Source organism: Lepus europaeus, chromosome 3, assembly GCF_033115175.1.
Source record: "Lepus europaeus isolate LE1 chromosome 3, mLepTim1.pri, whole genome shotgun sequence".
NCBI classification, from domain to species: Eukaryota; Metazoa; Chordata; class Mammalia; order Lagomorpha; family Leporidae; genus Lepus; species Lepus europaeus.
The window spans coordinates 37,546,125-37,616,700 of NC_084829.1; the positions used below are offsets into that span (position 1 = coordinate 37,546,125).

The window sequence follows — 70,576 nt, forward strand, 5'->3', positions numbered from 1 at the left end:
TATCAGTGGAATGACAAAAAGGCTGCCATCCAGGCTGACTCCCCTCTCCTCACTGGGGGTCTTACTGTCATCCACAAAAACCCTGCTTAGAAACCCTCTCCAGGATGGCACCGCGGCTCACTAGGCTAATCCTCTGCCTGCGGCGCCAGCACACGGGGTTCTAGTCCCGGTCGGGGCGCTGGATTCTGTCCCAGTCGCTCCTCTTCCAGTCCAGCTCTCTGCTGTGGCCCGGAAGGGCAGTGGAGGATGGCCCAGGTGCTTGGGCCCTGCACCCGCAGGGGAGACCAGGAGGAAGCACCTGGCTCCTGGCTTCGGATCAGCACAGCACGCTAGCCACAACGCCCTGGCTGTAGCGGCCCCTTGGGGGTTGAACCAATGGAAAAGGAAGACCTTTCTCTCTGTCTCTCTCTCACTGTCTAACTCTGCATGTCAAAAAAAAAAAAAAAAGAAAGAAAGAAAGAAGCCCTCTCCCTTCCCATTCATCCTGTGTCCTTAAGGTCCAGCCTCTCCCATGGAACACAGCTGGGGCCTGCTCTAAGCCTGCACGGCATGCCAAGGCCGGAAGTCACAGGGGAGCACCAGCTCAGTGCCTGGGTAGGGGACATGGCCTTCCCGTGTCCCCCGTCATATCCACCACACTGTTAACGAATCCAAACTCTCCAGACCCGTCTTGAAAACCCTCCACTATCTGAACCTTTCAATCCTAACACCCCCCCATACACATTTAAAAACCACTGTCCAGTAAGAACCCCACCTTCTCTAACACAGCAAACACCTTGAGCAGTGGTGGGGGCACAATTAACTCTCCTGAATATGTCTCAGTTCTTTGTGTTTAATTTTGTCATTTAAAAATTAAAAAGATACACACACACACACACAGAGCTTCAGGTTTGGTTCAGTTGGTGCAGAATCGTGCCCCAGAACACTCTGGGGAGCTGAGCCCTGCAGCCGACCTCCCCGAGGGCCCCATTAGACAAGGACCCAGATGTGCACACGGAGACACGCACCTGAGAAAAGCATGCACCCCTTTGGCCGGCGCCGTGGCTTAACAGGCTAATCCTCCACCTGAGGCGCCAGCACACCGGGTTCTAGTCCCGGTTGGGGTGCCGGATTCTGTCCCGGTTGCCCCTCTTCCAGGCCAGCTCTCTGCTGTGGCCCAGGAAGGCAATGGAGGATGGCCCAAGCGCTTGGGCCCTGCACCCGCATGGGAGACCAGGAGAAGCACCTGGCTCCTGGCTTCGGATCAGCGAGATGCGCCGGCCGCAGCGGCCATTGAAGGGTGAACCAACGGGAAAAAGGAAGACCTTTCTCTCTGTCTCTCTCTCACTATCCACTCTGCCTGTCAAAAAAAAAAAAAAAAGAAAGAAAGAAAGAAAAAAGAAAAGCATGCACCCCTAAAAAGGAAACTCTGCAGAGGAAAGGGGAAAGAGCGACCCGGGGATGTGGAGAGAGGGAATTAACAGCACAGACACCCCGGACCCAGACCAGTGTCGGAGCTCCTCTCCCAGCCTCCGTGTCCTCCCCCCGAAAGTTAGAGTCACGGTACCAGCCTTTCAGAGGTGCTGTGTTTACATTTTTTTTAATGTATTTGAGAGGTAGTGAGAGATAAAGAGAGGGAGAGCTTCCATCTGCTGGTTCACTCCCCAAATGCCCACAGCAGCTGGTGCTGAGTCAGGCCAAAGCTGGGAACCACCACTGGAGCCATCACCTGCTGCCTCCCAGGGCCCCCAGTAGCAGGCAGCTGGAGCCAGGAGCCCAGTATGGAACCAGTATGGGAGGCTGGTATCGTAACCACTAGGCTTAACGCCAACCCCAAGGGCTGTCAGATTTGTTTGTTTGTTTGTTTTTTGATGTGGATAAAGCACTCAAAATGTCTGGCACAAGACTGGTTCTTTAAATGTTAGCTTTGGCCGGCACTGCGACTCAACAGGCTAATCCTCCACCTATGGCACTGGCACCCCAGGTTCTAGTCCCGGCTGGGGCGCCGGATTCTGTCCTGGTTGCTCCTCTTCCAGTCCAGCTCTCTGCTGTGGCCCGGGAGGGCAGTGGAGGATGGCCCAGCGCGCCAGCTGGGGCGGCCATTGGAGGGTGAACCAACAGAAAAAGGAAGACCTTTCTCTCTGTCTCTCTCACTGTCCACTCTGCCTGTCAAAAAAAAAAAAAAAAGTTAGGTTTGTTGGTAAGGTAGACTGATACTTGCAACAGTTCTTTGAATAAAAAACAAAGCAAGGATCTGCAGCCTGGAGTCCAGCTTCTCTCTGGGTTTGGAATGCACTCTCCCTTTCTTCTCGAAGACATAGCTCAAAGGACACCTTCCCAGCCCAGCAGGGTGAATTCCCCCTCCACAAAAGGCCCGTGGGCCTTAGGAGAGTGTGGTTCACTTTGGACGCCCCAGATGACCACTGGCTAGTGGGACTCAGCTGGTTACCTAAGTTTTGGAGCTCCCAGTGTCCCACACAGGCCCAGCTCTAACCCACCTGCCCCTATGGGTGCTCAGAACATGTGTACAAGAAATGAACCAAGGAGTGGCTTGTCCTGGGGGTACCTGCATGGCCAGAGGACAGCTCCCAACCACCTTGCCTCTCAGCCCCCAGACCCAGGACGGCATCTGTAGGAGAGGAATCGCCACTCCCAGCGGATTCCTGGGAATGAGGACACAGGTGACACTGCGTTTGCAGCCGCTGTCCTCACCCCACCTTGTGGGACCTGCCCACAGCTGGAGGTGCCATAAGGAACATGACCAACAGACACTTACTACCCAAACTGCAGGATTCAGTTAAGTATTCCCAAGCTGCTCCACCTAGCCATGGCTGCCAACGGGTCTGCCCAGAGCAGTTCATGCACACCAAGCAGGGTCGGGGTACGGGGCTTGCATCTTTGTGAGCTACAAGGAGACTCAGAGGAACAAAATCATAACTAACCACTTGAACTTCTTTCCAGGAGTCATGACAGATGCAAATCATCCTGGCTCTTCTGAGGCTGAGCCCCAACCCTGTAAGATAAGGGGTCCAGTGCCTTGGAATGGGAATGAAGCAATGAGCTCGGAATCCCTGGGATTAGGCAGCCTTCTTTAGCATGGCTGCCTCCAGCTGACCTGATAGGCTGCAGCCAGAGCTTCCCACTAGGGGACAGGCTTGGCCACCAGCGAGATGTGCGTGCTGGAGGGACTCACCCAGGATTAGCTGTGGGAATATGCGATTATGTGGATCTCTGAGCCCAGGTGTCTTTGTCTACATAGTGGGGTTGATAACCTAACTCAGAGGGTAGAGGTGGGGGGCTCCGCTGTGATAAGGTAAGAGCAGGCCTTGTGGTGCAGTGGGTTAAGATACCCTTTAGGACAACTGCACCCCACGTCAGCATGCCTGGGATCGAGTCCCACCTGTACTTTCCATCTAGCTCCCAGCGGTCCTGCCACCAACGTGAGAGACCCAGATGGAGTCCTGGGCTCTTGGCTTTGTCTTGGCCCAGCCCTGGCTGCTGCAGGCATTTCAGGAATGAATTAGGTGACTCCTTCTCTTATTGTCACTCTTTCAAATAAATATTTTTTAATAATTTTTAAAAAATATTTATTTGCTTACTTGAAAGAGTTATAGAGAGAGGGAGAGACAGAGACAAAGAGAGCGAGCGAGCAAGAGAGAGAGATCTTTCATTCACTGGTTCACTCCATAGTTGGCTGCAATGGCCAGGGCTGGGCCAAGCGAAAGTTAGAAGCCAGGAGCCAGGAGCCTCTTCCAGGTCCCCCATGTAGGTACAGGAATCCAGGCACTTGGGCCATCCTCCACTGCTTTCCCAGGCACATTAGTAGGGAGCTGGATTGGAAGCGGAGCAGCCAAGGCTCAAACAGGCTCCCATGTGGGATGCTGGCATCACAGGTAGCTACTTAACCTGCTGAGACACAACTCCGCCCCCTAAATCTTTTTATAAAATGTAGTAATGTAAAGAACATGGTGCCTGACACATGGGAGGGTATTTCAAAATCTTCATCAGGGGACGGCGCTATGGTACAGCAAGTTCAAGCCCCGGCCTGCAGCGCTGGCTTCCCAAAGGGACACTGGTTCAAGTCCTGGCTGCTCCACCTCCGATCCAGCTCCCTGCTAATGAACCTGGGAAAGTAGTGGAAGACGGCCTAAGTGCTTGGGCCCCTGCACCCACATGGGAGACCTAGAAGAAGCTCCTGGCTCCTGGCTTCAGATTGGCCCAGCTCCAGCCATTGTGGCCGTTTGGGGAGTAAACCAGTGGATGGACAACCTCTCTTTCTGTCTCTCTGCCTTTGCCTGTCTGTAACTCTGCTTTTCAAATAAATAAATAAATCTTAAAAAAAAAAAAAAAATAAAAAAAAGAGCAAGGGTCCGGGTGGGCCCATGGGCAATGACAATGGAGGAAATGACATCATCTCTCTGGAAGTCCAGTTCCCTGATCCTCTAACGGCGTCCGAGCCAGGTGCCCTGCCTCGACCAGGGCCCTGCTCCACGGCAGCCGGGAGGATCTCGCGGGGAACCTCAGAGGATCACTCCCTTATGGTTTTACCCCTTGCCGTCTTCTGCCACTACCTTGCTGTGAGCCCCTGGGCAAGTCACTTCCCCTCCTCCCGCCTGTGGGAGCAGCCGCTGGCGTTCCCAGATCTATGCGCCCTTTGCTGTTACTATAAAGTTCCTTCTGCCACCCCCCCCCACATGTCCCCGTAACCTTTGACCTCTCCTAATTTTAAACTCACGAGGGGTAAGGCCAAGAAAGGAGAAAGGCAAGGGAAGCCGCCAGAGGAAGCTGGTGGCTCCAGGGCCCGAGGGGACCAGCCCCGTGACCACTGTGATCCTGTCCCTGGCAAGGCCAAGGGGATAAATAAGGCCAGTGGCCGGACCTTACATGGCCATCCTGGCGGCCGCTCGGAATCCCTGGGATTACGCGGACTTCTGGAGGACTTGGAGCAAGTGCACGTCCCCTGCTGCCGCCACCACAAGTGTGCGCGCCTCCTGCAGCCTCTGTCTTGTGACTGAGGAATTTCTAAATGGGAGCTCTGAGCTCACAAAGAGGAAAATGTCTCCCTGACGTCACGCAGTTGCTGCCAATTCATTAGCGCGAGAGAAAGGTCAGCAAGGGGAAGCTGCTGCCCGGGGTCCCGTTGCTCCCAGGGACCGGGCTTTCCCTGGCAGGCAGGCTCCCTGCCAGCCACCCCAGCCGGCAGCTTGTGTGTGTGAGCCGGGCGTGCACGGAGCAGCACGCAGCCCCGCGCGCCGCTGTCCCTGCCCGGACAGCCAGCACACCTCGCGTAGGGCTATCCTGCGGGCCCCTGCAGGGGTGAAACCAGGCTACAGAAGGCTGGTTTGGATTTTGAGCAAACACAGTGCTCACAGGGCAATAGCTGGGACCCCCCAGGCGGCTTTGGCTCTGGTTCTGTCACTTCCTGGCTGTGTGCTATTCCTAAGCCGTTCAACCCCTCGGGGCCGGCCTTCCGACCTGCCCCAGAGAAGGAGGACGGCAGGCCACCTATCTTCCCTGAGGTCCTGAGGGTTCACTGACGCACTGTCTCGCAGCCAGGCAGGCCCGGAGTGCTCAGGAAACGTCAGCCTAGCAACAACACTCACAGCTAAGCCCCGGGCAAGTTACTTAAATCCTCTGGCCTTAGTTTCCTCATCTGTCAAATGGGAACAGGCACATATGAAACAGAACCACCGAGAGGCTTCGGAGAGAAGGAATGCAAAGGCGTGCACACGGCCCCTGGGTGCCCCTGAGACCGTCTCATCGCCATCCCACAAACCACGACTGGCAGGGAAGGCCCGTCCCAGAGCCTGACTTGGCCCTGGCCCCTACAGGTCACAATTCAGTTAAAGAGGAGGCTTTTATATATGTAGATACATATATATGTATATATGTATATATGTATATGTATATATATGGTTGACTATGTGTGTGTGTGTGTGTATATATATATATATATATATATATATATATACACATAGTCAACCACTAACACATAGCATTTTGTTTTAAAATTACTTTTTGAATGTTTCCCTCTCTTGGGGACTGTTTTCCATTTCTTCAGGCAGGAGAGAGAAGGGAGTAACAGGGATGACAGCCAGGAGACCATGGCCCTCCACAATCAGATGCCATGGGACGAGAGGCAGAGGCCGCAGGGTAGGAGGGCAGAAGATTTCGCCACCACGGGAGGGGCCACGGCTGTTTTGGAGGAAGCTGTAGAAGAGCCTCGAGCATAAAGAATGCCCAGCAGGGCTGACCCTGCGGCACAGCAAGTTAAGCTGCCACCTGTGACGCCAGAGTCCCGTGTGAATGCTGGTTCAAGTCCTGGCTGCTCCACTTCTGACCCAGCTCCCTACTAATGCACCTGGGAAAGCAGCGGAAGATGGCTCAAGTGCTTGGGACCCTGCACCTGCATGGGAGATCCAGATGAAGCTCCTGGCTAATGGCTTTGGCCTGGCCCAGCCCTGGCTGTTGTGGCCATTTGGGGAGTGAACCAGAAGATGGAAGAACTCTCTCTCTCTCTCTTCATATCTGCCTCTCAAATAAATAAATAAATCTTTTTTTAAAAAAATAAGTACAACTTTAAAAAGAAGAAAGGAAAGTCATGGCCACTAGACCTGGTCCAGCGCTGACCAGGGTGCCTCCTGCTTCTGCCCGTCGGGCCAGCCCCTGGCAGCCAGGCTGCCATCAACTCTGCCCTTCTTTGGCCCAGCTCACTGGCCCTCATGGGTTCCGGGCGCAGGTCCAGATAAGCCGGGCTGCAGGTCATGGGGAAGTCTCTCCTGAGGGCCCCTCTCAGAGCTCCCACCCCCGCAGGCTGCCCTCACATGGTGACCAGAACCTGCGGGCACTGACGAGACACGCCTCCGATCCCACCTTCGCCAGCCCCCATCCTCGTCCCACCCACCTTTCCTTCTCCCTCCAGACAGAGCGAGCAGGGCTGGCTGGGCCCGTGCTCCATAGCTTCCCCTGACATTGCCATATCACTGGTGAGATCCGGGGCTCTGATGTACCCAGGTCCTCCTCTGTAGGCATTCCACCCTCCTGCTCACGGTGCCCTGGTCCTGTCCCCTCTGCTCCACAAGGGAGACCACAGAGAACCCCAGGCATGACGCCTCTCCAATCCAGACAGCAGGCGTGTGCTGGGAGAGCTGGCTTCTGGCCCCCCCCCCCCGCCCCGCCCCGGTACTTGCTTTTCCTTTGCCCCTTGCACCGGGTGCCCAGCCCAGCCCTTCTGCAAGCCTCCCTTGGCTGTCACGGGCCTCACTGTAACAGCTCGTTCCTGGGGTCTCTCACAGCAGCCTCTATTTCCCCTTCTCACAGCACCCCCTCAACTGCAAACCCTGCCAGAGATTCCCCCCAAGTTGGATTTGAAGCGCTCCAGCATCCTCGGCAAACTCCCTGGGGCGGGATCTACTTCGGGGCGCACCGGCACTACCCAGACAGGGGACCAGCGAGAGTCCCCGGGGTGCCGGTCTGACCTGAGAGGTGTGTCCACAGGCAGGCCTGGTGCCATGTGGCCGGGGCGAAATCTGAATCATCGTCAAATTCCTCTGTGGGAAACCAGGGCAGTCTGCAGGGAGAGGCCTTGCAGTAAACAGAGTGAGTAATGAGGTCAGAAGCTGGTGAGGACCAGAAGTCTGTCTAGAGGCAGCGCAAGGAGACGGACGCCGTGCGAGAGTGAGGCTGTGCAAGGAATGACAAGGAGGCTCTGGCGACTTGGGAGGCTGCTCGCTGTGGCTGGAGGGAGGGGCTCCCTGGAGCACAGGCCTCGGATGCTCCGGGCTTCTCTTGTGCCTGTGAGTCCCTGGGCCCCGCACTGCCCCCGCACTGCCCGCCTCGCCCGCCAGGCAAGTCCGGGAAAGGGGCTGAAACTCCGGGCCACGGGCTTCACGCGGCTAATAACAATGCCCCCTCACCGTGTTATATAATAATAATTCTGGTATGAGGATTAGCCCAGCAAATATTTGTAAAATGCTCCCAACAGTGTTTGGCACACAGTTGAGGGCTGTAAAACTCTTCCTTAAACAAAAACAAGGTGCCCAGCTGGCCGAGAGGGCCAGGACGCAGAGTCGGTTCTAATTTTAACGTTCACGGCGATGGGTCATCCGCTGCGATGGCTGCAGCCCACTTTTCATCCAAAGGTTCATTTCCATTTTACCCAGGAATAGAAAAACAAGTGGCTGACTCAGTTCACTTGAGCACACAGGAAGTACGGCTCTAGGTACCACCCTCACCTGTCCTCGGGAAACCACTCAGAACTCTTGAAGTACCAGTTCAAATATAATACCTATCACACGGAGTAGCCTCAGCAAAACAGGAACAACGGAAACCCAGAAAACAAACGTCAATCTTAGGAAATGACAGTAGGCATCACGAAGTGCCAGCCCAGAGTTGAGGCCAACCAGCTTCAGCCACGAGGCGCAATCCCAAGAGGTGAAATGGAATACTGATGTAAATATTTTTTCAACTACCTATTTATTTCTTTGAAAGGCAGAGTTACAGAGAGAGGGGGGAGAAAGATCTTTCCTCTGCTGGTTCACCCCCATTATAAATGGCTCCAATAGCCAGCGTTGGGCCAGGCTGAAGCCAGGAGCTTCCTCCAGGTCTCCCACATGGGTGCAGGGCCCCAAGCACTCGGGCCATCTTCCGCTGCTTTCCCAGGCCACAGCAGGGAGCTGGATCGGAAGTGGAGCAGCCGGAACTCTAATAGGTGCTCCTGTGAGATGCTGGTATCACAGGTGGCAGCTTAACCCTCTGTGCTACAACGCCGCCCCCTCCCTTTCAAAAAGATGTGTTAGAGAGATTATTTTTCTCAAAACTGTTGGGGTTGGTAGCATGTGGAAAACATGGAGAAAGAAGAGGGAAAATGTGAGTGTGTGGTTTGTAAAACGATTTGAAAAGTGGACTTGGTGTATTGTCAGCAGCAACTCAAAGAAGAAGGCAAAATCTGTTTCCCCCAGCAATCTATCAAGCCGAACGCAGTATTAACTGAACCGCTCCGGAGACTGCAACGTGGCATTAATAGATGTTCAAAAACAATGACCCTGATAGGCTGCGAGATCCGGAACAGCTTTTCTGAAGCAGGAGAAAAAAGATTAACTGAAGCTTGGTATGGTTTGTGACAAGGATATTTTATTGTATTCTAATTTTCTGAAAACAAGCAATATTTTTTGTCATCTGTAGCATGTGTTGATTTATATGCCCCTAATAACTTTCTTCCCTGCACAATATGAGAACAACACATTGCCCGCTGGTGGTTGGTGCCAAGCTTTAATAAACCCTCCTTTCTCTACCTGGTCACTGGCCCTGCTGCCTGCTTCCAGCTCCCCAACCCTCCATCCTCAGCCCATCTCTGCCCTAGCGGGATTTCTTCTAGGTCCAAGCTTGACCGGGATGGTCTTCCAGTGTTTTTAGTTTTCCCTAAAAAAAGAGAGTGTACCTGGTTAACTGCTTGCACTGCCTCTCAGTTCACACCTTTTAAAAAAATGAATCAATTTATTTGGAAGGCAGAGTTACAGGGAGAGAGAAGGAGAAGCACAGAGATATTGTCCACCAGCTGCTTCACTCCCCAAATGGCCATAAAGGCCAGAGCTGGGCCAATCCGAAGCCAGGAGCCAGGAGCTTCTTCCAGGTCTCCCATGGGTGTCAGGGGCCCAAGCACTTGAGCCATCTTCTACTGCTTTCCCAGGTGCCTTAGCAGGGAGCTGGATGGGAAGTGGAGCAGCTGGGACTCGAACTGGCGCGCCCATATGGGATGCGGGGGCTGCAGGTGGCGACTTGACGCGCTAGGCCCCATCACACTTTTGTTTCACACTAACATAACAGAAAACCAGGAGGCCCACGCGCCTGGATAGAAACACAGGGCTCCCTGGGGAGGTGAGGTCTTAGGAGCCCCAGGCAGTGCGGAGCACGTGTAGGAGCCGGCCAGGCCGCTGCAGGGAGGCTGGGGACGCCCCGCGGAGCTCCGATTCCCTCGTCACCTTTTCCGGTTACCTTTCCGGTTCTTCTTGCTCCCTTCCCCAGCCCCAGTGTCCAGAGCTCTGCATACCGCAGAGGTCAGACACAAATAAAATCCATACATGGCCTCCATGCTCGGGCCACCGAGCGCCGTTGACAAGTCCCTCCTCCCGGCCCCGCCGACACCGGCCGCTCAGTAACACCCCCGAGCCGCCGCCTGCGGGCTGCCATTCATCCCCGGCTAACCCCAACCCGGCTGCGTCTCCCAGGGCTCCCCCAGAAGGAGGAAATTCCACAGCTCTGATGTGATGAGAAACGTGATCTGCACAGCCCAGCACTCTTTCTTTCTCAGTGCCCCGGCCCCACGGCCCCTCGGCGGGCGGCCTCCTCCGCCGCTCCACCTCCTTCTCTCCCTCTCCACTTTACACACTGTAACCTGAGAGGCTGGAAATGCAACTTCTTTCATCTTCCATTTCCCACATCCTGAAAATTTGGAGAGCCCGAGCCCACCCAGATAAAGGAATTCCAAGTATGCGCTTCCCCCTCCTCCTCGAACTCCATTCACAAAGCAGATTACCGAGGGCCAGGGCTCCCGGGAGGCCCCCCCAGGACCCGGGCCAGTCCACATCCTCACTCCCCACCGACACAAAAGCCCCAGTCCACTTGCGCAGAGCCAAAAATGAACTTTTCCCTGCACTCTGGTCCTAAGAGAAGCGTCGGAACCTCATCCCGGTGGGGATCGAGCGCCTGTCTCCATTCAGCCGCCGCTCTTTCCCATTTCTAGATCAAAGGGTTTGGGGGTGGGGGGAAATGTGTCATTGGATCAGGGGAATGATATAAAAGCAACCAGGCAAGCCAGGCGGCTCGCTCCGCGTTTGGGACCGATCACAGGGAGGCATCTATTTCCAGGAGACATTGCTTGGAGGCCAAGGAAGCCAGGTTTTGTCTGCAGGCGATAAGCAGAGGGTGGACGTGTGTGTAGATTCTTGTAACATTCCTAAAGAGTTTTGGCTACCTGCAGGTCGGTGGTTAGAACACGTGTCTCCCCCCAACACACACACCCCATCGAGGCCTCCACTGCCTCTCCGACTGGGAACCGGAGGGCGGAGGCGGCTTCTCTGACCTCAGCGCCCGAGGTCAGGAAGTTACCCCCAAGCCCCCTCCCCAGTATCCCTTTTCATGAAGGATGATTAACTATCTCATCCTGCTTCAAGGAGGGTGAGAAAGCCGTTCTGAATCTCCATCAGCTCCCCGAGTTTGCCAGCTTTGTGTGCGACAGGATTTCCCGTCCTACTATGAAGGAGTACATTTAATAGCTTACTAGTCTACACTGTTTTTGCAACTCAGGGTAGTTGGCTCCCTTGCTCAATGCGCTAGCATTGGACCAGAAATACGATAAAGACCGGGCACATGTTCATGCATAAGGTCATGCATTCAGTAGGTCTGATTATTGCCCAAGAAGCCTCATGGAATCCCATGAAGAATGCAAGAGGCGAGACCTGGAAGATTAGGCAGCCCTGATAAGAAATAACAGACTGCTGGCAGAAGGCACGGCGGCTCCTCAGATCATCCCTAGTGCTGCAGCTCAGCCCGCCCCACCTAGGAGGTCCCCGTGGCCAAGCGGCAGCTCCCCGCACCCCGCTGGGAACTGGCTACAGCGCCTACAGAGCAGCCAGCGCTCATCTTTGCAGGCCTCCATTTCCTTGCTAATGGAACCACAGGCCCAGTCTGCACCTGTTGGCTGGCTGGAGTGCTGCCTCCCAGGGCACAGTCTGCGGGCCCACCCCTACCCGCTGCATCGCTCCCCACCCCGGGGTGGGGATTCCTACGTGCCCCACAATCAGAGAGGCACTGGCCTGAGACCGCTGATCTCTGGGGTCCACTTTCTGGTCCATGAAGGGCTGTCTGGGGTCGTTTTCCTCCTCTGAGAAGTCGTTTTTCCTCTTCTTTCTGCCTGCAGGCTTGGCACGCACAGAGCCCTGTGCCCAGGAACTCAGCCTGTAGTAGGTACGGGATTCCCATGAAGAGCTTGTTTACAGTGTGGATTCCTGAACTCAGTGGAGAGCGGAGCAGGCCTGGGGTGAGGCCAGGGCATCTGGGCTGCAGCCAGTGTCCGCCAGGTGGTTCTTCAGATTATGCCCCCAATGCATTTTTGTCTTCAACTTTTTAAAAAAAAAATTTATTAAGTAAGATTGCACACATAGAAAGAAATAGACAAAATAATAAGAAAGATGGCCGGCGCCGCGGCTCACTAGGCTAATCCTCCGCCTTGCGGCGCCGGCACACCGGGTTCTAGTCCCGGTCAGGGCACCGATCCTGTCCCGGTTGCCCCTCTTCCAGGCCAGCTCTCTGCTGTGGCCAGGGAGTGCAGTGGAGGATGGCCCAAGTGCTTGGGCCCTGCACCCCATGGGAGACCAGGAGAAGCACCTGGCTCCTGCCATCGGATCGGCGTGGTGCGCCGGCCGCAGCGCGCTTACTGCGGCGGCCATTGGAGGGTGAACCAACGGCAAAAGGAAGACCTTTCTCTCTGTCTCTCTCTCACTGTCCACTCTGCCTGTCAAAAAAAAAAAATAAGAAGAAGAAGAAGAAAGAGGCATCCTATTTTCATACCCAGCTTCAATAGTTGTCAACTCAAGGACCGTTTTGCTTCGCTCACATTATATTTTTGCAAACTCTCACATTTCAACCCTCCACATCTGCCTGGTTCCTGCCACTTGAAGGTAGCAGTTGTGACCTCGTGACTTCGAATTCCCGGTGTCTAACACCATGCCCGGGACATGTGGGAGGACTTCAAAAAGTCAGGGAAGTTGAATTAAAAGATGAGTTTATTGGGGGCTGCCTGCGATGCCAGTATCCCAGCCGCTCCACTTCCAATCCCTCTCCCTGCTAATGCACCTGCGAAAGCAGCAGAAGACGGCCCAAGTGCTTGGGCCCCTGCACCCACATGGAAAACCTAAAAGAAGTTCCTGGCTCCTGGTTTAGGCCTGGCCAGCCCAGTCGTTGCGGTCATTAGGGGGAGTAAACCAGCAGATGGAAGATCTCTCTATGTCTTTCTGTCTCTCTTTGTAGCTCTGTCAAATAAATAAATAAGTGAATCTTTTCATACAGAAAAAAAAAAAAGCAGAAGAAACTTAAAGGAAACATAAAGTGTCATTTGCCTAGCAAGGAAACAGATCTGATTAAGTGGTCCCCTGTTTTCAGTTCTTTGTCTGGGACTCCCTTTACAGTGAGGGAGAGTAAGGCATCAAATTACACTTTCCCTTTTTAGAAAAAAAAAAAAAAAGAAAGAAAGAAAGCCTCCTGGGGCGGCATTTGTCGCAGTTGTTAAAACACCACTTAGGATGCCACATCCCTCCTCGGAGTGCCTGGGTTCAAGTGGATGCTCTGCTCTCCGTTCCAGCTTCCTGCTAACATGCATGCCTAGAGGCGATGTCAGAGGTGATGGCTCAAGTACCCGAGCCCCAGCCACCCACACTGGAGACCCAGTTTGAGTTCTGGGCTCCTGGCTTCAACCCTGCCCAGCCCTGGCTGTTTTGGGCATCTGAGGAATGACGCAGCAGAGGGAAAAATCTCTCACTGTCTCTGTCTCTCTGCCTTTTAAACAGATGAAAATCTTTAATTAAAAGGGTTCCTAAGTCCTGGTTTGCATCGCCTTCCTCCTGGCCTCAACATTTTCTAAGAGATTTTGTGCCTGGGGGGGGGGGGGGGGGGAGATCGGGAAACACCTCTGGGAGCTGAAGCTGCTGTCCCCTGGTCTCCGCTTTACTCCTGAGCCCAGCGAAAAAAAATCTCAAGCTCCTGGGGTATTCAGAATATCCTGTAATTCCCACAGCCGTGAAAGGAATTCAAGTTTACTAAGGGGACCGAGCGCCGGTATCCCAAAGGCACAGGGCTGCCCTCTTCACCTATTCCGCTAATTATAATGGCTAAATCTCGGTGCTCCGAGGGGGACGCTCAAGACAGGAGGGGCCGGGGAGGTGGGGAGAAGGCCGAACCCAAGCTGAGAAAAGAACTCTGCAGTTCCAAAACTCAGCACAACAATCAAGGGATAAAGCGGTAATTAGGCCTAATTATCATGCAAGGCAGCCCCGCTTAAATTGGAACGTAGCCGGAGAGACGGAGGCTGGCTGGGGAGCTTCTGTGCTGGAGCCCGGCTTTGATGTCTGTGGGGAAGGTTGTGTTTCATTCAGCCATCCAATCAACCAACAAAATGCTGCCGGAGCAAGAGGAAACCCTCCCAGACTCAGCATAGGCGAGTGTGTGTGTGTGTGTGTGCTGCTTTTCTCAGATGGACCGCCCCAACCTCTCGGATCTGGCCAAAGACAGGAGGTGAGAAGAAGGAGGGAACATCCCAGGCCGGGAACTCGTCACCCTCGCGCCTCAGCAGGCCCTGGCGACCAGGGATCTACCTGCTGCGGGGAGCCCGTTCGTCTGTGCATCCCTGAGAGGCCACAGATGCTGAGGGAGTCATGCGGGGCTGCAGCGATACAGCTTTCATACTGATGGATGTAGGAAGCAGAGGAAAATGAGCCAAGAAAGTAGGTTAATCTCCCAGAGAAACACAAAATAGGCAGCAGGTAGCTTTTTTACACCTCTCCCTCTAATTGCTTCAGCCCCGGAGCTGTGGAGCACAGGAATTCCTTTTGTATCCTCATTTTACCTCGCTCACTCTTCCAGCCATGTCTCCTGTTCTTGTAGACACAGGGACTCTTACAGGTTCGTGGGAAATGGAACAAAACTCATTTTCGTACACACAAAAAAAGGTTTAAGCCCATGCCCAGTTTTTCTTCCCAGTGTGCAATGCTGTGAACTTTCATATGGTTTTTTTTTTTTTTTTTAAGATTTATTTGAAAGGCAGAGTTACGGAGAGGCAGAGAGAGAGAGAGGTCTTCCATCCGCTGGTTCACTCCCCAGATGGCTGCAACGGCCAGAGCTGTGCTGATCCGAGGCCAGGAGCTTCTGAATCTCCCACGCAGGTGCAGGGACCCAAGCACTTGGGCCATCTACTGCTTAACCAGGCCATAGCAGAGAGCTGGATTGGAAGTGTGGCAGCAGGGACTCGAACCGGTGTCCCTACAAGATGCTGGCACTGCAGGCGCCAGCCCCTTCATACGGTTTTGAGCTAACTGCTCAGCTAAATACACACTCAACCCGACCCCACCCCCACACACTTTAATTTTCACGCAAGAGACTTAATACAACTTGGTACTGGCAGATGATCAACTTTCTAATAAACCATGGACCGGAAGACATCATCCTGCTATTTTACTTATTCACAGGGTGCTCGCCATAGAGAGTAGGATGTGAGGGCAGGGCGGGGTGGGGGTGGGTGGGGTGGGTGGTGCTTGACTCCGCCTCAACGAAGTCCAAGAAGAGACAAAGATCTTATATGAGCATCTACACGCAATTTCTGCTCCTTGGGAGTGTCCAGAATAAGACTCACTCCCCACTGGGCTACACTGCACCCTGCTGTCCAGGGGGGTTTCTTTTCCAAGTGGAGGAGATGGATTGCCCATTAGGCTATCTGCAGGAAGGCAAGCAGCGTTGGTTACAAACCTAGCACAGGGCTTCTCAGGTGCACCTCAGCTTGTGCCTCTGAGCCTGCAGCGGGCCGCCCCCAGAGTGTGCCCCTTCACTGTGATTTCTCCCGCAACTCCAGTGTACTCCTAAGACTTGCATAAAATAATAATGACCTGCTTCTGCATGAAGGAGAGAGCCTGTGGGGTCACTGTGGCTGCAAACCTTCGCTTGCATCTGTCACCGCTCATATTGTCATTGCACTGCAGAAGCTGTGTGAGTGAAGAATGATGCTTTCATGTAACGAACGCTTCTTCTTTCCCCGAGCAGTGCCACTTGATTTAGGAGAAATCGACTCAATCCTTTCTATAAAATTCCCTGAAATTACTCTTCGAGTGTGCAGCCCGGGTTTAAGATAAATAAATTGCACAAGACTGAAAATACCCGTCAGATATCTTATGTTGTACAATCTTTAAAAATGAATTGTGGAGTTTTGTTTTTATTCAGCTTATTTAAAAAAATAGAAAGAAAAAAGAGGGGAGAGAGAGGGGGAAAAGAGCCTGAGTAACTGTGTTTTTTAAATAATAAGAAAAGTCGCATTCCCCAGAATTTCCAGTAAAACCCATAAGATTTAGGCAGTTCATCCACAAAGTATGTGTGGGATGCTGGGAGCTCCCTGGCTTTTCCAGGCAACCCCACCCCCAAAAACTCCCCAGAAAAAAAAAAAAAAAAAGCAGATGGGTTGCATCTGAACAAATCAAACTCCACAGGGGCTGGAGCTCTCTGCTCTAAATGCTAATAGAGTGAGTAATCAGAAACCTACATTTGGTAAATTATTTATCTTATCTCTGGAACTCAGCAAAGCATTGAAGACAGCAACTTCTGTAGAAAGATGTTGTTGGCCAAGGGCTCCGGCTGGAATTTGTCCTTTTACTAGAAAAGGGAAAAGTTCAGAGACCAGCGCGGCTCATGAAGCAATCATTGTTTTTTAAATGACCGAAGATGAAGCCAAGGCAGACTGATTTCACAGTTCTGAGGAATAGGTCTGCTGCACGGTCCGTCTGACCGCCTTGTGTGGCTGTCCAGACCTTGAGGATCCCTGAAGAGCAGCAAGGGACTCCCGAACCCCGTCTCCAGCCTTTCCTGCTGGCACGGGAGTTCTCCCACCCCAAGGGTCCCGCTCTGGGCACCTGGAGGGCTGGGAGTGCCAGGCCCTGCCCCTAGCAGTGGTGCTGGGGGAAGGCCTGCGAATTTGCATCCTGAGACACGTTCCCCAGCCTCAGGCCCACACTGTGAGGACCCCTGGCTTGAAGGGTGGGCTTCCCGGGAATCTGATGTGGGTTCCGTAGACTCAGGACAAGGGATGGAGATTTGGAAGGTTAGGGGTGTTGCCTGGGTTGTAATGAAGGTTATCACTTTCACCCATTTTGCAAAATACACTTGACTTGATAAATCACCTCCAATCCTAATTAACGTAACACTTGGAACATTCACACTTATCTTGTGTCCCTCACAGTCCTAGGCACTGTTGAGTTCCACAGAAGCAGGAAGGCAGGTGAAAGGGGCCCTGGAATAAATGTTTAAGGCACATTCACATTTATAAACACGTGGAGAATTTTGTTTTGCCTCTGCACAACTTCATTGGTTTACCCTCATGGTGAGTTCAACTCTGACTGAACCCTGAAATAAGAGAAACCCAAAAGATTTCCTTCCCTTTTTTTTTCCCTTCAAACAGCAAAACAAATATTTGGAGCATATGTTGTATATATGGAGAACACCTATAAAAACATAAGTCAGGTTGGGAAGGCAGTGGAGGATGGCCCGAGTGCTTAGGCCCCTGCACCCACATGGGAGACCAGGAGAAGCACCTGGCTCCTGGCTTCGGATCCGCTCAGCTCCGGCCGTTGCCGCCATTTGGGGAGAGAACCAGCGGATAGAAGACCTTTCCCTCTTTCTGTCTCTCTGTCTAACTCTGCCTTTCAAATAAATAAAATAAATATTTTTTTTCTTTTTCTTTTGACAGGCAGAGTTAGACAGTGTGAGAGAGAGACAGAGAGAAAGGTCTTCCTTCTGTTGGTTCACCCCCCAAATGGCTGCCACGGCCAGCGCGCCAGGAGCCAGGTGCTTCTCCTGGTCTCCCATGCAGGTACAGGACCCAAGGACTTGGGCCATCCTCCACTGCACTCCTGGGCCACAGCAGAGAGCTGGCCTGGAAGAGGAACAGCCAGGACAGAATCCGATGCCCCAGCCGGGACTAGAACCCAGAGTGCCAGCACCGCAGGTGGAGGATTAGCCTATTGAGCCGCGGTGCCGGCCTTTATATATATATATATATATATATATATATATATACACATATATATAAATATATATACAAATATTTTTAAATATATATAATATATAAATATATAATATAATATATTATAATATATAATATATATTATAATATATAAATATATAATATAATATATAAATATATATATAAATATTTTTTAAAAAATTACTCAGAGGTGGGCCTTTGGAGTAGCAGTTAAGGTGCCGCAGAGTGGCTGGGTTCCAGCCCGGCTCCATCTCTGACTCCAGCTTCCTGGTAACACACACCAGGGGAGGTAGTAGGTGCTGGCTCAAGCACTTGGGTCCCTGCCACCCACATGGGATACCCAGAGTCCATTTGAGGCTCCTGGCTTCAGCTTGGCCCAGCCGTGGCTATTGTAGGCATTTGGGGCATGAGCCAGCAAATGACGTGTCTCCCTCTCTCCCTCTCTCTCCCCCTCTCCCTCTCCCTCTCTGCTTTAAAGAAAAAAAAAGTCAGGATGTTGAAACCCAAAGGGGGATGGGAACACATGACTGCAAACCACATGGTGGTGACCAGGGAATGTTTTCACCGAATTGGACTTCTCAAAATCCTCCCACAGCTTCCAATACCCTTCAGATAAAATGCACACTCCACAAAATGGGAGACACAGGGGTTTTTTTGTTTGTTTGTTTGGCTTTGTTTTGTTTTGCTTTGTTTTTAAAGATTTATTTGCTTATTCGACAGGCAGAGCTACAGAGAGAGGGACAGAGAGAGAGAGAGAGAGGTCTTCCATCTGATGGTTCACTCCCCAAATGGTCAGAGTGGCTAGAGCTGAGCCTGTCTGAATGTCCGAAGCCAGGAGCCAGGAGCTTCTTCTGGATCTCCCACGTGGGTACAGGGTCCAAAGGACTTGGGCCATCTTTTTTTTTTTTTTTATTCACCCTCCAATGGCCGCCATGGCCAGCGCACTGCGGCCGGCGCACCGCGCTGATCCGAAGGCAGGAGCCAGGTGCTTCTCCTGGTCTCCCATGGGGTGCAGGGCTTAAGCACTTGGGCCATCCTCCACTGCCTTCCCGGGCCACAGCAGAGAGCTGGCCTGGAAGAGGGGCAACCGGGACAGAATCCGGCACCCCGACCGGGACTAGAACCTGGTGTGCCGGCACCGCAAGGCGGAGGATTAGCCTAGTGAGCCACAGCACCGGCCTTGGGCCATCTTCTACTGCTTTCCCAGGCCATAGCAGGGAGCTGGATCAGAAGAGGAGCAGCTGGGACTTGAACTGGCACCCATATGGGATTCCGGTGCTGCAGGTGCAGATTTTAACCCATTACACCTCAGCGCTGGCCCCCCTCCCCATTCCCCCTGCTCTTCCCTCCCCCACACACAGCTTTTATGATCACCTATGGTTACCTGTCACTTGGATTTCTCTCTATTCCCTTTCACCCCAAGGGCCTGCTCAGGAGCAGGACAGAGCACGTGATAATGTGGATTTCAGATGCAACCGCAATTGACAGCTCTCTACCAGGCACCTACTCCTCTCTGGAACGGGGACCGATTACAGATCTCTTGGGAGTAGGAACAGCTTTGGGGACAGGGGCAGCTGGAAGGGAGGACCTGGATTTTCTCACTTCAGTGAGCATCTGGCGTGTACATTATAAATTTCACTGTACTTACCTTGTGTGCTGTTGGTGACGAGAGTCCCAACTGAACAATGACCATTTTTCCGTAACCTCATAATTTTCCCTCTATTTTGTACCTATAAAATTTTTGAAAAGTACTTACTAGGACTTGATTCTATAAAAAATTAGAATACATATGCCTTTAAATTTTTATTCATTTTATTTGAAAGATGAGAGAGAGAGAGAGAGAGAGAGAGAGAGAGAGGTCTTCCCCAACAGGCAAGGCCGGGCCAGGGTGCCTTAAGTGCAGGAGTCTGAACTGGAGCTGGACACTTGGACACTCATGGGTCGCCGGTAGCCCGAGTAACGTCTTAACCGCTGCTTCAAATGCCCGCCCCAGCATGATGGGCTTTCTGTCCCTGTCAAATTCATGCCTCTGGGGTTAGCACGTGTTGCTCCTATTGGTGAAGGTTGAGTTTCCCCATCTTGTCCTTTCTTGGACTCCATCCTCCATTCCCTTTCATGTTTCAAGACCCATAGCAGGGGCCGTTGCTGTGGTGTAGCGGGTGAAGCCGCCGGCCACTCCAGTTCTGATCCAGCTCTCTACTGTGGCCTGGGAAAGCAGTGGAGGATGGCCCAGATCCTTGGGCCCCTGTACCCACATGGGAGACTCGGAAGAAGCTCCTGGTTCCTGGCTTCAGATTGGTGCAGCTCCGGCCATTGTAGCCATCTGGGGAGTGAACCAGCAGATAGAAGACCTCTCTCTCTCTTTCTCTGCCTCTCGGTGGTTCTACCTTCAAGTAAATAGATAAATCTTAAAAAAAAAAAAAAAAGAAAAGAAAAACCTCATAGCGGGTGTTACCGCTCTCAGAAGTCGTCTCTGACCCTGGAATGAGATTTGGAGGGCACGACCGCTTTCTCTGCACTCTGCCCTAACCCTAGTCACTGGAGAAAGGAAGTTGGGCTGTGTGAGAGGCTCTATCATTCCACCCTCTGTTACTGCAGGGGAATAATAGAGGCGTCCCATTTCATAAAGAAAAGAGATTTCTTCTTTTCTTTTTTTTTTTTTTTTTTTTGACAGGCAGAGTGGACAGTGAGAGAGAGAGAGACAGAGAGAAAAGTCTTCCTTTGCCGTTGGTTCACCCTCCAATGGCTGCTGCGGCCGGCGCGCTGCGGCCAGCGCACCGTGCTGATCCAATGGTAGGAGCCAGGTGCTTCTCCTGGTCTCCCATGGGGTGCAGGGCCCAAGCACTTGGGCCATCCTCCACTGCACTCACGGGCCATAGCAGAGAGCTGGCCTGGAAGAGGGGCAAGTGGGACAGAATCCGGCGCCCTGACCGAAACTAGAACCCAGTGTGCCGGCGCCGCAAGGTGGAGGATTAGCCTAGTGAGCCGGCTCGAAAAGAGATTTCTTCTGTGCACCATTTTGTTGGAGGCTGGAAGTCCAAACAGCATGGCAGGTTCTTGTGAGCCCCCCACCGCCTGCTGCTGACTGCATCCTGTCACAGCAGAAACAGGTGCATCTCTGCCCGTGTCTGCTCTGTCCGGCTTCTTACAAAGCCACTAAGGAGTCAGTCACAGGGGCTCCACATCATGACCTCATCTAAACCCAATCACATTCCAAAGGCCCCACCGCCAAACACTATGGCCAGATTAAATTTCTACCCTCTGAATGCCATTCATGTATGACTTTGGAGGTTGAACTCCTGCATGATTTCGGGGGACAGGGGATGGCCTACTCACAGCTGAGAGGCTCAAGCCCTGGGTGTAAAAGAATGAGTTCAAGAGGAGAGCAGTGGATAAGCAGAGAGAGGGAGGGGTGAATGCTTGTCTCACTCCAGGGCTAGCAATGCCACCTGCCCTTACCTTCCCCCCACTGTCACAGGGAGAGAAAGGCACACAAGGAAGACCTCAGAATGGCTGTGACTCAGTTTCCTCCTGTGCAGAACTGGGAGAATGACAGTGGCTGCCTCATGGAGTGGCAGTGTTGGTGACCAACACTCAGGGCTGCTCTAGGCACACAGAAAGGAGGACTCAGTGAATGTTACGTTTTTTGTTTGATTATTTGTTTTAAAGGTTTAATAGCAAGATTTATTAGAGTCAAAGACCTACAGCCAGAGTAGCACGGCGGTGGGGGGGAAGGGGGGGGGGACGACGGTGTGCTGCAAGAGAAGCAAAACCCAAAGGACCCCTTGGCACTGGGGCTTTTAAGTACAATTTGGGGCATGAAACTGTCAATCAATAAGGTGTGGCTAACCCCAACAAAAGACCTCATTTACAATTCTTTATCACAAGGGTGGGGCACCTATTATTTTCACAATAAACTGTGAGCTCAGGGAGGTTCCAATCACTACTCCCTTGCTATTCTCATGGTAAATTTGGGAGATTCCAAGAGTGGGCAGGCAGGTACTTTGGGCCTTGCTAAAGATAACTTTTTGGAGGAAGCAAGCATTCTACACCCAGATTCCACTGGGACCACCCTGACTGTCTAGTAACCCATCTGACTCCTCAATTCTCCCCTCAACAAGAATGAACCCTAACATCTGTTAGGGGGACCGGGCAGTGATCGCTCTGGCTGCTTCACGTTGAAAAGGGGCATTGTTGGGAGTGGGAGTCAAGACAGGGTTCCCGCAGGAGGTGGCTTCTCCAGGGGACGCGGTAGCAGCTTGCAGAAACTGCTCCCATCAGAGGTTTCCCATGTGTGGCCACCTGGAATTTTACTTTTTCAAGTCTGTAGAAAACAAATCTAATAGGCAGTTTAAACTCACAGGATCTAAACCAGGGGCAGAGTCATTATTAGAGGCCCTAAGAAAAGTGTCTAAACTAAGAGCAAGTTTTCTCATTGAGAGGCAAATAGAAACGGACAGAAAGGGCTTAAAAATAATCAGGTGGGCTTTACGGCCTTGCGAGTTAGGAGGCCCAGGCCTATCTATCTCTTTACATGGGATACATCATAAGGGAGGTGTGAACCTTGTTAGGGAATTTATATTTTTACATTTGTTATACTGGATCCCTCCCATGCTTCTGAAGGGGAGGCACATGGCTTACCAGGTGATGTTGCACAGGTCCTTTGATTAGCAATTACCCAGACTTAGACCCAAGATCTCGGAAAGGCACAAGTGGCATTTCAGGGTTGGCTGTGTTCCTGGTGAGTCTAACAGTGGGGCAGGCAGGCAGCAGTGAGTGAGAACTCCTGGAACTGGGAGCACCGGCATGATGAGGAGGAGGGAGGCCATGATCTCAGCCTCATTCCAGGAGGACTTCACAGAGAGAAGCAGCCTTGTCTTGTCTTCTCCGGAGGACACAATTAAAAGGGAAGTTAAGGGGAAATACGTTTTAATTTAACATTAAAAACTTCCTGGGGCTGGCGCTGTGGTGCAATGGGCAGTACTGGCATCACGCATGGACTCTGGTTCAAGTCCCAGCTGCACCACTTCCGATCTTGCTTCCTTCCAATCACGCCTGGGTAAACAGTGGAAGATGGCCCAAGTGCTCCATGTGGATGAAGCTCCTGGCTCCTGGCTGCGGATTGGCCCAGCTTTGTCCATTGACTCCCATCACTGGTTCACTCCTTAAATGCCCACAATGGCTAGAGCTGCAGGTGGATCCAAAGTGAAGCATCCAGGACTCGAACTGGCATCCATATTGGATGCCGGCACTACAGGTGACAGCTTAACCTGCTAAAGCCACATTGCTGGCCCATAAAAGTTTTCAATAAGTATAGTAGATACAGCAGGCTGCCGTGCGAGATAGCAGTCTCCTTTTCAGTGAACAACGATCAGGGTTTGGATAATCCAAAACGATGTTCTAGAATCCTCAGCTTTAAAACCCTTGATTTTGGAATAGGAAAGACTATTAAACACCTGCTCCATCTATGAACTTGGGAGCTCAAAGTCTTAGCTTCCGATCCCAGATTTGTTCTTTAACTTTAGGATAATCACTTGGCCTGTCTCCTTATCTGAAATGAGAATAACAACCCCTATTTTCCTCAGGATCAGAGGATTAGATCTTTTAATGTATGTAAAATGCTTAGCACAATGAACATAGTTGACGCCCGATAAAAGGAAACTTTTTAAAATCAGGTTCAATGTTCTGTCATGTGTGTGCTCAAGTAGATTCATATCGACGTCTAGAAACCTTTCACCTGCGAAGCTCACCTTGCCAACCCCCGTTCGGTGCCAGCGCGCTCGCTTTGGTTAATGAAGGCACCAGTCCCTTAGCCATCCGCTGAGGAAGTCCTGAGTCCCCACAAAGCTCCGTGTTGTGTTCAGAGCTCATTTTGCAGGCGTTCAGATTTGAAGGCTACGGCCCTTGTACTTGGAATCCTAGGTAGAGAGTGTTTCCTCCGAGCCCAGGGAGTATGTGCCTCCTGGCTGAGCGGCAGCCTGAATGTGTCCGCCTTCAAATGATGTACAAGCTCCAGTCCCGGCCTCCAGGCTCTGTCAGGAGGAGGAGCAGACCTGTTTCCTCTGGTGTCGCTGGACGCCAAGGAGCTGGCCAGCTCCTGTGGGATAGGCAGCTGTCCTCACGGTGTAATTTGAGGGGTCTGAGGAAATCCCCCTGCTTAAAATATCTTCCCCCAGCAGCCCTGCCACATGCCTGAAATGTGTTCCTCACCGTTGCATGTGAGGTGCCGCTGAAAGGCAACGGCTACTGCTCAGCCCGCCGGACTCACGTTCAGCCATGACCGCTCATTAGCACCTCAGTGCAAATGAGCTTAGCAGATCACTGGGCTGAGTAGAGTCCCCAAGATAAGCAGGCACAAGATAAATAAGTTTTAATGAGGAAGCTGATCCCAAAGGGTCAAAAGAATGGGGTGCGGGGCCACTCAGGGAGCGGCTGCAAGGTCACTCAGACAGCTTGGGGGGCACCTGACCGGGCTTGGTCCAAAGGTGAGAGAGGGGAGATGGAGACTGTGGGTCGGGAGCCCTACAGAGAATTCCAGGATTTCTCTTTTTAGTATTATTACAATGGAGAACTTAAATCTCTATATATACAAATATTTATATATATATATATATTTAAAATATATATAATTTTAAAATACATATATTTAAATATATATATATATTTAAAAGGCAGAGTGACAGAGAGAGAAGCAGAGACACAGAGAGTCAGAGGGAGAGAAAGTCAAAGGGAGAGAAAGCCTGCTGATTCATTCGATGACCCCAAGAGCCAGAGCTGGGCTTGGCTAAAGCCGGGAGCCAGGAGCCAGGAGCCAGGAGTTTCATCTGGTCTCCCACGTAGTTAAGCAGGGGCCTTAGAACTTGAGCCATCATCTGCTGCCTTCCCAGGCACATCAGCAGGAAGCTGGAGCAGGAGAGCAGTGGATGCTTTGATCTGGGATGCCAGTGTTGCCAGTGGCGGCTTAACCGGATGTTTCACAATGTTGGCCTAAGATTGATTTCTTTATTTTCTAAAATAACATTTATTAGGGTGGGGGCTGGCACTGTGGCAGGTAAAGCCACTGCCTGAAGTGCCAGCATCCCATATGGGTGCCGGTTCAAATCCCATCTGCACCACTTCCAATCCAGCTCTCTGCTGTGGCCTGGGAAAGCAGTAGAAGATGGCCCAAGCCCTTGGGCCCCTGCACCCATGTGGGAGACCCAGAAGAAGCTCCCGGCTCCTGGCTTTGGATTGGCCCAGCTCCAGCCATTGTGAACAATTGGGGAGTGAACCATCGGATGGAAGACCTCTCTGTCTCTCTCTGCCTCTCCTTCTGTCTCTGTGTAACTCTGACTTTCAAATAAATAAATAATCTTAAAAAAAAGAAAACATGTATTAGGGTGGATATTGTGGCTTGGTGGGTTAAGCAGTTGTTTGGAATGCCCACATCTCATATTGGAGAGCTTGGTTTGAGTCCTGGCTACTGCTTCTGACCCAGCTAACGTGCGCCCTGGGAGGCAGCAGGTGACGGCTCCATTACTTGGGTCGCTGCCACCCATGCGGGAGACCCAGACAGAGTTTCCGTTTCTGGGCTCAGCCTGGCCCAGCTCTGGCTGTTGTAAGTATTCGGGGACTGAACCAGTGGATGGAAGATCTCTGCCTGTTCGCTGTGCTACCTTTCAAATACACAAACATTTAAATAATAAAGGACACTCTCTGTTCTTTGGGGTTATTTCATTAGTTTATTTCTCTCAAATGGAATCCCCAGGTTAAAATTCAAGCTTTGATTACCTGATGCCAACATGCAGCACCGGATCTGTCTTTTGTGGTCATCCACATGGGAGTCATCTCTGTAGAAAACCCTTCGTTCCCTCACTGGGCCAAGAGTTGCTGAGCTTATAGGACGCACCAGGTGCCATCCTGGGCTCTGGAGACACAAAGACAAAAAACCAACAATCCTCACCTTCCAACTAGACAGGACCCAACTTTTTTTTTTTTTTTTTTGACAGGCAGAGTGGACAGTGAGAAAGAGAGAGACAGGGAGAAAGGTCTTCCTTTACCGTTGGTTCACTCTCTAATGGCCGCCACGGCTGGCGCACCGTGCTGATCCGAAGGCAGGAGCCAGGTGCTTCTCCTGGTCTCCCATGCAAATGCAGGGCCCAAGCACTTGGGCCATCCTCCACTGCACTCCCGGGGTCACAACAGAGAGCTGGCCTGGAAGAGGGACAACCGGGACAGAATCCGGCACCCCGACTGGGACTAGAACCCGGGGTGCCGGCGCCACAGGCAGAGGATTAGCCTAGTTAGCCGCAGGGCCGGCCGACCCAACTATTCTTGAGTGTTAATATTTTTCTATTACAGTCCTGACATTCTCACCTTTTAATTCCCTTTAACTCTTCAATTTGTTTTTCCTAAAATATTTCATCTGTCATTTTATACAGTCTTTTATTTTATTTTTTTAAATTACCATGCTATATGTTTTTGAACCAATATAAGCATTATGGTAACATTTCACTGTAATCCTGTCTCCCTCAGAGAGCTCCAACACGGATACTTTGGTTAATTATCATTTTTCAATCACCATGTGCTGAGTGCTAATGCTATACTTGCCAATTATTGAATTGCATCCAGAGGAGCTATTATTAGCCACCAATTACAGATGAGGAGACTGAGTCTTGAGAGGTTAAGATTACACAACTCCTAAGTGACGGTGGCAGGACTCAAACCCACCTCTGCCTGACTCCCAAACCCGTGGTCATCCTGAGCATACAGAGGAATTTCTTAGACGCTTCAATGGTTAGCGTCTACAGCCCGCAGTGGCATCTAGAATAGGATTGTCTTGTCATAGGCCCCAACAGGAATTCCTGGACTTCAGAGCCAGTATTTTTGGAACAATTTTTATTAAGTTTATTAGCTAGCTGGAGCTGCCACAACAAAGGGCCACGATTGGGGCCCTGCCACAACGCACCTGACTGAGCCTCCGCTTGTGATGCGGGCATCCAACACCTGAGCGATGATGGTTTGAGTCCGGGCTGCTCTACTTCCAATCCAACTTCTTGCTCATGAGCCTGGGAAGGCAGTGACCATCTGTCCTCATGTGGGTGATCAGGATGGAGTTCCTGGCTCCAGGTTTTGGCCTGGCCCAAAGGAATGAACCAGTGGATGGAAGATCTCTCACTCTCTGTGTTTTGTTTTTTTTTTTTTCTCTCCCTCTCTCTGTTTCTCCCTCTTTCTTTTTGTCACCCTGCCTTTCAAAATGAATACACGAGATCTGTGTAACAAATGGGCCATCATCTGACTGCCTTCGACAACAGAAATTGATTCTTCTCACAGCTGCAGGCTGCAAGTCTGGGGTCAGGGTGTGCACGGGCTTGTTTCTTGTGCAGCCTCTCCCTGGCTCGCACGTGGCTGTCTTCTGTGTTTTCAGAGTTTCCCCCTGGGTGTGTCTGCGCCCTCAAGTTTTTCTTTTTTTTTTCTTTTTTTTTTTTTTTTTGACAGGCAGAGTGGACAGTGAGAGAGAGAGACAGAGAGAAAGGTCTTCCTTTTTGCCGTTGGTTCACCCTCCAATGGCCGCCGCGGTAGCGCGCTGCGGCCGGCGCACCACACTGATCCGATGGCAGGAGCCAGGTGCTTATCCTGGTCTCCCATGGGGTGCAGGGCCCAAGCACTTGGGCCATCCTCCACTGCACTCCCTGGCCACAGCAGAGAGCTGGCCTGGAAGAGGGGCAACCGGGACAGGATCGGTGCCCCGACCGGGACTAGAACCTGGTGTGCCGGCGCCGCAAGGCGGAGGATTAGCCTGTTGAGCCACGGCCCTCAAGTTTTTACAAGGACACTACCTCATTCTGTGTTAGGGTCAAGTATTAGGATCTCATTTTATCTTAGTTCTCCCTTTAAAGGCCCTACCTCTAAACACAATCACATTCTGTGGCATTTGGGGTTAGGACTTTAACCTATGGATCTGGGGAGAAACGATTCAGCCCATAACATGGAGTGAGTCTAAAGGTGCTGATGGTTAGAATAAGAGAGATGGATAAGGGGAGGGTGGGCATCAGCTTTGTCATGGCCACTCCTCCAGTCCAGGTTCAGAAATGTTTATTCACATATTAAAGTTGTTTTAATATATTTTTATTAATTTGAAAGGCAGAGAGAGAGAGAGATGGAGACAGACAGACACACACACACAGACAGAGAGAGAGAGAGACAGAGAGATCTTCCTTCCACTGGAAGCCTGGAATTCTATCCAGGTCTCCCATGTGAGTGGCAGGGGCCCAAGAACTGGAGCCATCTTCCACTGCTTTCCCAGGTACATTAGCAGGGAGCTGGATGGGAAACAGAGCATCTGGGACTTAATTTAGTGCTAATACGTGATGTCAATGTTGCAAGCAGTGGCTTAACCTGTTGCACCACCACAATGGCCCCAATTTATTTATTTTTTTAAGAATATCTGTTTTATTTCATTTACATGAGTCTCATAAGTAAGCAACAGTAATTTATGGTGTAAGAATGCTGTACGTGGGGGCCCTTGCTGTGGTGTAGAAGGTTAAGCCTCCACCTGCAGTGCCGGCATCCCATACAGGTGCTGGTTCAAGTCCCAGCTGCTCCACTTCCAATCCAGCTACCTGCTCATGTGCCTAGGATAGCAGTGGAAAATGGCTCAAGTGCTTGGACCTCTGTACCCACGTGGGAGACCCAGATGAAGCTCCTGGCTCCTAGATTTGGCTTGGCCCAGTCTCAGTGGCTATGGCCACCTGCGGAGTGAAACAGCAGATGGAAGACCTCTCTCTCTCTCTTTTGCTAAAATTCTGCCTTTCAAATAAATAAAATAAATCTAAAAAAAAAAAAAAAAAGGAATGCAGTCTATGTGTTTATGTGTGTATATCTTTTGAAGAAGGTCGCAAACAGAAATATTTATTACTGTTCAGTAAGTTCAAGACTTGGGACTGGCTTTGGATCCTTCAAGGCGTTCAGGCCCCCTGGGGAGCCCTTAGGGGTTTTTAGACTCCACAGCACATCAGAGCAGCCAGGAGGGTTTGAGAAAACAGGATCCCCGGCCCCGCCCCCGACTTTCTGATTCAGTCAGTCTGGACTCGGCCCAGGAGTTTCCGTTTCTGACAAGTTTCCAGGTGCTGTGTGTGATCAGTCCTGCTGAGCTGGACGCAGGAAGATCACGTGTGAAGTCGAGGACTGAGGTGGCACAGGTGCACCCAGAGCACGGAGGGCCGGCCACTTTCTGTTTTCATGCTAAACCATCTGAGGAAGCAACTGGGAAAGTCCCTCTGCACCTGAGAATTCCCCAGAAAAAGTTTGAGTTAGCATTTAGATCTCGAACTCGTAAACAACTTACAGTAAGAAGCCTGTGTCGCCTGTACCATTAATTTGCCACTCGACAAATACTACCTTTCATTCCTAATTATATCTTTATAAGAGAACAGAGAGAGCTTGTGGCTGCAGTCAGCTCTGAGTCCTATCTGTGCTCTGAAAATGCTGTGGGAACTCTGACAAATCACTTCCTGTCTCTGAGATTTGGCTCTAGTCATCCGTAAAATAAAAGATCAAGTTACCTTCCAGCTCCAAATCTCTCTCTCTATGCAGAAAGGATCATATCCATGCTTGATCTCTAAGCAGGCACTGGGACCACGTCTCTTTCCCCTGCGTAGCTCTGTGGGGTTTAGCACGGTGCCTTGGACACTGTGGCTGTTCAGCACATTTATTAATTAATTCACTAAATCAATCAATACCACTGCAAAACACAGCTCATCTCTGCGCTGTGAAGCTCAGCGCTTCCCCTGAGGAGGGCTAACCCTTACCCCATGTGCCCAGCCGCCGGCCACTCTCATTGGAGCAGTCCTTCCTCTGCCACCACTCACCCTCGCGGCTAACTCGTTACATTGTTCCAGTCTCCATTCATTTCTCTTGGGCACAATATTGAAGGAAATTATCTACCGACTCTATTGTCTTTCCATTCATGACTTTATTTCCTGATTCTATTGAATCTGGCTCCGAGCCCTCTGTGCTCCGAGTGCGACCTCTAACACGCACAAGGCCACCCCCCACACTGTCCACGATTCAGCCCTTGTCTCTCTCACTCGTGGACCCTGGCCAGCTTGTCTACCTCCCCAGGTATGATAATAATTAAAATATATTAAAATATATAACTGTATGTGCCATTTGGCTATATAATACGCATAAATATCTATGTGCCATAGATGTGGCACATAAACTGGTTAAATAGAATAGGGCTTAGCAGATACGAAATACTCAGTATTAGATGTTAGCTTTTTATTTAATTTTGAAAGTTTATTTCCTTTTTAAATACTTAATTTATTTTATTTGAAAGGCAGAGTTACAGAGGGGGAGGAAGAGAGAGAGAGATAAAAAGATCTTCCATCTACTGGTTCACTCCCCAAATGGCCATAATGGCCAGGGCTGGGCCAAGCTAAAGACAGGAACTTGGAACTCCACATGGATGGACATCTTCCAGTTCTCTCCTAGGCATATTAGCAAGGAGCTAGATCGGAAGCAGAGCAGCCAGGACTTGAACCAGCAGCAGTAAGGAATGCCGCATTGCAGGTGGTGGTTCAACCCGTCTTACCACAACGCTGGCCCCTACTTATTTATTTTTATCCACTTGAAAGTTAGTGCCTCTACTTATTTATTTGCATCCACTTGCAAAGTCAGTTACAGAGGGGCAGAGGCAGAGGCATAGAGAGAGACAGAGGTCTTCCATCCTCTGGTTCCCTCCCCAGATAGCCGCAATGGCTGAAGCTATGCTGATCCATAGCCAGGAGCCAGGAGCCTCTTCTGGGCCACCCACTCGGGTGCAGGCACCCAAGGACTTGGGCCATCTTCCATTGCTTTCCCAGGCCATAGCAGAGAGCTGGATCATAAGTGGAGCAGCCGGGACTCGAACTGGCACCCAAATGGGATGTCTGCACAACAGGCTTTACCCGCTACACCACTGCACCCACCCCTTTTATTTACTGTATCTACTTCTTTAAGTCTTTAGAAATCTGGAAACTTTTTTCTTTGCTTTTGTGAAAATGGCAAAAATTTGTTTTGAAGTTTATATTTTTAAAAGATTTATTTATTTATTTATTTGAAAGAGTCTACAGAGAGAAGTAGAGACACAGAGAGATCTTCTGTCTGCTGGTTTACTCCCCAGATTGCCGAAACAGCCAGCACTGGGCCAGGCCAAAACCAGGAGCCAGGAGCTTCTCCCAGGGCTTCCATGTGAGTAGCAGGGGTTCAAGGACTTGGGCCATCTGCTGCTGCTTTTCCCAGGTCATTGACAGAGAGCTGGATCAGCTGGGACATGCATGAACCAGAGTCCATATGGGATGCCGGCACTGTAGGCAGCAGCTTTACTCACTACACTGTAACGCCAACCCCTGAAATCTATATTTTTAAAGGAACAAATAGCCATCTGTCTTTTCATTTTAATATAAAATACAAGTGACAGGGCAAAGACGGAGGCAGGGGAAATTCATAGTATCTTAGATGTGTTCTTTTTGGGTTTCAATTCAATTCTACTTTTAAAAGTATCTGGTGAGGAGACACAGGCAACCCATATGGGAGTGCAGGTTTGAGTACCAGCTACTCTGCTTCTGATCCAGCTCCCTGCTAGTGCACCTGGGAGAGCAAGGAAAGATGGCCCAAGTCCTTGGGTGCCCTTGCCCCCTTTGTGGGAGACCACAATGGAGTTACTGGCTTCTGTCTTTGGTGTGACCCAGACTTAGTTGTTGTAGGCATGTGGAAATGAGCCAGCAGATACGAGACTCATTCTCTCTCTCTCTCTCTCTCTCTCTCTCTCTCTCTTTCTCTGTTGTTCTGCCTTTCAAATAAAGAAGTCTTGGGCCGGTGTCGTGGCTTGTTTTGTTAATCCTCCGCCTGCGGCGCCGGCATCCCATATGGGCGCCGGGTTCTAGTCCCAGTTGCTCTTCTTCCAGTCCAGCTCTCTGCTGAGGCACGGGAGTGCAGTGGAGGATGGCCCGGGTGCTTGGGCGCCTGCACCTGCATGGGAGACCAGGAGAAAGCATCTGGCTCCTGGCTTCAGACTGGCATAGTTCCGGCTGTAGCGGCCATTTTGGGGGGTGAACCAACAGAAGGAGGACCTTTCTCTCTGTCTCTCTCTCTCTCTCACTGTCTAACTCTATCTGTCAAATAAATTTAAAAAATAAAATAAAATAAAATAGTTAAATAAATAAGTCTTTAAAAGAGAGAGAGAGAGAAAAAGTATCTGGGGGGGCTTTTGACTCAGTGGCTAAGATGTCACTTGAGATACACGCATCCCACACTGGGGTGCCTGGTTTGATTCCTGGTGAGTGTCTAATTCTAGCTTCCGGCTAACGCACAAAGCAGGCAACGACTCAAGTATTTGGGTCCCGCCATCCATGTGAGAGACCTGGATTGGGTTCCAGGCTCCTGGCTTTGGTCCAACTCAGAACTGGTTGTTGCAGATGATTTTGGGGCGAACCAGTGGATGGAAGATTTCTCTGTGTGTGTGTGAATTTCTCTACCTTTCAAATACAAATAAATAAATAAATAAATAATTTAAAGTATCCACTAATGTCTTCCAAAGGGAACTATGTGGTCTTAGAAGTTTTACAATGTGGTCTTTACATCTGAAGAGCTGAGAGCTGATGTTCTCATGGGGGGAACACGGGTCCTCTCATGGCCAGCACTCTGTCGCACATTGTTCTTAAAATGACGCTGGGGCTGGCATTGTGGTACAGTGAGTTAAGCTGCCAACTAAGATGCCAGTGTCCCACATGGGTGCCAGTCCGAGTTTAGGCTGCTCCACTTTTCATCCAGCTCCCTGCTAATGCGCCTTGGAAAGCAACAGAAAATGGCCCAAGGGCTTGGGTCCCTACACCCACATGGGAGACCCAGATGGAGTTCCAGGATTCTGGCTTTAGCCTGGCCCAACTCTGGCTGTTGCAGACATTTGAGGAGTGAACCAATCAGCTAATGGAAGATTCTCTCTCTCTGTCTCTGTCTTTCTCTCTCTCTCTCCCTCTCCCTATAATGCTGTGGCGATAATAAATACTTAGACAACCAAAGAATAGGATGGTGTTAGATTACTAATTCAAATAACTGCTGTAAGTATAAAACGTATTGGCTCTAGGGATGGGTGTTGTAGCATAGCAGCTAAAGCTGCTGCCTACGATGGCGGCATCCCACTGGGGAGCCCATTCATGTCCTGGCTGCTCCACTTCCTAACCAGCTCCCTGCTATGTGCCTGGGGAAAGCAGTGCAAGATGGCTCAAGTGTTTGTGCTCCTGCGACCCATGTGGGAGACCTGGAAGAAGCTGCTGGCTCTTGGCTTCAGCCTGACCCTGCTCAGGCCATTGCAGCCATCTAGGGAGTAAACCAGCAGGTGGAAGATTTCTTTCTCTTTGTGTATTTGTCTCCATTCCTCTGTATCTCTAACTTATAAATAAATCCATCTTTAAAAAAAAAAATGGGTGTCGTCCTTACAGCCCCGCATCCCAGGCCTGGCTGTTTGCCAACGGCTCCTGCGTCTGGAGTGACTTCAGACGTGCATCCGATGACTGCCGATGATAAGTGACTTTCTCATCTAGTGAGTGGGTGTCTCTCTAATGAAGCAGAGTCACTGAACACAGCAGCCGCCTTAACCTATGCAGGCAAAAATAAAACTGTCTCTATAAAGGAGATGGCACAGCTCCCTCTTCCTCCAGAAGGAGCAAGCTTGTTTTTAGATAGTCAAAGAATCTTTGACAAGCGTGCACACAGAAGGCCATAAAACCCAGCTCCGTATCTGTAGGACACTTGTTCTCGTTCTTGCTGTGGTGAGCCGTGCGTGTTTGCTTTAGCAGCCCACCGCCTAACAAGAGGACCAAAGTAGGAAAGAGGAAGTCCATGTGGAAAAAGTAAGTTTCTCCACAGCATGGAGTGCGTTACACTCCATCGTGTGACTGCACGTCCTCCTTGTCGCTGGGAACTTGAACACCCTGTGTGTTAACCACCATGGGAGCTAACACAGCATTCCTAAGCCAGAGGCTTCCAAAGACCGTTTGAACAGGGACTGCTCCTCGCTGCTTCGGTAGAGCTACCAACTTTTTCATCTCTGTATCATGACATCAGGAGCTCCTCCTGATTCCTCTGTGGCTTTCTGCTTTTGATGTATTTAAAGGAACTTTTATTCATTCATTTCACACGTATTGGGGAATACAAAGAACAGAACAGAAAGCGCCTTTTGTTTCGGTTCCTGATCTTACTCACCCCCTTCCCTCTCTCTTTCCTACCTACTCACGGCTCCTCCTTTAAGATCCCCCGGGGCCTATGTGAACCTCCTCAGCCTCCTCTGAACCTTGGCCTTGTAGATGATCCCTTCAGAACGTAATGGTAGAACAATGGCAGAACACCTTCTTAACTCTCTGGAACACACCACATGGTCCTTGGAAAGGCAGGGTGGGGAGGGCATTGTTCTGTAGCCTGGGGCAAGTTTCTGAAGATGGTTAAAACTGCGCATGTCCTAAGATTTTGAAGGAAAAAGTGCTTAGAATGGCTAGCGTGCCCCGGATGCTCAGTCATCCCTGGCTGTCCAAATGGCTCTTTTGCTCCTTCCACAGACTCACGCTCAACATTTAGGCTTGTTTTTTTGTTTTTAATATTTATGTATTTGAAAGAGTTAGAGTGAGAGAGGGAGAGACAGAAGAGGTCTTCCATCCACTGGTTCACTCCCCAAATGGCCACAATGATCAGGGCTGAACCAGCAGAAGCCAGAAGCCAGAAACTTCTTCTCGGTCTCCCGACATGGGTGCAGGGGCCCAAGCACTTGGACCCTCCTCTGTTGCTTCCTCAGACACATTAGCAGGGAGCTGGACTAGAAGTGGAACTACCAGCATCCGCATGGGATGCTGGCGTCACAGGCGTCAGCTTTCCCCACTTCGCCACAACACTTAGTGTTTATAGTCAAGGAGAAGATTATGGTTTCTGCCCTCCACACATTTATAATCTAGTTGCAGAGATGAGACAAAAACAGAAAAGGCGGCATGAGCGTACTCTTAGATGAAAATGGATATACAGCAATGCTCTCATAAGCCTCTCTGTAGTACTTGGCAAGATAGTCCGTTTTGAGGACATTTTTTTCCTTTACCTGGATATACTTTCTTTGTGTTTTTTTTTTTTTTCCAAAGCCTCATTTCAGCAATTTTACATCACTGCTTTCTCTCTTTTTAAAGATTTGCTTTATTTACTTGAAAGTCAGAGTGGCAGAGATAGAGGGAGAGAGACAGAGAGAAAGAGATCTTTCATCTGCTGGTTCACTACCCAAACGGCTGCAACAGCCTGGGCTGGGCGAGGAGCCTGGAACTCCACCTGGGTCTCCCACGTGGGTGACAGGAGCCTAAGTACTTGGATCATCTTCTGCCACCTTCCCTGGCACATTAGTAGGGGTCTGGATCAGAAGCAGAGCAGCTGGGACTCAAATGGGCACTGCATATGGAATGCTGGCATCTCAACCAGAGTCACAGCTAGTGTCTGTTCCCTCCAACACACATAAGATTTATTTTATTTATTTGTAAGACAGTTACAGAGAGGTAGCAACAAAGAGAGAGATAGGTCTTCCATCTGCTGGTTCACTCCCCAAATGGCCATGATGACCAGAGCTGACCCAGTCTGAGGCCAGGAGCCAGGAGCTTCTTCCAGTTCTCCCATGTGGGTATAGGGTCACAAGACTTAGGCCATTCTTCGATGCTTTCCCAGGCATATTAGTAGGGAGCTCGATGGGAAGTGGAGCAGCCAGAGGACCCATATGGGAGGCCAGTACTGCAGGTCAGGGCTTTAACCTGCTCCGCCACAATGCCAACCTCACAGGCGGAGTCTTAACCTGGTTTGCCACAACACTGGCCTCAGTCTGTCCCTCTTTGAAACAATTTATTTTTCATTTTATTTGAAAGGCAGAGCAGGAGAGAGAGAGAGAGAGAGAGAGAGAGAGAGAGAGAGAGAAATCTTCTATGTGCTGGTTTATTCCCTAAATGCCTGCAACAGCTCAAGGTGGGTCTTCCACATGGGTGGCAGGGACCCAACTACTTGAGTTACCACCTGCTGCCTCCCAGGGTGCACATCTGGAATCAGGAGTGGAGCCAGAATTTGAACCCAGGTATTCTGATGTGAGATGCAAGTGTTCCAAATGGTGTCTTAACTTCTGTGTCAAACATCCCAGTTTCTTTCTTTTTTTAAATTAACTAATTTACTTGAAAAGTAGAATAACAGAAAGAGAGAGAGGGAGGGAGGGAGGGAGAAAGGGAAGGAGAGAGAGAGAAATATCTTCCATCTGCTGGTTCACTTCCCAAATGGCTGCAACAGTCAAGACTGGGTTAGGCCAAAGCCAGGAGCCAGAAACTCCATCTGGGTCTTCCACGTGGATGGTAGGGTGGTGGGGTCAGCAGCCCTCCCAGGCACATTAGCGGGGAGCTGGATGGGAAACTGAACAGCCAGGACTGGAACTGTGCTCAGAGGGTGGCTTAGCCTGTGCACCACAATACTGGCCTCTCACCCTCACTTCTTAAAGATAGTGGCAACCCCCAAACCAACTCCTAGACATATGACATTCTGTCTGTCTCTTTCTCTCTCTCTCTCTCTCACACACACACAGGGCCCCTTTTCTTGTGAGTTAAGCCTGCAGAGTTTCTGTTCACTGCCTGGTCTTTTTGATCTGGGGCATGCATTTTGCTAGTCTCCTAGTAGAGTATTTGGTAACTGTCGCCAGGTTTCCTGCAGCTTTTACACATTCTAAGCTTCTCTTTTTTATTTTTACCTGTCCAGCAATACTCAGGAACTATAAAATCTTTGTGTACAGTACCTTCAATAAATATTGATTATTTTTACTCAAATTGTCAGTACTGAATATATAAAATTCCAAAAATGAGTCTAGGTTACTTTTATTTCCCTTAAGAAAACAAATGAATTGGAAATGAATTTAAATATACTTTCCTGTAAAATAGAAACCCTTTCTTTCTCTAACCTTGCTGAAGAAACTGAAAAATGGCTCAGAGATTTACAAACCTGAAACAAATGTCACATTTTATGAAGGACAAAGCTGCTTCTAACTCAACTAGAGTGTAGTCCCTGAAGGCTTTGAGCGTGGAGGCCCAGGATTTCCTAACTGTCCACCACTACCACAATTACTACAACTGACACAAACTTCAATGCAGACTATTTAATGTCTTAGTAGTGGATTTTCACATGTATTTGACACAAATAAAGTATGAAGGGGCTTTCAAAAAGTTTATGGAAAATGTGCATTATGAAAAAACTATGCATCAATTTCAAAATTTTTGCATCAAGATAAATATACCTTTTCTTCCCATCTTTCCACAAATTTTTATAAAAAATATTATTTGTTTATTTGAAAGGCAGAGTGACAGAGAGACCTTCCAACTGCTGATTCATTCCCCAAATGCTCACAACAACCAGGGCTGGGCCAGGCTGAAGCCAGGAGACTTGAATTCCATCCAGGTCTCCCATGTGGATGTCAGCACTGGCTCCTTACCATTGCGTTAACAGGAAGCTGAATCAGAACCAGAGCAGCCACTACTTGAACCAGCCAACAGGGGACATGGGCATCCCCAGTGGCAGTTGAACCTGCTGTGCACAATACATGCCCCTCCATGAACTTTTTGAAGTATCTTTGTGTATGTAAGATTTTAATTTTCCTAAATTATTTTACAACTATTAAGATAATGAGATATTTTAAGGGATAGAAAGAAGTATATTGCAATTGGATTTCTCTGATTGCCCCAATGAAAGAATAAAATAGAAAACAGCGGAGTTTTCAAAATGAAGGCTTACACTTAAAAAAAGGAGTATTTTTTTTTTTACTTAAAAAAAGATTTTATTTATTTATTTGTGAGGTAGAGTTACAGACACAGAAAGGAAGAGACAGAGAGAAAGGTCTTCCATTTGTTGGTTCACTCCCTAGATGGCCACAACAACAGAAGGCAGGCCAGTCTGAAGCTAGAAGCTGGGAGCTTCTTCCAGGTCTCCCACGCAGGTGCAGGGGCCAAGCACTTGGGCCACCTTCCGCTGCTTTCCCAGGTGCATTAGCAGGGAGCTAGATCAAAAGTGGACCAGGGGCCAGTGCTGTGGCACATTGGGTTAAAGCCCCAGCCTGAAGCACCAGTATCCCATATGAATGTCAGCTCAGGCCCACTTGGGAAACGCAGAAGAAGCTCCTGGCTCCTGACTCCTGACTTCAGTTAGGCTCAGTTTCGGCCATTGTGGCTATTTGGGGGCGGATAGAAGACTTCTCTCTCTCTCTGTGTGTGTGTCTCTATGTCTCCCTGTAACTCTGTTTTTTCAAATAAATCAAATACATCTTTAAAAGAAAAAGAAGAAAGATGTTGGGAAAAAAAAAATGGAGCAGCCGGAACTCGAACCAGTATCCATATGAAATGCTAGTGCTGCTGGTGGAGGCTCAGTCTACCACCCCACAATGCTGGCCCCTAGAGTAATTTTTAAGGAGAGAAATAAGCAGACCAAATTATTTCCAGTTGGTTAACAGCAATTAGCTTATAACGAAAAATATCTACAGTTCCATAAAGTATATTGGCTAGAAAGAAGAAGAAGAAATTGTGGGTAGATGTCCCATTCAGATTTACTTTTTTTTTTTTTGACAGAGTTATACAGTGAGAGAGACAGACAGAGAGAAAGGTCATCCTTTTTCCGTTGGTTCACCCCTCAAATGGCTGCTATGGGTGGCATGCTGCGGCCGGCACGCTGTGCCAATCCGAAGCCAGGAGCCAGGTGCTTCCTCCTGGTCTCCCATGTGGGTACAGGGCCCAAGCACTTGGGCCATCCTCCACTGCCTTCCCAGGCCACAGCAGAGAGCTGGACTGGAAGAGGAGCAACCGGGACAGAATCCAGCTCCCCAGCCAAGACTAGAACCCGGGATGCTGGCACCACAGGCGGAGGATTAGCCAAGTGAGCCGAGGCCCTGGCCTCAGATTTACTTCTAAATGGCCATGATTACAGAGCTTGCTGAAGTCTTTCCTCTGACAATGATTTGATTCAATCTCTGTCAGGTAGAACATAGAAACCACCTAAGAATTAATTTGGGTGATCCTCAAATTAATATAAATAAGTGTTCTCTTTTCCAGAGATCTGTTAGTATAATCATGGCCTTTATCTTTCCAAAAGCACTTGTTATTTAATTAGTAGTGTGATTTTTTTTTTTTTTTTGATTCTTTGTTAGATTGGGACAGTACAAGCAGCGCTTGGTTTATTATTAAAGTAAAACATCAAGTTCTCTATCCCTGAAGATAATATTTTAACACAAAACACACCTGATTTTTAATAATTATATTTGGTTAACAGATTTATTTATTTGAAAGAGCTACAAAGAGGGAGAGACAGGAAAGGAGAGCTTCTACCCACTTATTCTCTCCCCAAATGGTTGCAACAACCAGGTCTGGGCCAGTCCAAAGTCAGGAGCCCAGGAACTCCACCTGGGTCTCCCACCTGGGTATCAGAGGAGTAGCAAGTGGGTCTTGAAGCAGCACTCTACATGTGGGAATATGGGATGCTGGAGTCACAAGCAGTAGCTTAACGTGCTGTGCTGCGCTGATCCTGGGTAATTGTCTTCAAAGCATTTGAAGTAAACAGAAGCTCTTTGTCAAGCAAGGTCCATGTTTTGTAACCTCTAGCTGTGAATCCCCCACCATAAAAAGTAGATCTATTAAATGTTAATCACAGTAGCTCCAGATAATCAAATACTTAGCTTTGGATTAATTTTTTTTTAAGATTTATTTATTTATTTGAAAGTCAGAGTTACACAGAGAGAGGTCTTCCGTCCGATGGTTCACTCCCCAGATGGCCCAATGGCCGGAGCTGCGTCAATCCGAAGCCAGGAGCCAGGAGCCAGGAGCCAGGAGCCAGGAGCTTCTTCTGGGTCTCCCATGTGGGTGCAGGGGCCGAAGGACTTGGGCTGTCTTCTACTGCTTTCCCAGGCCACAGCAGAGAGCTGGATGAAAAAGGAGCAACCGGGACTCGAACCGGTTCCCATATGGGATACCAGCACTGCAGGCAGCAGCTGTAACCTGCGCCACAGCACTGGCCCTTTGAATCACATTCTTAAGGTGGTTAAAGTCCAATTATTCGTCCAGCATTTCACCTTTGGGAACCTCAAAGTATAAAACCCTTTCAAAAGTGTTCCCCTTTTTATTTATTGTTGTCATAATCACCATTAGTATTATTGCCATCATCATACCTAATATTTATTAGAAGTTTACTCTGTGCTAGGTTAAACACCTTACATGCTGAATAGTATTTGCTCCTTACAACAAGTACCTGCTATTATCTCCATTCCCTCTAGAGCTTAGAAAGGTTAAACAACTTGGCCAATGTCACAGAAATAGTAGGTGCCAGATGCCTGATTTGAAACCAGACTAATTCAGCTGAAAGCCTTCACCCCTAATCTTTAGTTTACCTAAGCTCATTCAATTCACTTCAATTTGGTTTAAGTTGACTTTTTTGTTAGCAGTCATTATGGTCTTCTCCATCAAATGTTGGACAAGGTATGCATTCAAGTAATGAGACAAAGTATAAATAATTGAACAGTTAAGGAGCAATTTTAAAAATAATTTTAAAAGTTTTATTTATTTGAAAGGCATAGTTACAGAGGTGGAGGCAGGGAGAGAGAGGTCTTCTATCCGCTGGTTCACTTCCCAGATGGCCACAAGGGCTGGAGCTGGGCCAATCTGCAGCTGGGAGCCAGGAGCTTCAACCAGGTCTCTCACATGGGTACAGGGGCCTAAGGACTTGGGCCATCTTCTACTGCTTTCTCAGAACAAAAAAAAAAAAAAAAAAAAAAAAGCAGAAAGCTAGATTGGAAGTGGAGCAGCCGGGACTTAAAGTGGCACCCATATGGGATGCAGGCAGAGGCTTACTCTACTATGCCACGGCACTGCCCCCAATGAGCAATTTCTAAAACCCATATTTCTTGGGTGGATGTTTGGTGTAGCAATTAAGACACTGCTTGGAATGCCACCTGCCTCCCATATCAGAATGCCTGGGTTTGATGCCAGCCCCTGGCTCCTGATTCCAACTTTCTGCTCATGTAGACCCCGGGAGGCAGTAGGCATGACCCATGCCCTGCATTCCACGTGTGAGACCTGCACTGAGTTCCCAGATCCCGGCTTTAGCCAGGCCAATTCCAGCCCGTCAGTTCCAGGCACTTGGAGCGTGAACCAGTGGATGGGAGCTCCATCTCATTCTCTATGCCTCTCAAATAAATAAGATGAATTAAAAAAAAAAAATTTAAAGTCCCACATGACTGTCGGAGGAATGGGCAGTGAACAAATGCTTGGAGTTTGTTCAGCAAAATGTGGTGGAACTACAATTGTTTCCTGAAGGGTAGAAAGAAAGGCTTTGAATAAATGTGGGGGTGGAGGGAAGGGCACTGCCAGGACAGGTTGGCTGCCTCTGCAAAGGCAGAAAGTCTGGAAAGTTCTAGGGACATGGGAATACATGGGAGTAGTCCCCTTTGGCTAGGCCAGAGGTCTTGAGAAAAAGAAGGTATTCACCTACAGGAGGACTTCAAACAGTTCTTGGAAACATGGAATTGAAACATGTTTGTTTTGGTGTGAACAATTTTTGAAATCCATGCATTTTTTTCATAATACACATTTTTTCCATGAGTTTTTTGAAGATTCTTTGCACATTTTCTGATGTTGTTTCTACTCAGTGCTAAGGTTCTGAGTTTCCAGGAAGCAGAGAGCCTTGACCCCCTCGGGGCTGAGTCTCGGTCCTTTCACCTCCTCCCGGAGCTATTATTGTGTGACCCTGTGTTCCTGCTTAGGTTTCATTTTCCTATCAGCAAAAAGGGGAATAATTCTGGTTCCCCTGTGTTTTCTCCCAATCATCAAAAATGAATGAGTTAGGCCACAGTACACAAACAAAAGGGAAATGTGTAATGTTTTATGAGACAAATTGATAAAAGTGTGGCATATCTGGGCATCTTCATAGAATAAGCACCGAAGAAAACTTTTAAAAGAAACATTTTAAATTCAGTAATGACTATTGCCATACAATTAGATCCTCATTTTCCCCTTAAATGGCAGGAGCTTGAAAAAAAAAAAAAAAAAACTGAAATGGGATATAGTTGGCCACTGACAATTCAATTTATGGGTTCCATAGAATGTTAATTTACTCATTTCACACGTCGTTATCAACTCCTGGAGAAGTTTAAAAGGACAAAGGATGAAAGTGGGACTGGTCCTGTCTTCCGTGTGACTTCCACGGTGGGGGGCTTTTCTTGGCGAGCACGCGGGGGTCGCCCGGTGATGGCTGGCACTGCCGGGCTGATGGCAACCCGCCCATGAGAAGGTGACGACGACGTGAAAACGCGGATTAAATCGAGCGCACCCTCCCACCCGCGTTGTAAATGAGGAATTTTCCTCCGTCTCCCGCCCGCACAAGCGGGCTGAGGCAGCAGCTGGCATCACAATGCTGACATTTGTTTCGTGATTCCCCCTTCCCCAGCACTTGGACACACGCACACACACACACCCCGCCTCTCAAGGACGCACGGCCGCCGCCACCTTTCTTTTTAGAACGGGAACCCCCGGGGGTCGACCTTGGAGGCGGGCGGGGACGGCCGAGGTCTGCAGCCCTCTCCCAGCGGCCCCCGTGGTGTTCCGGGCCCGGGGCTCCCCCGCTCCCGCCGTGACTCACGCCTTGCAGATCTTCGCCCTCCCCCGCCACGCACCCCCAGCCCACGGCGCGCGTCGTCATCCCGCCCAGGCAGGCGTGGAGGTCTCGGGTCTGAGTCACACAGAAAAGACCACCCTCGTCGGCACCCCCCCACACGCACACACACAGTCCCTCCGGGCCTCACACACCAACGCCCGTCGTCTCCGCGCCACTCGCGAGGCTGCGCGGCTCTGGAGCCCTTGACCCAAAAACCGCCGAGACACCGAGCGCCGCAGAGCCGGCCTCGGGCGGCCTTTGATGGCTTTGTTATTGTTTGGGTTTGAATCGATACGCCCCTCCCCATCCTTCCTCCCTCGCGGCCCGACACCCAGCGCCCGCCTCCCCGCACGCCCCGCGCCCCTCCCCCTCCATTTTGGCGCCTTTTCCTTCCCGCCACGTCGTGGCGGCGTAGAGACCATTCTGACCGCGAGAGCGGGGCGGGGCGGGGGCGGGGCGCGCCGCGCTATGCAGATCAGTCGGCCTCTGGTTGGCTGGAGGCGCGCCGGCGGGGGCGGGGCCGGGGCGCGGCGACCCAGCGCGCGGGGCGGGGGCCGAGGGGAGTCGCCCCGTCCCGCCGCCGCCTCCCCGCCCCCTCTCCTCTCTCCACCGGCCGGGCAGCCCAGCTCCCCGCCTCGGCCTCCCGGAGAGGCCCCGCCCCGTCCCCGCCCGCCCGCGCGCCCTCCCCGCCGGCGCGCTCCGCCCCTTTACTCCTGGCGGCGGGGCGAGCCGGGCGTCTGCTGCAGCGGCCGCGGTGGCGGAGGCCTGAGAGGAGTCGGCGGCAGCGGCGGCGGGACCGGCAGCAGAGGCACCAGCAGCAGCAGCGGCAGCAGCGACAGCGGCGGCGGCGACAGCAGCAGCAGCGGCCGCCACCGGCCCCCGGCCCCGCGGCCCCGCCGCCGCCCGAGCCCCACGAGCCGCCCTCCACGCCGCCTGACCCCACCGGCGCGCCCTCCCGCCGCCAGTCCCGGCAGCGCCCCCAGTTGTCCTCGGACTCGCCCTCGGCCTTCCGCGCCAGCCGCAGCGGCAGCCGCAACGCCACCCGCAGCCCCAGCGCCAGCTCCTGCGGCGGCGCCTCCAGGCACGGTCCCCGCGCCGACACCCTGGAGGTGGGGATGCTCCTGTCCAAAATCAACTCGCTGGCCCACCTGCGCGCCGCGCCCTGCAGCGACCTGCACGCCACCAAGCTGGCGCCCGGTGAGCGACCCCCGCGGGGCGGCGGCGGCGGCGGGCGGGGGCCCCGGGCCGGGGCGCCGGGCCGGCACTGAGCCGCCGGTGCCCGCTGCTCTCCCTAGGCAAAGAGAAGGAGCCCCTGGAGTCGCAGTACCAGGTGGGCCCGCTGCTGGGCAGCGGCGGCTTCGGCTCGGTGTACTCGGGCATCCGCGTCGCCGACAACTTGCCGGTGAGTGCGGGCGCCCCGCGGCGGCGGCGGGGAGCGGGGGGCGGGCGGGGGCCGAAGCCCCGGCGGAGCTAACCGAGACCCTCTGGGCGGGGGCTTCCAGGTGGCCATCAAACACGTGGAGAAGGACCGGATTTCCGACTGGGGCGAGCTGGTGAGTGCCCCGAGGGGCGCGCCCCGGCGGGCGGGCTGGGTGGGTGGGTTCCGGGGGGCTGCGGAGGGGGTGGGCGCGCCGCCGCCCGCCCTCACGCCGCCGCCCCCGCCCCCTCCCCCGCAGCCCAACGGCACCCGCGTGCCCATGGAGGTGGTCTTGCTGAAGAAGGTGAGCTCGGGCTTCCGGGGCGTGATCCGGCTGCTGGACTGGTTCGAGAGGCCCGACAGCTTCGTGCTCATCCTGGAGCGGCCCGAGCCGGTGCAGGACCTCTTCGACTTCATCACGGAGCGGGGGGCCCTGCAGGAGGAGCTGGCGCGCAGCTTCTTCCGGCAGGTGCTGGAGGCCGTGCGGCACTGCCACAGCTGCGGGGTGCTGCACCGCGACATCAAGGACGAGAACATCCTCATCGACCTCAGCCGCGGCGAGCTCAAGCTCATCGACTTCGGCTCGGGCGCGCTGCTCAAGGACACGGTCTACACCGACTTCGACGGTGAGCCGGGCGCCGGCGGGCCTGCTGGCTTTTACTGCATTACTACTATTATTTTTATTATTATTATTATTTTGCATGGCACCCAGGGGGCTCCAGGCTCCTTGGCCATGAATAAGAGGCCGTGGGCGCCGGGCCGTAGCCCAGATTTCTGGAGTCTGACCCAGTTTCCCCGGCAGGGAGAGGCGCGGGGTGGGGACGCGGGAGGGTGGCCGCCGCCACCGCCTCCTCGGTCATTTTTGTTTTGTTTTATGAGGGAGCTGGATCTCTCCGGGCTGCCGTCTCCGGCTCGCCTTTGGTCTGGGGGTGGGGGGAGCCGAGAAACGGGAGCCGTGTTTCTTTCTTTCTTTTCTTTTTTTTGTTAAGTGTTGTGGGGCGAGGGAGCCGGGAACGAGTGTTGTGAAATAAGATCTGTCGCCGGTTCGAAAATTAGCTGGGTGTCTCCGCGGGCAAGGATGAAAACCCATCAGGGAGGGGCTTGGAGCGCGTTCTTTGAGCGCAGGGGAAGGAGAGGCCGGGATCAAAGCGGAGGGGTGGGTCAGCCTCCGAGCGGCTTCCCCCAACAAACGACGGCCTTTCAAAACTTGTGACTCGCCTTGTGGTTTGTGTTTATTTGCCCTTGGAGGACGCTGGGCTGGGCTGCATTTTTTGTATTTAACAGTTAATGGCTGGCCGGGTCCTCCCATGTTTTTTTTTTTCCTCCTCCCCTCCTGGTCTCTGCTGCCCCCTGGTGAGCACCCGCGGGATGGCCTCTCCCTCTTTTTTTTTTTTTTTTTTTTACTACCCAAAGTTTGTAAACAGGAATCACGTGGCCTGCCACCAGCCCTGCAGCTCTGCCGCTCCTGGCTGGGGAGGAAAGAGTGTGGGTGTGTGCCCCTGCCCTCGGCGGGCGGGGAGGAAGGCCTCCCGGAGGGCGCGCTGACTTGGGGTGTTGTGCAAGCCTCCCAGGCTGGCTCCTGTGTGAGCCGAGGCTCACCCCGGCTGCCCAGGTTCAGCCCAGCCTGCGGGATGCCTCCCTCCACAGTGCTCACATTCATGCCCGGGTCCCTCTGCGGGTGGCCCCACCGCACGGCGGGCCTCGGGCTGTGGGGCTGCAGCCAGCGCTGTTTGTCTCTGGGAGCCATTTGTGAAGAATTCCACTGGGATGGTCGGGGCTGGCGGAGAGGTGGGGGTGCTTTGGGTTGGAGAGGAGCCACCCAACACCCCTGCGATTCAGCCAGGAGGCAGAGGGCGCTGACCCAGCTCCCCAGGGAAGGAGGTGCGGCTTCTGAGCCTCCTTGTTGTTGGCGTTTGCTAACGACGGCTCCTCCTGTGCTCGCTCCTAGGGACCCGGGTGTATAGCCCTCCCGAGTGGATCCGCTACCATCGCTACCACGGCCGGTCGGCGGCCGTCTGGTCCCTGGGGATCCTGCTCTACGACATGGTGTGCGGGGATATTCCTTTCGAACACGACGAGGAGATCATCAGGGGCCAGGTCTTCTTCAGGCAGAGGGTCTCCTCAGGTAACTTCCGGGAGCCCCAGGAGCCTCACACAGGGCTGGCAGTGTGGGGACCTCGCCGACCAGGAGCTGCTGTGACCCTGGCTCAGCGGGACTGCGGGCGGACACGTTGCTCCCGGGCTGGCCCCAGCCCCACGGGGGTTGCATTGGCGCTTCCCTTGGGAGGCGGAGGAGGGGTTTGTGTGGTGGCTTGAAGAAGGAGCCCGAGAGGAATCGGTCCGCTCCCGGCCCTCATGCCAGCTGAGCCACCCCCTTGTTGAAGCATTCTCTAAATGCTGTGGTTCCAGTGACCTCATTGTGGGCGGTGGTGTGTTTGTACGGCGGGAGGTGAATTGAGTCACCTCCGCGAGCTCTCTGGTGTCTCATCAGAATCCCTTGTCATCACCCTTCCTATTTCGAGCGTGTGGGCGGCGTGGGAAAGGCCCCAGCTACTGAGGTGTGACCCCCTCCAGTTTAGGAGGGGGAGCCAGCTGCTGGATCCTGACGCTGGTGCGGACCTTCCCAGGGAAGAGGTCCGGGCCGGCTACTCCAGAAAGGGGGCCTGGCCTGCCGGCGATGCCAGGCTTGCCCTGGCGGGCAGCCTCGGGAAGCCTTCTCCGTGCCAGAGCTAGTGAGTCATTTGTAACCTTGGTCTGTCCTGCTCTCCGCAGAATGTCAGCATCTCATCAGATGGTGCTTGGCCCTGCGACCATCGGATCGGCCATCCTTCGAAGAAATCCAGAACCACCCATGGATGCAGGACGTCCTCCTGCCCCAGGAGACCGCTGAGATCCACCTCCACAGCCTGTCGCCGGGGCCCAGCAAATAGCAGCCTTCCCGGCCGGCCCGGCCCTGCCCTCCCCGGCAGATGGCTGCGGGAGCGGAAGCGGCTGTCTGCAGCTTCCCGACGACCAGTGACAGTTCTCGCCAAGCTGGACAGTGCTTGGCACAGGAACAACATTGACAACTCATTCCAGACCCCAGGCCCCTGGAGGCTGCCTCCCACCATGGGGGGTGGGGGGGAACTGTACTCCAGGTGCCCTAGGCCTCGGTTCCTCCCGTAGATGCTCTCTCCTTCTCATAGGTGTCCGGCACCGCTGGGCTCGCGAAAACCCGGGGGTGGGGGGTGGGGGGTCGGAACCCTGCCGTGGAACTGTTCCCTTCATCACGAGTTCTGCTGAATGCCGCCATGGGTCATAGTGGGGAAACAGGTTGGGATGGGATAGGACTAGCACCATTTTAAGTCCCTGTCACCTCTTCCGACTCTTCTGAGTGCCTTCTGTGGGGACTCCGGCTGTGCTGGGAGAAATACTTGAACTTGCCTCTTTTACCTGCTGCTTCTCCAAAAAAATCTGCCCGGGTTTGGTTCCCTACGTGTCTCCCCTCCTCCCCCTCCCCCCCTTCCTACGAAAGGTGCCATGGAAGAGGCTACAGGGCCAAACGCTGGGCCACCTGCCCTTTCTCTGCCTCCTTGAGTAAAACTGAGCGAACTGGTCTTCCTTTTTGGTTTTTACTTAAAACTGTTTCAAAGCCCAGACCTCACACACACAAAATGCACAAACAATGCAAATCGCCAGAAGAAAAGCTGTAAATGTGTGTACAGTTGGCATGGTAGTATACAAAAGCATTGTAGTGGATCTAATTTTTTAAAAACTTCGCCTTTAAGTTATTTTTCCTGGTTTTTTTTTTTCCTTTTTTTCTTTTTTCTTTTTCTTTTTTTTTTTTTTTGGGAAGATGTACGTTCTAACCTGGAGGTCGATGTTATGTATTTATTTATTTATTTATTTGGTTCCCTTCCCACTCCAAGCTCCCACAGCTGCTGCCCTGGTCTTCTCTCCTCCTCTCCTCCTCTGACTTGGACCTTCCGGGAGGGCAGTGACGCTCTGTTTGTGGGTGACGGGACTCAGGCGGGACAGCTGCTGCCGCTCCCTGGCTTCCGTGGGGCCCTGCTCCTGCACACCCAAGCGGGTCCGGGCCCCGGGCGAGGCAGGGAGGGCCTTGCTGACTTGTGTATATAGGCTAGGTGATGGAAATCGATTCTGGATGGTGTGCCTTCCGGATCCTCTCTGGGGCTGTGTGAGCAGCGTGTAGCCTGCTGGTTTTATCTGAGTGAAGTACTGTACAGGGGAATAAAAGAGATCTTATTTTTTTTTTTTATACTTGGCGTTTTTGAATAAAAACCTTTTGTCTTAACTTGTGGTTTCTGATTGTTGTCCTTGGAGAAGCAAGCTAAACCTGTACCGAGCGCATGCTGAGTGCTGCAGTCCTGCGTTAGGAAGGCTTCCAGGCTCACTGGCTTCCTTTGAAAGAATTAAAGAGGGAGAGACAGATCTTCCATTCCCTGGTTCACTCCCCAGGTGGCTACAATGGCCAGGGCTGGATCCAGGAGCCTCAGCTGGGTCTCCCACCTGGTGCAGGGGCCCAAGCACTTGGGCCATCTGCTACTTTCCCTGTCATTTTAGCAAGGAACTGGACTGGAGGTGGAGCAGCCCAGGGCTGGAACTGGTACCAGCACGGGCTGTCTCCGGCATCAGCCTAACCCTTTATGCCACAGGTTAAGGGATAGGATGTGTATCGAGTGGGTAAGATGTGGGAGGGGCCTAATAACTTCTGCTGACTCAAATTTTAGAGTATGCAAATAATTCAAGTTTTCAACAGCACTTGTGGCTAGTGGTTACCTTCTATAGAACTTTTTATTTCCTTTTTAAAAAAAGACATTTGAAAGGCAGAGGGAGAAATGCCTTCCAAACAGCCACAATACCCTGGCGGGGCCTGGCTGACTCCAGGAGCCTAGACTGCCATCCAGTCTCCCACCTGTGGGTAGCAGGGCCCACCTGGGCCATCTGTTGCTGTCTTCCCAGGCTCATTAGAAGGGAGCTGAACTGAAAGCAGAGCAACTAGGATTCCAACCAGTGTTGCGATTCGGGAACACCAGTCCCAATGGGACATTTCTGATGTCACAGAAAGTTCAGCTGGACAGGGCTGGCCTAGAGATGGTGGGTACCATCCCTCTTATAATAAACTAGCCCTTGAAGCCTTTTTCCCAGTTGCCTCCTGCTGGGACGTGTGTGGCACGTGTGGCCTTGACGCACGTGGGCTGGAAAGCCACGTGTAGTGCTAACCTTCAGGGCGCAGGCTCCTTCCTGGGGTGAATCCCCTGAGCTGTCCTTAGCAGTCACGGGTGGGTGGGGAGTTCAAGTTTCAGCAGGCGGCCGGAGTGCTTCCCAAACGGCTTCCGCCAGGCGCGGAAGGTGAGATGCGAGCGCCACTGCTTTCTCACTGCTCGCTCTTGGATAATTAGTATTTTGAGTCTGTGGTTTCTTTGCAGGAATCTGCTTCATAGGCTCCTTGTCCGTGTTGTGTTCATTTGGTTTAAACTGGATGGCAGAAGCGGCAGATCGGCGCTGCGACCTGAATACATCCTGGGGTTCGTAAAGCGTGCTGGCGCGTGCGCTGCTGTTGTCCGTGCGTTTGCTACTGGTACAGGCTGGTTCCTCGTTTCTCTATGAACAGCAACCACGGTTCTACCATTCTGTTTTCTGTGGGCCACCTTGCCATCCCCTCCCCCCATCTCTCTTTTGGGCCCTGACCTAGATTTTTTTTTTTTTTTTTAAGATTTTTATTTACTTATTTGAAAGGCAGAGTGACAGAAAAAGAGAGAGAGTGAGCTTCCATTCATCTGCTGGTTCATTCTCCAATTGGCTGCAACAGTGGGAGCTGGACTAGGCCAAAGCAGGAGCCAGGAGCTCCATCCCAGTCTCCTGGATGGGCGGTAGGGGTCCAAGCACTTGGGCCGTCATCTGCTGGCTTCCCAGGCGTATTAGCAGGGAGCTGGATCAGAAGTGTGAAGCCAGGACCCAGACTGGCGCCCTGATATGGGCTGCAGATGTCCCCAGCAGCGGCTTAACCTGCCAGCCTCCTACATGGACTCTCTCTCTCTCTTTTTTTTTTTTTAAGATTTTTATTTACTTATTTGAAAGGCAGAGTGACAGAAAAAGAGAGAGAGTGAGCTTCCATTCATCTGCTGGTTCATTCTCCAATTGGCTGCAACAGTGGGAGCTGGACTAGGCCAAAGCAGGAGCCAGGAGCTCCATCCCAGTCTCCTGGATGGGCGGTAGGGGTCCAAGCACTTGGGCCGTCATCTGCTGGCTTCCCAGGCGTATTAGCAGGGAGCTGGATCAGAAGTGTGAAGCCAGGACCCAGACTGGCGCCCTGATATGGGCTGCAGATGTCCCCAGCAGCGGCTTAACCTGCCAGCCTCCTACATGGACTCTCTCTCTCTCTTTTTTTTTTTTTTTTTTTTTTTAAGATTTTTATTTACTTATTTGAAAGGCAGAGTGACAGAAAAAGAGAGAGAGTGAGCTTCCATTCATCTGCTGGTTCATTCTCCAATTGGCTGCAACAGTGGGAGCTGGACTAGGCCAAAGCAGGAGCCAGGAGCTCCATCCCAGTCTCCTGGATGGGCGGTAGGGGTCCAAGCACTTGGGCCGTCATCTGCTGGCTTCCCAGGCGTATTAGCAGGGAGCTGGATCAGAAGTGTGAAGCCAGGACCCAGACTGGCGCCCTGATATGGGCTGCAGATGTCCCCAGCAGCGGCTTAACCTGCCAGCCTCCTACATGGACTCTCTCTCTCTCTCTTTTTTTTTTTTTTTTTTTTTTAAGATTTATTTATTTATTTGAAAGGCAGAGTTACATAGAGAAGGAATGACAAAGAAAGACCTTCCATCTGCTGGTTCCCTCCCCAAATGGCCACAACAGCTGGAGCAGAGCCGATCCAAAGCCAAGAGCCAGGAGCTTTTTCCAGATCTCCCATATGGGTGCAGAGGCCCAAGCGCTTGGGCCATCCTCCGCTGCTTTCCCAGGTGTTAGTAAAATGGTGCAGTCTTATCTATGGCGCGATCTACACCCTGGCCACCATTGCTGGAAGCCAGGTGACCACATCGCCCAACCACAGGTGTCAGCTCCACCCCAACCCTAGTTCCCTGCCTTCCCCCAGCAAAGTTTTAAGAGGACCTTTTCCTGAACATGTGACTCTCTGTCTCTTGATCTCTCTCTCTGTCTCTTGATCTCTCTCTCTTACACTCTCCTCTCTCTTTTTCCTTCTTTACCCCTTCCCTCTGATCTCCTCCAATGTTTGGTGTGTTTTATGACGACGGCCTTACACCAGGTGCATCAGCAGGGAACTGGATCAGAAGTAGAGCAGCCTGGATTTGAACTGCTATCCAAACGAGATGTGGGCGCCGCAGACCGTGGCTTCACCCGCTGTACCACAGCAGCGGCCCCTATGTGGACTCTTCGCAGACTGCTTGGCCATCCCAGCCACAGCGTCCTAGTGCCTCCTTAGGCTCCGGGGTTTGTCTGCCCTTAAGCGGGGACTGGGTCCCAAACCCCAGCATGGCCCCCATGTGACTGCAGAGGAAGGAGAGCTTTCTTGATCCTGGGGGGCTGGTTTCCTGAGCTTCCCCTTTCCTCAGCAAGCCCCTCCTGCCCCCACCCAATATGCTCACCACCAACCTCCTGGAGGCTGGAAGTCGCTCGCCTCATCCCTTCCTGTGGAGCTGTGCTTGCACAATTAAGGTTGGCTCCAAACTAACTGTGAACTCTGGCCAAGCGCCCCTTCTCTCCCCTGCAGGTTTCCCCACATTGGCACTGCTGGAGGTGATGGACGAGAGCATATCTGAGGGAATGCAGGTTGTGACAAGATGCCAGGGGCACGGAGCCTGCGCCGTGGCTCACTTGGCTAGTCCTCTGCCTACAGCACCGGCATCCCATGTGGGCACTGGGTTCTGGTCCCGGCTGCTCCTCTTCCAGGCCAGCTCTCTGCTGTGGCCCGGGAGTGCAGTGGAGGATGGCCCAGGTGCTTGGGCCCTGCACCTGCATGGGAGACCAGGAAGAAGCACCTGGCTCCTGGCTTCGGATAGGCGCAGCGTGCCGGCCGTAGCGGCCATTTGGGGGGTGAACCAACGGAAGGAAGACCTTTCTCTCTGTCTCTCACTGTCTAACTCTACCTGTCCAAAAAAAAAAAAAAAAAAAAAGAAAGAAAAAGAAAAAAGAAAAAAGGAAGGGTGCAACGTCCCCTGCAGTGGCTTCCCATGGGCCCTCAGGAGCCCGCACTGGGGACGAGGCCCTGGGCTTAGATCTTTTCAGCGAGGTGCCTCTGGCAGGTTCCACACCCTCTGAGACAAGCCTCCCAGCAGACGGTTCCTTGATTGCTTTTTAGGAGGGTTGGATTAGATGATGGATACAAGAACAAGCGAGCAAATCTCATCTGCTGCTTCTGGGTGCAGCGTGGGGTAAAGTACAAGGAAGTTCAGGATGGCAGGGCGTTCCCAGGGGAAGGACAGGGTGCATGACCTCATGGCGGGGACTGGGGTCTGAACAGGAACGTCCAGCTGCTTGGGCAGTGCTTTATTTCATACGCTAGGTGGTTAGGATCCCAGTAAAAGGTTTGTCTTAAACATTTCTTTTTTCTTTGTTTAAAGATCTATTTTATTTGTTGGCAAGGGAGTTAGAGAGATGGGGGGAGAGACAGAGAGAGATCTTTCATCCACTGGTTCATTCCCCTAATGAATGGTGCATTCCCCAAATGTCCACAATAACTAGGGCTGGGCCAGGCCGAAGCCAGGAGCTTCCTCTGGGTTTCCTACGTGGGTGCAGGGGCCCAAGGACATGGGTCATCTTCCACTGTTTTCCCAGGTGCATTAGCAGGGAGCTGGATTGGAAGTGGAGCGGCCAGGACTCGAACTGGAGGCCCATATGGGATGCCGGCACTGCTGGCAGAGGCTTAGCCTGCTACTGACTACGCCACAGCGCCGGCCCCTCATAGTGAGTTTTTAGTAATAATGAGCTTCCTTGTGCTTTTCCCACAGGAAGCAGCAGATGGGAATTATCCCTGTCCTTGGCTAAGGTGATCTGGGAAGACTTCAAAGAGGAGAAGGCATTTCAGGTCAATTTTGAAAGATGAGCCCAAGAAGTGAGGCGCTGAACACGCACAGACCAGGAAAGTCCAGAGGAGTGGTTTTTTTTTCCCTCTACTAGACCAGGAATCAGCAACCCACGGCCTGCTGAGTGGGTCTGCTATAAGCCTTGCTTTATACACCTTGCATACTAAGACTGGGTTTTACATGTTTTTTTTTTTAATTAAAAAATTTTTTTGAGAGGACGAGAAAGAGAGAAACAGAGAGAGAGAGAGAGAGAGAGAGAGCCCCCATCTGTTGTTTCACTTTCCAGATGCCTGTAACTGCTAAGGCTAGGCCAAGGCTGGATCCGGGCGCCAGGAACTCAATCGGGGTCTCCCACTGGTGGCAGCAACCCAACCACTTGAGCCATCACCTGGTGCCTCCCAAGGCTGCACAGGCAGGAAGCTGGACTAGGGAGCAGAGCCAGGACTAGAACCCAGGGACTCCAATGTGGAATGTGGATGTCTTAACCTCCAGGCCAAAGAACCACACCTACATTTTAATTTTTAGTAACTTATTTTTAGAAAGTATCTATTTGAAAGGCAGAATGACAGAGAGAGAGAGAGAGGACAGACAGAGCAGAGAGATCACCTGCTGGTTCATACTGGTTCACTCTTCAAATGGCCACAACAGCGAGGTCTGGAAAAGGCAGAACCTAGAGTCAGTAACAGCACCCAGGTCTCCCACACAGGTGCAGCAGCCCAAGCACTTGGGCTGTCGTCCGCTGCCTTCCCAGGCATATTAGTAGGGAGCTGAATCAAAAGTGGAGCAGCCGGGACATGGACCAGCACTCTGATATTGGATGGCATTGCCATAAGGGGCAGCCTAAGCCACTGAGCCACGATGTTGTCCCCCACCCCTACATCTTTAAATGACTAGAAAAGGCCAAATGACAGTATTTTGTCCTCTACAGAAAAGTTTGCTAAGTGTGCATTGGATCATGGTCTCAGGGGTTCATTTGCATCTTTCACAACACTTAGCCATGTGCCGGGTATGCAGCAGCTCCTAAGTGTCCACAGCTTCGTGATCACCGGTACCTGCTTTGTGCCTGGCACGCGCTGTGCCTTTGCACATATTAACATATTCATCCTCACACCAACTCTCCATGACATAGCTGCTATTATTTTTCTTAAATAATAACTTATCTATCTGAAAGGTAGAGCAAGAGCGAGAGAGAGAGAGAGAAACCTTCCATCTGCTGGTTCACTCCCTAAGTTGCTGCAACAGCCAGTTCTGGGCCAAGATGAAGCCAGGAGCCAGGAACTTTATCCAGATCTCCCACATGGGCGGCAGGGGCCCAAATACTTGGGCCATTTTCCACTGCCTTCCCAGGTGCATTAGTAAGGGAGCTGGATTGGAAGCAGAACAGCTGGCACTGGAACTGGTGCTCCAACATGGGGTGCCGGTACTGCAAACAGTGCCTTACCAGGCTGCACCACCACACCAGTCCCAGCTGCTATTATTTAATCCCCAGTTTACAGATTGGGAAAACTGAGGTGTAGAGCAGTTAAGTATTGTGTTGTTAAGAAGTGACAAGGTCAGAATTTGGTCTGAGGCAGCCCCTGCTCATTACCACCCTGCTCCACTGCCACGCCAACATTTGTGTGCCCAGGATCTGGAACCCTGGGTGGCTCCTCTACAGGCTGCAGCCAGGGAAGCAGTTTTCTGTTCTGTGGAAATGCTCATTATTGACTCTTGAGCTCTCCTGGCGGGGCTGGGTGGAGAGGAAGAGTGGCAGGAGGAGGGTGGGGGCAGGGCGGGGCCCATTTCTTGTAAATGTTGCTCAGCTCCTTCAACTGCTGGGCTGGTTCTTGGAAACCCTCACCACAAGGACCTATCGAGAACACTGTTGCAGCAGATATGGCCTCACCCCCCACTTCATTTCCTGCCCAGCCTTGCGCTACTAACCCCGATTGCCAAGAGCAAGGTTGCAGGGACCCCTCCACATCACTGTGGGAGGAAGTGCAAAAATAAGCAGAACCAGGGTCAAGTCCGGGGGACTTTATTTTTATTTATTGTAGTAGGACATCCGATGGACAGACCGGGAGGAATCATAATCGCTCGTTCACGATACAGCCTCATCTTCGGCCTGAGCGCGGCTTGCTGGTCCGTTGGATTATATTGGAAAGTGAGCCCACTACCTAGCTCCAGACATGGGACATTAATGATGACATCTGTCACTCTGGGAGGGTACTTCCAATGCTCATGGGAAAATGAAATTTAAAAATGAGTTTATTTCGGTGCAAAAAAAATTCAAAATCCATGTGCAGTTTTTTCATCCTACGCATTTTCCATGAACTTTTTGAAGAATCCTTGTGTGCATGAATTTCAAAAATCTTTGCCTAAAATAAACGTAACGCTTTTTTCTTAATTTTTATTTATTTATTCAAGAGGCAGAAAGTCAGAGTTCTCATTCACTGGCTTAGTCCCCAAATGCCTGGAACGGCTGGGGCTGGGCCAGGGCTAGAGCCAAGAACTGGGAACTCAATCGAGGTGTTCATGTGAGTGGCAGGAACCCTATCCCACTGCCTCCAGGACCTGTATGGAACCCAGGTACTTGTATGTGGAACACAGTATCTTAACTGCTAGAATGAAATGCCATCCTGAAAATTACTTTGCAATTTAATTTCTTCTTTTTTGTTTTAATGCTTATTTTCACTTGAAAAGGGGAGAGGGAGAGAAAGAGAGAGACAGAGAACAGCGATCTTCCATCTGCTGGTTTCACTCCCCAAATGCCAGCAACAGCCATGGGTTGGCCAGGCAGAGGCCTGGGGCCTAGGACTCAGTCTGGGTCTCTCACACAGGCAGCAGGGACACAAGTCCTTGAACTCTGAGCTGCTGCTTCCCCTGGTTCACGTTAGCAGGAGCTTGGATGGGAAGCAGAGACAGGACTAGAAGCCAGGCGCTCCAGAGTGGGATGCAGGCACCACAAGCGGCAGCTTCACCTGTTGTGATGCAGTCCCCTTGCCCCTTAGTATCCCTGTGTGTAGTCCCCTGTGAGTCCATCACTCGCCTCCCCCAGACAGAGCTCACTATTCTGAACTTCTGTGTTTAGCATTCTCCTACTTTAAAAAAAGCTTTTATTTTACCAGCATGCGTCCCTACACTATGGAGTGTTTCATTTGAAATGTTCTTGAACTTTATAAAAACACTATGTAGTAATCTGGAACTTGCCCTTTCCACTCAACACTACAAGGATGCACACGTATTGCAGCTCATTTTCAGTCCAGACTGTTCCCACCCTAGGGTGGGAGCTGGAAGGCAGCTCCAACCATGGAGCACCTGCAAGAGCTCCTTGTCCATGCGTAAGTAGACAGAACCAAGGATTTTTTCTCCTGTCCCCATCAGGGTTCAACATGATGCCAACAAATAGACAAAGTGTCACAGCAAAGTAAAGATCTGCTGTTCAATGGATTCTACTGAGACTATGGATTGAGGGCAGCACTGTGGCACAGCAGGTTGGGCCACCACTGGCAATGTGGCATCCCACATCGGAGCACTGGTGCAAGGCCTAGCTACCCCACTAACAATCCAGCTCCCTGCTAATGTGCCTGGGAGGCAGCAGATGAGGCCACCCATATGAGATACCTGGGTAGAATTCCTGGCTCCTGGCTTTGGCCTGGCCTAGCCCTGGCTGTTGTGGGCATTTGCGGCATGAGCCAGAAAATGGAAGACTGATCTTTCTCTCTCTCTCTTGCTCTCTCTCTCTCTCTCCCCCTCCCCCCATCACTTTTCTTTTTTAAAATATTTATTTATTCATTTCAAAGCCTGAGTGACAGGAGAAAGAGAGATCTTGCACCTGCTGATTCTCTCTCCAAACGGATGCCACGCCAGGGCTGGGCCAGGCTGCAGTCAGGAGTCAAGAACTGCATCCAGGTGTCCTAAGGCGGAGGCAAGTGTCCCAAGCACTTGAGCCATCTGCTGCCGCTTTCTCAGGCACATTAGCAGGATCAGAAGCGGAGCACCGGGGCTCCAACTGGCGCTCCCACGGGATGCTGGCGTCACAGGCAGAAGCTTAACCCTCTGCACCGCACTGCCAGCCCTGATCTTAGCCTTTTTTGATATCTCCACAATTTTCATAAACTTGTTAGCCACTGCCTCCTTCCTAACCTCCGGTCTGGCTTCCTCACGCCGGTTTGCCTTCCCCTTCTTGGCCACATCAGCCCAGCTGCCTTTCCTCCTTGCTCTCTGAACTTGAGTGCTCTTTCCCTTCCTCACTGCCAAGTCCCCATGCGGGGCAGGACCTCGGTAGCGAGCAGGGTCATGGGAGAAGAGGGTTAGAGGAGCCATTCACAAACGTGGGGGGCAGGTGTTCAGAGAGCGAAAGGGCTATGGTGCACCCAGGGGGAGCCATCCCTCCCCGAACTCAGGGAAGAGGACTGGGGACACCAGGCAGGCATGGACAAGGCTGTGACAAGAGTTGTGACCTGGGGCCGGCGCTGTGGCTTAGTAGGTTAAGCCTCCGCCTGCAGCGCCAGCATCCCATATGGGCACCAGTTGGAGTCCCAGTTGCTGCATTTCCGATCCAGCTCCTTGCTAATGGCCTGGGAAGGCAGCAGAAGATGGTCCAAGTACTTGGGCCCTGGCACCCACTTGGGAGACCGGGAAGAAGGCTCCTGGCTCCTGGCTTCTGGTTGGCCTAGCTTCAGCCATTGCGGCCATTTAAGGAGTGAATCAGCAGATGGAAGACCTTTCTTTCTGTCTCTCCCTTTCTCTGTAACTCTGCCTCGAAAGTAAATAAATGAATTTCAAATATGTAGAAAAACTGACAAAATAATAAAATTAACACATACTATCCACTTAGATTCCATGATTCCGATCCAAAGCCAGGAGCCTGGAGTCTCTTCCAGGTCTCCCATGCAGGTGCAGGGGCCCAAGGACTTGGGCCATCTTCTACTGCTTTTCCAGGCCATAGTAGAGAGCTGGATGGGAAGTGGAGCAACTGGGACTCGAACCAGTTCCCATATGGGATGCCAGCACTGCAGGCAGCAGCTTTACCCACTACATCCCATAAATAGAGTTTTGTTCCACATCTGCAGACTGAAAATAAAGGTGTGACCAATATTGTGGTACAAAAGATTAAGCTGCCTTCTGCTGGCATCCCATATGAGCATCAGGTCGAGTTCCAGCTTTTCCACTTTGATCTAGCTCCCTGTTAATGCTCCTGGGAAAGCAGCAGAAGATGGCCAAAGTGCTTAGGCCCCTGCATCCACCTGGGGGACCAGGATGGAGTTCCAGGCTTCAGGTTTGTGGCCATTTGGAAAGTAAACCATGGGGCGGGTGCTGTGGCGCAGCAGGTTAATGCCCTGGCCTGAAACACCGGCATCCCATATGGGTGCCGGCTTGAGACCCGGCTACACCTCTTCCAATCCAGCTTTCTGCTATGGCCTGGGAAAACAGCAGAAGATGGCCCAAGTCCTTGGGCCCCTGCACCCGCTTGGGAGACCTGGAAGAAGCTCCTGGCTCCTGGCTTCAGATTGGCACAGCTCCGGCCATTGCGGCCAATAGGGGAGTGAACCATCAGATGGAAGACCTTTCTCTCTCTCTCTCTCTCTCTCTCTCTCTGCCTCTCCTCTCTCTGTGTAACTCTGCCTTTCAAATAAATAAATAAATCTTTAAAAAAAAAAAAAAGAAAGTAAACCAGTAGATGAAAGATTCTCTTTTTCTCTCTGTCACTCTGCCTTTCAAATCTTTTTTCTTAAGTTTTATTTATTTGAAAGTCAGAATTACAGAGAGGGAGAGACAGAGAGAGAGAGATATCTTCTTCTTCTTTTTTTTTTGACAGGTAGAGTGGATAGTGAGAGAGAGAGAGACAGAGAGAAAGGTCTTCCTTTTTGCCGTTGGTTCATCCTCCAATGGCCGCTGCGGCCGGCGCATCTCGCTGATCCGAAGCCAGGAGCCAGGTGCTTCTCCTGGTCTCCCATGGGGTGCAGGGCCCAAGCACTTGGGCCATCCTTCACTGCCTTCCCGGGCCACAGCAGAGAGCTGGACTGGAAGAGGAGCAACCGGGACAGAATCCGGCGCCCCGACCGGGACTAGAACCCGGTGTGTTGGTGCCGCAAGGTGGAGGATTAGCCTGTTAAGCCACGGCGCCGGCCTACTGGGTGATAATTTACATGCAATCACTAACACTCCTTTTAAATGCACAGTTTGAGGAGTTCTGACGAATGTCCACAGCTGTGTGGACACACCATGGTCAGTGTACAGAACACTTCTATCACCCTCTAAAGAACCCTGGGTCTTTGGCAGGCGAGCTCCCCACCCACCCCCGCGGCCCCTGGCAACCACTGATCCACCTTCTGTGGCTGTAGATTAGTTTCATCTGCTCTAGAGTTTCATTTAAATGGTGTCGTATAGCATGTGCTCACTTGCAGAAACAATCATTTATTATTGTTTCCTAGCATGCGACAAACACTTCACAAGTGTACAATCATTTTCCTTTTAGGAGGAAGAAAACCAAGACTCAGAAATTAAATAATTTACCAAGGAACACACGGCTGCTAGGTGGCAGGTAGAATTCTGGCTGGCTTTACGTGCCTCCAAGTCCAGGGCCCTTCCTCCCACTCTGCACTGCTGCCGTCCTCAGGTTTATGGAGACTGTAAACCACCAGTGCGTTAGAAGCAGGTGTGAGGTCAAGGCTCACAGTCTTATGAGAAGGCAAGGGTAAGGCACACAGGGCAACTGGAGAACAGGCGAGAGGATACATAATAAAATGATAGAATAAACTGTAACCAAGAACCAACATGTTTTGCCTAGGTTACAAATCGCTACTGCAGGCTTCAGGTGTCACCATAGGTGCTTAGCAGGCTAAGGTTATGTGTCACCCTGAGCATTCCCCTCGGACAAAATCTGAAGCTGGGTGGCCGGCGCCGAGGAGTATGGGTAAAGCCACTGCCTGCAGCGCCAGCTTCCTATATGGGCGCTGGTTTGAGTCCTGGCTGCTCGAGTCCCAGCTGCTCTACTTCTTATCCAGCTCCCTGCTAATGTGCCTGGGAAAGCAGCGGAGGATGGCCCAAGTGCCTTGGGTCCCTGACACCCACATGGAAGACCTGGGAGAAGCTACTGGTTCCTGGCTTGGACCAGCTGAGCCCCAGCTGTATCGACCACTTGGGGTATAAAGCTGTCAATGGAAGATCTCTCTCTCTCTCTCAGTCTCTCTCCCTCCCTCCCTCCCTCCCTGTCTCTCTCTGTAACTCTGCCTTTCAAATAAATAAAAAACAAATCTTACAAAAAGATCCAAAGCTGGCTCCAGACCACCTGACTTAGAAGGGGCTCCGAATCCTCTTCCTTCCCCAGCAGTCAATTCCTTGTTGGAATCTGAAGTTTAGAAAGTTGTAATGTAACAGGGCAAAAACAAGGTTGGTCTCCAAATCCCAAAGAGCAGCCCTAGGAGGGCAGCTGGACACTTCCAAGAGTTTAAGGACAAGTGAGAGGAAGATCAGACAGCTTATGAAGGTCATGTTTCCAAAGAGTGCGTATCACTGGTTTGAAATCCAACTCATCTTCCCTTAGAGCCCACGCTGCAGACGGAGGTTGGCCTCAGCGTGCTCCCAGGCGCTGAGGGAAGGCTGCGGCTACCCGGGCTCAGAAGGGCGGCCCGCGCACCCACTGACCTGCGCACTGCCCAGCGCGGCGGCCCCCTGCCGCCCGGGGGCCGTCTTGCCGTCTGAGCTGCGCCCACCCGGCCAGGGCTGCGTCCCTCCCTGTCCGTTCTCATTCTGCCTCAGCGGAGTCCACTCCCCTGGCAGGACAGGGAAGGCTTCCTTGTTTCAAGTCGACCTTTACCTTCTGCTGGCTTCTTGGCCCTTTCCCTGGTGACAGGGCTTCCAGTAGGTCAAGACCCTTGTCTTGTTCCCTGGAAAAGCCTTTATTCGCGACCGGGGGCCTCAGTCCTCTGCCGACCTGACCGAGGCCCCGGCTCCCAGGTCCTCGTGCCGTGGGGTGCTGCAGCCGGCTCAAGCCAGCTCGGGAGACCCGGGTGTTAAATACTTAGGAGTTCTGCAGGCCCATGGACATCACACTGGTAGCCACGGTAGGGGTATTTATATTGTGCACATCAGAAAATGCTACACCTTAGGGCTTTTTCTGGAAAGCCCGTTTCTGATGGGGTAGTCCAATACCTAACCAGTGGATTATTCTTCCTATTTCGGTGTCACCTGCAGACTCAACAAGCTTGTCTTCTACATCCTCTTCTTAACATGAGACCCTCTGATGTGCGACAGGCAGGCAGGAAGTGAGTGAAGGCGAGCTGGAATTCTTGTTACCCTGCAATGTATCGCTATCTCTTTAACCGCGAGTTTGATACGCCCACCTTCCCAGCTTGCAGGTAACACTCTCTCTTTAACCCCGGGTTTGATACGCCCACCTTCCCAGGATGCACCGTCACATCCGGCCCAGGGCGCATGCTCATCATTTGCATATCCCATTGGGCACCTCCCCTTCCTTATAAAGCAAAGTGGGCGGGGCCTAGAGCTGTTTCCGGCCGGCACTTCGCTCCTGGTGCTGCTCTGGTTCTCCCTTGTTCCACCGCGGACCTGACGGACCTTCCCAACTCTGGGTATAATTTTTGGTTTTTCTTTTCTCTCTGGTTTCTGGGCAGTTCCGAGGCCTGCTCCTGTGAGGAGTTTCTCAGTGTGGGGCGGCCTACACGCGCGGGTGGATGTACGCTTATTCCCTCATTGCCCCAAAACTCTGTTCCAGTGTGCACGCGACACATTCGTTCTGTCTGCTGGACCCGAGGACCTGGATGAAAAAGTGGATACACGCGTCGCCTGCATCGCCTTGACCCCAGGGCGAAGCTTCCGTGGCAAGTTTTGTGAGCGTGTGCTTTTGTCCCGGCACAGTGTGTGTAAAACTCTGGATTCTACGTTATTTGTTTGTTTTAGATTTATTTACTTACTCGCGAGGCAGAGTTACAGAGAGGGAGAGACAGAGAGAAGGGTCTTTCATCCGCTGGTTCACTCCCCAAATGGCCGCAACAGCTGCAGCTGGGCTGATGTGAAGCCAGGAGCCAGGAGCTTCCTCCTGGTCTCCCATGCGGGTACAGGGGCCCAAGCATGTGGGCCATCTTCTACTGCTTTCCCAGGCCATAACAGAGAGCTGGACTGGAAGAGGAGCAGCCGAGACTCGAACCAGCGCCCATATGGGATGCTGGCACTGCAAGCAGATGCTTCACCCACTATGCCACAGCGCCGGCTGCCCGTTGGATTCTTACAAGGCCTATAAGCCACAGAAGCGTAGGACCCACCTCGTTGAGACACTGAGATGTGGACAGGACAGGGCCAGGACTCACTAGAGACAACCACACTTCAGTAGACAAATGACAGGAAGCCCCAGGAAGGCCGATGCTCTGATGCCCAGCAGGCCTGACCGGTGGAGAGTGGGTGGGCAGGTGGACCGGAGGCCGTGCTCTCTGGGGTTACAGCACTTGGAAGTGATCCGGTGAATCTTGCGCTCCGGTTGTATCTAATTTCACCCCAGGGGTTGGCCGCGTGGATTCCTTCTTCCTGGATAAAGGTGTGGTACTACCTAGCCTCTTGCACAAGGCCTATGAAAGTAATAGAAAGAAGAGAGGAGTTGTGTTTAGGATATCCTGAAGTGGGATTAACTGAGCGTCATAAAAACAAGGCAGAGGGAGAGGCCTGGGGACGTCCCCAGCTTCTGTATCCGGTAAGAAGTGTGTCCAGAACGTTCCTGGGGCCATGGGTGGAGACGACTCAGGTCAGTGCACGGGTTCCTCTGTGTGGGGGCAGGGAGGAAGCCACATGTAGGAAGTTGCTCTTGGAGACCTTAGGGCAATCAAAGGATCTTCTGGCCCGTCGTTCTCATAAACCCAGGTAGGCCACACATCTGGTTTCCGGTTTGGGCAGATGGGGAGTTCATCTCATGTGTCTGTCATTCTTGGGACAACTGGGAAAATTTGAATGTGCACTGGGTCTTAAAAGGTATTATGCAATTATTGCTATTTTTCTTAGGTGTGATAGTGACACTATTGGTACAGGACAATGTCTTTTTTTTTCAGGAGATGCATAATATTCAGAGGTGGGGATTTGATTTCCACAACTTGCAAAACAAGCAGTGTGTGTGTGTGTAGAGAGAGAAGATAAACTTGACAAATGTCAGCAATCATGGAATCTAAGTGGACAGTATCTGACTGTTAATTTTATTACTTTTCAGTTTTTCTGTATATTTGAAATTCATTTATTTACTTGTGAGGCAGAGTTACAGACAGACAGAGGGAGAGACAGAGAGAAGGTCTTCCATCTGCTGGTTCACTCCCCAGATGGGTACAGTGGCTGGAGCTGGGCCGATCTGAAGCCAGGAGCCAGGACCTTCTTCAGTCTCCCACTTGGGTGCAGAGGCCCAAGGACTTGGGTCATCTGCTGCTGCTTTCCCAGGCCATAGCAGAGAGCTGGATTGGAAGTGGAGCATTCGGGTCTCGAACCAGTGCCTAGTGGGATGCTGGTGCCACAGGCTTAGCCTACTACGCCACAGTGCCAACCCCTGAAATCTTTAATATAAAAATTTACAGGAATTTTAAAGAACTGTCAATATCTGACACCTGGGAAAAGATTTTCTCTGTGAAACTGGCAAAGACTACATATAGCAATCAGGAAAAATTATTGATTTATTTGAGGAAAAATTGGGACCACAAAGTACTCAGCTAATCAGATGTCTGTGAGAGGTGACAAAATGACCAAAAGCCCAACTGACTTCAATATGTAGGTAGAAGCCTTGGGTGAATGCATTTTTTCTGGGATGTAAGGAATTGATGAAAGCATGGAATAGGCCAAGTGCAGAGAAGGTGCGACTAAACACAGATAATTATTTTTTTAAAAACATGAAGGAGGGCTTTTAAAGCTTATTTATGTTTTATTTATTTGAGAGGCAGAGCAACAGAAAGAGATCTTTTGTCTACTAGTTCACCCCCAAAATGCCCACAACAGCCAAGGCTGGGACAGGCCAAAGCCAGGAACCAGGAGCCCCACCCAGGACTCCCATGTCGGTGGCAGGGCTCCAAGTACCTGAGCCCGAGCCATCACTGGCTGCCTCCCAGGTGCACATTAGCAAGAGGCTGGACTGGAAGTAGAGGCTGGAGCTCAAACCAGGCCTTTCCGTGGTGGATGCAAGTGCCCCAGGCGGCTCAACCTGTTGCACCCTCAGTTAGTTCTTATTATTCAAAGTATTCATGTCCTGTAAAGTTGCCATGAACATTGGGTTAGTGAATCCTGAACCACTGCTCCTAGGAGAATACAGAGCCAGCTTCCTGCAAGCCTTTGCTTACATTTCCATCAATCAATATAGAACTTTATGTGTGTTTCTGTTTGAAGACATCTTATGCAATATGCATTGTTGACTCATCAACATTGAACTCATGGCCAACAGCACTGTAACTCATGCTTTAGTGAGCTTTATCCAACACATGTATTTTATACATAAGACATTGCAGCCAGCCTCTGGTGCTTGGGAACCCCACACAGTACTTAAGGACAACATTTGGGGCCTGTTTCCTTTCTTTAAAGGTTAATTTATTTATTTAGTGCCAGCGCCAGGGGCCAGGAGCTCCAGGTCTCCCATGTGGGTGGCAGGAGCTCAGGTTCTTGGGCCATCACCTGCTGCCTCCCAGGCTCATTAGCAGGGAGCTGGGTCGGAAGTGGAGTAGTCGATGCTCTGATGTGGAGTGCCAGCCTTGCAAGCAGAAGCTCGACCTGCTGCACCCCAACATCAGCCCCTGGGGTCGTTTTAAACAGCAAAATCATGAACAGAGCATGAAAAATGTGCACTGAATGTATAAAAAAAATTATTTCCAGTAGGAGAGCCCAAAGAAGGCAGAGCACCCCAGCCTCGTTTGTAGACATTTGACAGTTCAGGTGCATTGTGTGGCTCCGATTCTTAGCTGCTTTGCACATGCTCTCGATGGCTATGGAAGCACGATGATTCCTGATTTGGGGGTCACAAATAAATTTTAGCATATCGGCAAATTCACAGCTTTAGAAGCCATAAATACTGAGGTTCACCTGTATTATGGATTATTGGAAGTAAGATTTTTTTCCTCCCTTCACTTTCATACACTGTATTTCTTTGGAGAATGATCGGACGAGCAAGGTAGATGGTTTTATTCCCATTTTCGATGTTGAGGATGACAAGACTATTCAGTGGTAGAAGTGGGCTGGGACCAAACTTCCAGGAAACCACTGCAGGTGGTTTCCGCTCTCGTTACTGCCAAGTGTAATTATTAAAGCCTGTCCAGAGGCACTGAGCCTTTTTTTTTTTTTTTAATATTTATTTATTTATTTCAAAGGCAGTTAGAGAGACAGAGAGCTTTTCCGTCTAGTTCACTCCCCAGATGGCCACAATGGCTGGAGCTGAGCCCATCCAAAGCCAGAATCCAGGAGCTTCTTCCTGGTCTTGTACATGGGTGCAGGGCCCCAAGTACTTGGGCCATCTTCCACTGCTTTCCCAGGCACATTAGCAGGGAGCTGGACTGGAAATGGAGCAACCAGGGCTCAAACCGGCGTCCATTTGGGATGCCAGCACTCTAGGCAGTGGCTTTACCCACTATGCCACAGCACCGGCCCCAGGTACTGGCTCTTAAAATTGTCATTTTCCCTGTTATCTATATAAATTAAGGAGTTAGGGGGTGAAGCTGTAGTGCAGTGGTCAAGCTGCTGTTTAGGACGTCCACATCCTGTATCAAAGTGCCGGGTTCAGGTGCCACCCCTGCTTCCAGTCCAGCTTCCTGCCAAAGCACAGACCAGGGAGGCAGCAGGAGATGGCTCAAATGGTTGGGTTCTGTTACCCATGTACGAGAGCTGTTGGAGTTCCAGGTTCCTGGTTTTTTGGCCTGACTCAACCCTGACTATTGTGGGCATTTGGGGAGTGAGTCAACACATGGAAGCGTGCTTTCTCTGTCACTTTGCCTTTCAAATAAATGAGAATAAACAAAATTTTAAAAGTAAAGTAGTAATTTTGCATTTCAATATGATCTTGTGGATAAGGGTTTTCTTCTGTGGGTCATAGAACCCATTGCTGTTGTTATTATTGTGTGGATCAAGCACTGTTTGAGCTCTTTCCAGTTGACTCCTGTGTCCTTTCAACAAGATCTCACCCTTTTTTGATCACGTTCTTACTTTCTGCACTGTAAGATGCTCCAGGCACTGTGGCATAGTGGGTAAAGCTGCTGCCTGCGATGCCAGCATCCCATTATGGGCACCAGTTCAAGACTAGGCTGCTGCACTTCCAATCCAGCTCCCTGCTAATGCACCTGGGAAAGCATCTGAAGATGGCTGAAGTGCTTGGGTTCCTGCACCCACATGGGAGACCCAACAGAATGGGAGACCCAGAAGAAACTCCTGCCTCCTGGCTTCCGATCTGTCCAGCTCTGACCATTGCAGCATTTGGGGAGTGGAATATCAGATGGAAGACCTTCTTCTCTCCTCTCCCTCCCTGTAACTCTGCCTTTCAAAGAAATAAATAAATAAATCTTTTACAAAATCATAAAGAGCCTAATGTCTTAAAAAAAAAAAGGTGCTCCAAGGCTCATCTTGTGTTTTCCTTCTCAGCTCTAGAATCACCCACTTCTCCAAGGAACTTCTGTTTCCTTTATTTAAAAAAAAATTTTCTATTTATTTGAAAGCCAGAGAGACGGAGACAGAGATAACAAAGAGAGATCTCCCGGCTACTTGATCATTCCCCAAATGCCTGCAATGACTTGGGCCGAACTGGGCCAAAGTCAGGAGCTGGGAACTCCATCTGGGTCTCCAACGTGACTGGCAGGGACCCAGCTACTTGAGTGCGTCTTCAGCTGCTGCCTCCCAGGAAGCTGGAATTGGGAGCAGAGCAAGTGCTCAACCCAGGTACTTTGCTCTAGGATGTGGGTGCTGTACCCAGTCACCACCCTGGCTCCTTTTATTGAAGAGTGGGGTTTATAAGCCACATCTGGGCTCTCGTTGTGCTCAATTGCAACTAGGATGTCGTAGCTTCCATGTTCTCTGTATTCATCCAGGGAGACAAGGCAGGGGAGCAGGAGGGGAGGGAAATGTGAGAAGGGATTCAGCAGTGGAACTGGCACATTCATGTAGAGAGGCTGAGAAGTTCCCCAGTAGGCCCTCTGCAAGCTGGAGAACCAGGTGGAGTGGCAAGTCCGGGTCCGAACGCCTCAGGACCACAGAAGCCTGGGCTGTCACCTTCAGTCCAAGGCCTTGCGGAGCCTGAAGGGAAGGAGAAGGGAGAGCAAGCATTCCCCTTCCTCCACCTTTTCCTTCCTCTGGGCCCCAGCTCAGCCTGCAGGTGGATCTTGCCCACTCAGCCCCCGATGCCCTCACGCAGTCCAGTCATTCGAATCAGAGCCAGGTCACCTAGGTGTCCTGTTCAGCAGGAGCGAGAGGGCTCAGTGCCCACTGGAGCGTGGGGAAGGATCCGTGCCTTACCAGCCATCTGATACCCCTTAATCCAGGCAGGGCGATGCCCAAAATAACCATGATAAGTCCACCCCTGGTCAGCTTGGCATCTCCTTAAACATACTTAATCTCCACAGAGAGACAATAGCAAGATCATTATGGCGATACGGTGATCCCTTCCCCAGGAGACAGGTGAAGTCCTCCAGTCATGCTGACTCCTCTCCATATCTCAGCTCAGAGACCATGATGTGAAAGTCATACTACTTAACTGCTAATATCAACTCAATTCACCTCAAGTGATACGACAAGGACTAACAGGAGGGGCTGGTGCTGTGGTATAGCGGGCAAAGCCACCACCTTCAATGCCAGCATCCCATATGGATGCCGGTTTGGATCCCGGGTGCTCCATTTCCAATCTCTGCTATGGTCTGGAAAAGCAGTAGGAGATGGCCCAGGTCCTTGGGAGACCCAGAAGGAGCTCCTGGATCCTGGCTTCAAATCATCCCAGCTCCAGCTGCTGTGGCCATTTGGGGATGGAAGATTTCTCTCTCGCTGCCTCTGCCTCTCTGAAACTCTCTGCCTTTCAAATAAATAAATCTTTTTTTAAAAAAGGAATAACAGGAAAGAACATCTAGATTCTAGATATTTGCTTAATATAGGTAGATATATACACAAATATATGCATGTATATTTAAAGATCTGTTTTATTTGAAAGGCAGAGAGAGAAAGAGAGAGATCTTCCATCTGGTGCTTCACTTCCCAAAAGGCTGCAATGGCCAGGGCTGGGCCAGGCTGAAGCCAAGAGTCAGGAGCTCCATCTGGGTCTCCCACATGGGTGGCAGGAGCCCAAGTGCTTGGGCCATCTTCTGCTACTTTCTCAGGTGCATTATTAGCAAGAAACTGGATCAGAAGTGGAGTAACCGGGACTGAAACTGGTGCTCCAATATGGGATGCTGGCATGGCAGGTGGCAGGTTAACCCTCTGCACCATAATGCCAGCCCCCACAAATATATTCTTAACAAAATAGAGGAGGATACTGATGTCAGTCACAGCCCTCATTTCTGCAAGTGGTCCTAGCTGGTGTTTATAACTGCCTTCTTCTGCTCCCCATTCTGTATTCCCTTGGCCTGCAGCAAGCTCATCAGCTGTTTGTTCTCGAGTCTTTCCCTGGGGGAGTGACCCAAACCTTCGTCCCGACAGGTCTGCACCCTCTGTGGTGCTAGCCGTGGTCTCCCACTGGTGGTGACCACGGGCACAGCAGTATAAGGACAGCCCTGTGGGGGTCTCCTGCATCGTAGGCTCCCTCACTTTCGTTATGGAATAGCAGCCCAGTTTCCCCCTGGTGTCCTGGCGCAGTCACCATAGCCAGCACCAGCACTCTACTCAGCAGGCTCTCTCAGGGGTGTGAGGAGTCCTGGGGAGCCAGGGGGCAGTTTTGACTCCCGGTTCACAGCCATCACTGTTGTGTCTCCTGGAACTGAGACCTCCAGACCAGCAGATCATAAAGTCCCAGGGACAGGAAGCAGAAATCGTGCTAGCAGGCCACTAGGGGGAATGGCGAGCGCTGCCACGCCCACATCCAGCCGTGGATTCCAGGCCCGTGAGTCTTGGCTGTAGCAGAAGCAGTACTGTAGTTTGGATGCTGAACAAGCATCACCAGCCCCCGGGGAGCATGGTCCCTGCCCCGTAGCCGTGTCTTCAGAAGACCCTTCCCTTCTAATTAGCCAGCTGCTTCAGGAGGGTGGGGGGCATGGCAGGCCCGCGACTCTGGCTGTGAAGTGAGTTCCTTGCTCAGACGCAATGCCTTGTGGGATACCAAGACTGGATAAGCCGTTCTGTGGTTCTGGGAGAAGCACTGCCTGCAGAGAAGGCAAGTCCACATCCAGAGCAGATGTCTGTTTCAGAGAGGACGAAGCACTGCCTCTTCCATCATGGACGGGGCCTGACGTGGTCTGCCTGCTGCCGCATAGCTGACGGATAAACCAGGGCCAGGACACCGTGTCAGGGGCGCCGTGCAGGTCTCTGCTTCTGGCGGATCAGGCGCTGGGCCATGCTGAGCCCACACACTGCCTCCATCCCTGCCACCATGGCCCCGTTCTCCATGAGTCCAGCAGGTGACACCAGGGTTGGCTGGAGCGAGAGCCTGCCTGCTGCCCACAGAATGGGCCATGCTGTCCACTTGATTATGAGAGTCTTCCCCTACGGAGGCCACCTTTTGGTGAGCAATCACACAGGACACAGGCATCTTCATGTCCCTTGTCTGCTCTGTCCACACACCTCTTCCCCAGGTTGCTTTGTCACCAAATTTCCAGTCACACTCCTTCCAAGTCCCTGAATGTCCCTTCACAAATGGCTCATGTATTTGCACGTCTGCCCGTTTATATCTCCAGGCAGAGTGCATGACCAGGTGTGTCGCCTGCAGTTCTGCCCTCCGAGAAGATTTCCCATTACCACCGTCCATCAGAGCTATTCCGTAGAGGGGCTGTAAAGCCGCAGCTGCCCAGCTCGAGCGATGGCTGCCTGTGGTGTGAAGCCATCTCTGAACCAAGCCCACCTCCTCCCTTCCTCTGCCGGCTCATCATAGGCTGCTGCCAGTGAGACCGGAGGGCAGGCTGGGAATGAGAAGGCAGGAGTGGGCAACCATGGGCACTCTGACTTGTTAACCCAAATGGGGCCTCTGGAGCCGGGTTCCTCGGCTCAGATCCCAGCAGGACCCAGGCAAAGGACTTAACCTTCCCAGGTCTCAGTTGTGTCATCTGTAAAGTGGGGGAAGCAGCATGATTGATTTCTTTTTTTTTTTTCTCAAAGATTTATTTATTTATTTGAAAGAGTTACACAGAGAGAGGAGAGGCAGAGAGAGAGATCTTCCATCTGATGGTTCACTCCCCAATTGCCCACAACAGCCGAAGCTGCGCTGATCCGAAGCCAGGACCAGGAGCCTCCTCCGGGTCTTCCGCGTGGGTGAAGGGCCCAAAGACCTGGGCCATCCTCCACTGCTTTCCCAGGCCATAGCAGAGAGCTGGATCGGAAGAGGAGCAGCCGGGACCAGAACCGGCGCCCACATGGGATGCCAGTGCTGTAGGCCAGGGCATTAACCCGCTGTGCCACAGCGCCAGCCCCTTGATTTCTTTTTTTTTTTTTAAAGATTTATTTTATTTATTATTTGAAAGGCAGAGTTACAGAGAGGCAGAGGCAGAGAGGTCTTCCTTCTGTTGGTTCTCTCCCTCAATGAC

The 70,576-nt window shown here is 51.5% G+C and overlaps 1 protein-coding gene across 1 annotated transcript; it reads left to right on the plus strand.

Moving 5' to 3' along the window:
- The first annotated feature begins 43,360 nt into the window (after positions 1-43,360).
- PIM1 (Pim-1 proto-oncogene, serine/threonine kinase) lies at positions 43,361-48,144 on the plus strand. Its single transcript, XM_062186038.1, has 6 exons — positions 43,361-43,663; positions 43,762-43,868; positions 43,969-44,019; positions 44,143-44,509; positions 45,832-46,008; positions 46,656-48,144. Exons 1-6 carry the CDS (start codon positions 43,582-43,584, stop codon positions 46,811-46,813), a joined length of 942 nt encoding a protein of 313 aa, XP_062042022.1. The 5' UTR covers positions 43,361-43,581; the 3' UTR covers positions 46,814-48,144.
- The last annotated feature ends 22,432 nt before the right edge of the window (positions 48,145-70,576 follow it).

Coding starts and splice junctions, on each gene's coding strand:
- PIM1 (XM_062186038.1), top strand. CDS start 43,582: ATGCTCCTGTCCAAAATCAACTCGCTGGCCCACCTGCGCGCCGCGCCC. Junction 44,510..45,831: donor GGTCTACACCGACTTCGACG/GTGAGCCGGGCG, acceptor GCTCGCTCCTAG/GGACCCGGGTGTATAGCCCT. Junction 46,009..46,655: donor CAGGCAGAGGGTCTCCTCAG/GTAACTTCCGGG, acceptor TGCTCTCCGCAG/AATGTCAGCATCTCATCAGA.